The sequence below is a fragment of the Hyperolius riggenbachi genome, chromosome 5 (genome assembly GCF_040937935.1).
Source record: "Hyperolius riggenbachi isolate aHypRig1 chromosome 5, aHypRig1.pri, whole genome shotgun sequence".
NCBI classification, from domain to species: domain Eukaryota; kingdom Metazoa; phylum Chordata; class Amphibia; order Anura; family Hyperoliidae; genus Hyperolius; species Hyperolius riggenbachi.
Genome location: NC_090650.1, coordinates 421,025,755 through 421,097,843, shown reverse-complemented (window position 1 = coordinate 421,097,843; position 72,089 = coordinate 421,025,755). Strand labels below are relative to the sequence as shown.

Genomic DNA, 72,089 nt, shown 5'->3' with positions numbered 1-72,089 from the left:
TATCTGCTTCCTTTGATGGCTTGCAGTATAAATACCTTTTGCTCCCAGAATTCCCTGCTGGTCATAGAGGTTTGTTCCTGCTAAACTCACCTGGAGTGTCAGCCATTGCTATCTTAGTGTAGTTAATTCTTGGGGAGTGCTCCTTGCATTCCTATTTAGTGCAGTCAGCTAGTGTATATTTGAACTGCCTATTCTGTCTTGTCTATCTGTTGCGATTGTCTTGTCGCCAGCGTCGGTCGACAGGAAATCGTTCTGTCTGTTGGGATCGCATTCGCCCTAGCGGTAGTGGTGGTGGATCCTTCTGTACTCTGTCTTAGGGGTGCAAGCCAGAGCAGCGGTTGCTACTGGTTACTCCTTTTGTCTTGCGATTGTCTTGTCGCCAGCGGCGATCGACAGGAAATCGTTCTGTCTGTCTGGATCACATCCGCTCTAGCGGTAGTGGCGGTGGTTCCTTCTGTACTCTGTCTGGGAGTGTAGGCCAGAGCTGCGGTTGCTACTGGCTACTCCTTCTGTCTGTCTTGTCTGGTACGAACGCTTGCTGTAAGCTCGGCGAGGTAACCGTTTAGCAAGCGTTCGCGTTCTCTATTTCGTGTTTGTGTTTCATTGGTTAGTTAGGGTGGCATGCTTATCACTGGGCGCCTAACGCGTGGTGATCGTGTTTTCAACACGTTCTCTGTTGCGAATGAGTGCGGAGTTCGCGTTTAGCTAGCGTTTGTTATTTTCCTTGGCGTTCTGATCATTGTTATTTGCTGTGTCTTTCTTGCTACACTTGTGCTCTGTCTAACTCGGTCTTGTGTCACTATTGGCAATCGCCACTCTTGCGATTGCGTTCCCACTTCGTTTCCGCTGTTGTGTGTTCACCGTCGCCAGGTGGCAACTAGATTGGTGGACACACATACATTCTGTCTCTGTGCTCACTTTCTCTCTACAGGTGCATTGCACCAAAGCTGGGTTCTATCGTTTAATACGCTTGTGGAGGACTTCCGCAGTGTCAGCGCACATCTTGTGCGCTGACCACGGAGATAATTCCACAATCGTTACAGCGCCTCTATCTGTGAAGATTTCCATAACTTTCCTTCCTAGCATTAGGAATAGTAAAATCTATAAAAGGCAAAGCATAAAGTACTTTTTGTAAAGAAGTGTTGAGCAGGGATCAAATCTGCAGCGTTCTGCCACAGTTCAAAATTGCATGTGAAAACGCATGCAATGATTGCCTATGGTGTCGCTGCGTTTTAAGGAGCCATCTGCGATTCTGTATAGCATTAAAAAAAAAGATACAACCTGCACTACTTTTTTGTACAACGCATGCATTTTCTCATTGAAATCACTGGCTACTATAAAAATCCGCCTGTGTCAAAACACACACAAATCGCACATATTGGGCTTGATTCACAAAGCGGTGCTAACTGTTAGCACGCCTGTGAAAACGCCCCTTAGCATGTCTAAACGAGCTTTTCGCGCATAAAACTTTATGCGCGTAAAACTTTATGCGCGTGCCCTGCACAGAGCGCAGGGCGCTCCGCGTGAAGTGCCCATTAAAGCCTATGGGACTTAGCACGCATAAAACTTTGCGCGCGTAAAACTTTGTGCGCGCAAAGTTAGCGCGCGATCTGATTGAGAAATCCGATGCTAACCTACTTAGCACCCTGGTTAGCACGTCTAAAGACTTTAGACGTGCTAAGTAGGTTAGCACCGCTTTGTGAATCAAGCCCATTATGTGAAAAAAAAAACATTGTTGGGAATCGTCTACGGTTCCCACAGACACCGGTGTGATCCGCCCACAGAAGAAACCCAACTATTTTTTTATTGTTGTTCATGGGTGTAACTACAAATCACATTCCAGCCCCCCTACCCCCGAATATAACTTTGATTTCTCCCTCCCCCTTTGCACCTCATGATGAAGCCCTTGACCATTGGATCCATTGGCCAGGAATCAATTTTAGCCACATGAATCCTTCCTCCCATTACAAGTGTGGCCAACACAACATCCAGTCTGGAGGGCGGGCCCCTGTTTCTAAGGGAGATGCTAGAGGGATCAGGGCAGTTCCTAGGCTGTAGAGCGCCCAGAGTGAGAGTATATAAATTGTACCCCCCTGTAGACTCAAGTAGTAGCAGAACAATTGCACACCATTACCGAGGTGCAGTACCATTCTGTGCTATTACCCTGACAAAGATAACCCCTCGGGGCCCCAAAATGATTTGCTGGTTATCTGAATGGAAATTTGTCATGATAGCTGAATAAACAAGGAACTGTTTATACTTGAGTGTGCTGATTCTTTGGAGTATACCCCTGTAGATTCAGGCACACTATTGCTATGTGGCAGCCAGAGGTGCTAACCGTATAAGCTAGCCCCCAAAATAGCTAGCCAGGGGTGGTCCCCAGTATTGGTTAGCCAGAGTAGCCACCTCCACCCTGTATAGGAAACCAGAGGAGCCACCAGTGTTAATTAGCCAGAGGCAGCCCCCAGTATAGGTAGCCACAGGAGCCCTCAGTGTTAGGCAGCCAGGTGCAGCCTCCCCCCCCTCCCCCAGTTTAGCTAGCTAGAGAGACACTCAACCCACATAGGTAGCCAAAAAGCCCACTGTGTAGGTAGCCAACCCCCCCCCCCCCCCCCCTTAATTTAGGTTCTCAGAGAGGCCCCTAGGCAGTCAAAGAGTCCCCTATGTAGCCAGAGAGCACCCCCCCCCCCCCCATGGATCCAGAAAGCCCCCTACTTTAGACTAGCCAGAGAGCACCAGGAGGAGGGTGCATGCAGAGTGTGCAGCGGTTAAAGGATACCCGAGGTGACATGTGACATGATGAGACAGACATGTGTATGTACAGTGCCTAGCACACAAATAACTAGGCTGTTTTGCTTTTTTTATTTCTCTGCCTGAAAGAGATAAATATCAGGTAAGTAAGTGGCTGACTCAGTCCTGACTCCTGACAGGAAGTGACTAAAGTGTGACTCTCACCGATAAGAAATTCCAACTATAAAACACTTTCCTAGCAGAAAATGGCTTCTGAGAGCAGGAGAGGGATACAAAGGGTCAAGAGTTCATACATTTTCCTTCTGGCATACTTCAATGAATGTGTCATTGAGCAAAAACAATACAACTGTTAAAACTTAAAAAGTAGATTTAAACTTAAAATAAAACCGTGGAATATCTTAAAAAGTCATTTTTAGGAGAAGGGAGATACAATTGTTTATTTCTTTAGTTTATTTTAGCCTTGGTGTCCTTTAAGTTAACCTACCTCTCTGAGATCCACACACGATGCATCTTCTTCCTAGTCTTTGATGTCCCATATCACTGGTAACAGCATCACAGGGGGCGATGTTGCCACTAAAACGGGATGCCGAGCTCTAGGAAGGACATGTGGTACGTGTGGATCCTGGAGAGGTGAGTTAACCTAACCACTCAGCAAGTGGCCCAGCTGATGCGCCCTTCTCTGCCGCTGCGCACCAGGTGATGCCCCACCCACCCCTACAAATGGGCATGGTTGGGTTTCTCACAGCCCTGGGTCCCGCCGCAGGTGCATTGATGACACAGACCAGCAATAATACCCAAGAGAGTTTAACTTCCACACTATTTAACACTAAAGGCCGGGTGCACACATAGCAGAGACGCAAGCGTAGCGTATATTGCTGTGTTTTATGCAGCAATGTTAGTCTATGGATTGCAGAAGAAGCTGCGTTGCACTGCGTTTTTAGAGTATGCATTTCACAAACGCTTGCAGTGTTGCATGTTATGCAGGATGGCTGCCAAAACGCACATAATGAGAGTGTATGGTAACGCATATGCATAGCATTTTGCATGCATTTTTTAACCACTTCTGTACCAGGGGGGGGGGGATTGCCTGATCGGTGCTGCGTGGGCTCTCCAGCCCGCAGCACCGATCAGCTAGCAGCCAGGGCGATCAGACTACCCCCCTTTTTTCCCCACTAGGGGGATGTCCTGCTGGGGGGGTCTGATCGCCGCCGGCTGTTTGCGCTTGCGGGGGGGGGGGCTCTTCAAAGCCCCCCTCCGCAGCGCTTCCTGGCCTCCTTCCCCTTCCCTCCCTCTCCCTCCCCCTGTGAGCGGCGCAGGACGGCGTAGGACAGGCTCCAGCCTATCAGGTGCCGGCGATCCCCGGCCAATCAGAGGCCGGGGATCGCCGATCTCCGCTACGGCGCTGCTGCGCAGCAGCGCCGTATACATGTAAACAGCGGGGAAGATCTTCCCCGTGTGTTTACATTTACCCTGCGAGCCACGATCGGCGGCTCGCAGGGTGTTCACGGAGACACCCTCCGTGAACTGACATGGAACGGTTTCCATGGAATCCACTTCAGGATTCAGGGGCGTAGTTAAGCGTACGCCGAATCCTGAAGTGGTTAATGCATCTTTGATTAAAAAATAAAGATCTCTGATCTGTTTCCGCTTCCTGTTGTCTTCTTTCTGATTTGCATAAATTAATATAAAAAACGCATACAAAATGCAAATGCGTTTTACATTAGTGAACCGCAAACGCATTGAAACGAACGCAAAACGCATGAACTACGCATCTGCGTAAAATAAAGCAAATGCAAAATGCAGTAAAAACGCAATAAAAAATTGCAAACACTACTTTTTCACTCTATGTCAAAAATAACCCAGCCTCAATGAAAAAAATTAAATCCTGAAATAGAGCTTTAATAAACATTGCTATGTAATAATCAGTCGTTTCCGTTATGCTATCCACCCTCGGTCCGTGGAAACGAGCAGCGTTTGATTTTTCGATGCCTTGCTCAGATGATTGATATTCCAGGCATGCCCACCTATCTATAAACAATGATCGCGATGGAGAAATCTCCATTTTGAGAAGTACTGTGTAATTATCATATTTCCTCAAGCAGATAATGTTTCTCACAGGTTTGACAATGACAAGGAAATAAAACATTCTAATTTTAATAATTAAATTGCAGGAATTACGGAACCGTGGGGACGCGAACGCAGAAACATGAAATCAGATTTCTGTGAAGGCTCATTTACCGCGGCCCTCTGCACTCCGCCGCCTCGCCAACGCCGCAGAATTGTGTCGCAGACGCATGAAATATTTAATTGTGTGAATTATTGAACAGGACAAAATAGTTTTTAATTAGAAATTGTGTTTTCATTCTTCCGCACGATTGTCAAATGTAAATATAGATATTTCAAAAAACGATGATAATGGGCTAAATGGATCAGAGAAGAAATTGTAATAGGAAATGATTCAAGTGTATTTTTGCTGATGACCTAAAATGAACAACACAGTTGGGGGAAGAGCTTTTGGGTTGTGAGAACAGAAAAGTGGCTTATTTTCTCATAGAGATAGGCACATCAGGTGAAGTAACAGATTTTGTTCATATGACAACACGTTTCGACAGATGCAGCTGGCTTCATCAGGGGCAAATTCTCCAATATAGTGGATTGGGAAAATTAGAACCTTCTATATTCACACATGTATTGTATTGTATTGTACTGTACAAGCTGACACATCATTGCATTCCAGCAGATCTGGAGGAGTGTTTAGCTGGCAGGGACAACAATGGAGGATTTGCATATTTCAGCAGTGATGCATTGTGGGAGATATCTCAGAACTCACTTCAACCAGAATAATTGAAAATGCTTTCTGTTTTGAGAAGGCAAACTTTTGTTTTCCATAGCATTTCAGTAAGAGGGCTTATTGGTCCATTATAGACCCTTACACACTCCTGGGAGTTCTGGTTCACCATGAGTTTGCTGGATACTGTAAATATTCACACATTGAATTGTGCTTGAATCAGTCTGGTTAGATGCTTCTGGCCAAGCAGGCCGTTACTATGCTGCTATATTTGTTTATGCCAATTTGTATTTAATGCTCTAGCATTTTGCTCTGTACACAGTTTATGCCTAGCACCACTAACAAAGCCTCCTTGTGAGGTGAATAGAGATAGGAAGTTCGGATCTTTTCAATGATTCGGATGATTCGAATCGGATCATTGAAAAGATCCGGATCTTTGATCCAAATCTCGGATCATTTTACTAGGGAAGCATTCGGGGGTGAAATGACTAGCAGGAGAGGACTTTCCCTGCGGTGGACAGAGAAGGGAAGGGGGGTGGACACACAGAGAAGGGGAGATAGAGGGCAGGGAGTGGACAGAGAAGGGAGGAGGGACGAGCTGAGAGCAGAAATGTTTGTTTGCACACAATACCCACATGCTGCAATCATACAATAGCTTCACATATATCTCACCTATATGGTCATCTGTATACTTTAAATGCAAAGGTCGCACAGTGAAAGAAATCATTCCCAGTAGTGAAGTGCAGCTGTTTAGAGTAATGCCGGAGGATGATATTGCTCTGCAATCACAATGCCTGCCCTGTCATTCTAGCCCAGCAATGTCTGCAAAGTTACTGAGCTGGGCTGCTTCTAAGCCAAAACTTTCCCATGTGTTCAATGTGCACAAGCCTAAATGAGCAGCACATTATAGCCAGTATGTGTGCTCTACACATATCTGGCAGTGGCACCCATGTCCCCTCTCTCTCATCTACCTGTCCCTGGCTCCCCTCCAACAGAGCGATCCATCTCTGCTCTGCTTCCAGGACCCCGCTGCCCGCTGAGAGGGGGAGTGTCACTCCTGGCCCCGCCCCTTTTTGCGATCCGAATCACTCATTTTGATGATTCGGATGATTCGACTCACAAAAAAGATTCGGATCAAAGATCAGAATCGTTCATGATCCGGACAACTCTAGAGGTGAAACATGTAGGGTTTTCCAATGGTCTTTATAGTTATGTGCGTATTAGTTAGTTAGTTCACTGATCTGGTCAAGCTAGGAGAGAGGACTGAGAGAGACTTACTGTATATATACACAATCCTGTCTCTAAAATCAGGACGTAAATATCCTCCCAAGTTTGTTCATTGCAGCAATTAGGCATCATTATGAGCAAACCCTTTCTCTTTTGTATATTTGAATTGATAAAAATAAAAGTAAAGTTTTCCATTTATAGTAAACATGTAAGGAAAAACGTGCCCCTAAAGGGTACTTACCTCAGGAGGGGGAAGTCTCTGGGTCCTAATGAGGTTTCCACTGTCCTCTTCAGGCAGCTTGTTTCACGTTCGTGAAAACAGGGCCCGACTTGATAACATAATGGCGCCAGTGTATAACGAAATCCCATCGTTGTCAAACTTGGTGAATGATAAATACCATTGTAAACACAGACGGTAGATAATAACAAAAAGATATTAATGTTAAAAATCGTTATGTAATTCAACAATACAGCTTAACCCAACCCTACTCTCACACAGAACCACTCCCCTGCTGGCGCCTAACCCTACCAACACCCCCCAGTGGTGCATAACCCTAACCCCCCCCCCCCCCCCCTGGTGGTGCCAAACCCTAACTCCCTTTGGTGCCTAACCCTAACCACCCCCCCTGGTGTTGCCTAAAACTAATCACCCAGGTGGTGCCTAACCCTAACCACTCCCCCTGGTGGTGCCTAACCCTAACCACTCCCCCTGATGGTGCCTAACCCTAATCACTCCCTCTGCAGAAACACGCTTTTAAACATAGAAAAGATATTAACATTAAAAATCGTTATGTAATTTAACAATACAGTTTAACCCAACCCTACTCTCACACAGAACCACTCCCCTGCTGGCGCCTAACCCTAACAACCGCGCCCAGTGGTGCTTAACCCTAACCACCACCACCCCTCCCCGGTGGTGCCAAACCCTAACCCCCCCCCCCCCCCCCCCCCGGTGGTGCCTAACCCTAACCACTCCCCTGGTGGTGCCTAACCCTATCCACCCCCTCCCCCTGGTGTTGCCTAAAACTAATCGCCCGGGTGGTGCCTAACCCTAACCACTCCCCCTGGTGGTGCCTAACCCTAACCACTCCCCTGGTGGTGCCTAACCCTAACCACTCCCTCTGCAGAAACACCCTTTTAAACATAGAAATGATGATATCTTTGATAACGTAAAATCTGTACATACAAACGAAATAATATCACAAAAACTATAATGTTGCAATCTTCTAAAACGATAACATACTTCAAAAACTGTAATGTTCTAATGTTCTCAATGATATTTATCGTGGAGCCGTTTTTTCTGCTTTTTTCGCTGTATTAACGATAAGTGCATGAAAGTCTATGGCGGCGCCCTTTTCGTCCATCCACAGGTGGCACCCTTATTTCCTGCTACCCTTGTTTCAGCCCTGGGACCCCCAAGCCAAGAGCAGCCATAATATTATTAAAGTGTCCCTCTTTCTCACCTCATAATGTTGGGAGTAGCACATCCTCACAGTGTTTGTTTCAGGCAGCACAAAGTCTACAATAGGGATGGTCGGAAATGCCAATTTCCGATTCCGTGGTAAATCCGCACTCCGCCATTGCCAATTACCGATTCCGCTTTCCGCTACCAATTTCCACATTCCAATGCGGAATTTTTGCCAGAAATCGCGGAAATTCCGCCCGACTTTAACATCGATTTTCTCAAAAACTATAAGGTCTTTTTGAAAAAATGTTTTGCATCTTGTTCACAAGATTCAGTTTAATAAACCCTGAAAATTTGGTGTTTCTAGGACTTACGGGGGCTTTGCTATTAACCGCTAAAGTCGGCAGATTTTTACTGTAATGTAAAATGCAGAAAATAGGCAGATGCAGATTTCTGCATTTTACATTACAGTAAAAATCTGCCAACTTTAGCGGTTAATAGCAAAGCCCCCGTAAGTCCTAGAAACACCAAATTTTCAGGGTTTCTTAAACTGAATCTTGTGAACAAGATGCAAAAATTTTTTCAAAAAGACCTTATAGTTGTTGAGAAAATCGATGTTACAGTCGGGCTGAATTTCCTCGATTTCCGGCGGAAATTTCCGCTATTTCCGGCGGAAATCCGCCCAACGCTCTTGCATTACCGATTTCCGCATTCCAATGCGGAAATGCAATTTCCGATCGGAGTTTCGGAAATTGCATTTCCGCGGAACCCGAATGAGCATCCCGAGCCTACAACCGGCCCTGAGAACAGGTCACACAGGTCCCATTTTTGTGTATATCATGGAGTAGCACAATGAAATGAGCTAGATGACAACAAAATACTGTTGCCATAATCCAATGTACGTGTGCTATATAACAGTATACAATACAATGAATGTCACAGCGTGATAGTTAGATAATTTGGGGCATTATCTTGTAGTAATAATGTAAAGAAACCTGCCCGTCCCCCCTGTAAGAAGAGCCCTGAGTTCCTTCTTATAGGCAGAACGAGGAATAATTGCTGATCGATGGCAGAGGCTTAGAGACATGGTGTAAAACATCTTAATGCAACAGCAAGAACTAAAGATCCTGTATGATGAGCACACAAGAAGGCTTCATTATGCAGCAATAACCCGCTCAGTGGCCGTCCACACAGCGCCATCAATCAATTTCATTGGATGAAACAGAGCCATGCATGGCGGACCTCATAGCAACATCAATGCTACATCTGTATGACAAAGTCTGCGCCCGAAACCTGCGGTGTGGAGTCTGCTAATAGCCTGCTGGTTCACCCGCCCTTATAATTACCTCTCTCTCTCTGTACTCTCATCTAAAGAGCTATCTCAAATCCACAAAGAATTAAAGAGGAACTGTAACATTTAAACTTCATCCCAATCAGTAGATGATACCCCCTTACCCATGAGAAATCGTCGCCGTTTCTCGAATAGATGATCGGGGGGGGGGTCTGTATGGCAGATATGGGGCTTGATTCACAAAGCAGCGATAACTGTTATCATGCTGTGAAAAGTGCTTCGCGCAAAATTTAGCGTTAAACCGGTTATCTTGCGCAAAAAAATTGCATTCACACGATAATTTGCGTTCACACAATAAAAATTTGCATTTGCACGTTAATGCAATCAAAAGGAGCCGTGGGGTCTCCTTCCGATTGCGTCGTTACGCGACGCTAGGGAAGCCGCCGGGAGGAACATTGAGGGAAGAGAGGACGCCGCTGATTGGCCCGGAGCCGCCATGGAAGAGGTAAGACTTGTTGCGCCTTCCGCTGCGCATACTCTGCATTAGGGGTCATGAGAGACACAGGGAGCCCACGAGAGACACAGGAGGGCCACGAGAGACACAGGAGGGCCACGAGAGACACAGGGGGGCCACGAGAAACACAGGGGGCCACGAGAGACACAGGAGGGCCACGAGAGACACAGGGAGCCCACGAGAGACACAGGGAGCCACGAGAGACACAGGAGGGCCACGAGAGACACAGGAGGGCCACGAGAGACACAGGGAGCCCACGAGAGACACAGGAGGGCCACGAGAGACACAGGAGGGCCACGAGAGACACAGGGAGCCCACGAGAGACACAGGGGGGCCACGAGAGACACAGGGGGCCACGAGAGACACAGGGGGTCCACGAGAGACACAGGGGGGCCACGAGAGACACAGGGAGCCACGAGAGACACAGGAGGGCCACAAGAGACACAGGAGGGCCACGAGAGACACAGGGAGCCCACGAGAGACACAGGGGGGCCACGAGAGACACAGGGAGCCCACGAGAGACACAGGGGGGCCACGAGTGACACAGGGGGGCCACGAGAGACACAGGGGGTCCAAGAGAGACACAGGGGGTCCAAGAGAGACACGGGGGGCCACGAGAGACACAGGGAGCCCACGAGAGACACAGGAGGGCCACGAGAGACACAGGAGGGCCACGAGAGACACAGGAAGCCCACGAGAGACACAGGTGGGCCACGAGAGACACAGGGGGCCACGAGAGACACAGAGGGGCCACGAGAGACACAGGGGGGCCACAAGAGACACAGGGAGCCCACAAGAGACGCAGGGGGCCATGAGAGACACAGAGGGGCGGCAAAGATGATACAAAGGGGGGACACTGGAAGCACAGGGAACAGAGCAGGCACAGCGTCCCGATTTAAGGACGGATTCAGGTTAAGAACAAGCCTACAATCCCTATCTCGATCGTTTACTGGGGACTACCTGTACTGCTAATCTTTTAGGCTTTGTTCACATCTAAAATGGAAATTGCAGACGGCCGCATTTTGCGATTTTGTGGGTGATTTTTTCCCCATCCCGGCGCTTATCTGCTCGGCTCGCTACGATTTTCTATCCAGCGCATTTCAAAACTGCTTTTGCAGAGCGATTCTATTTTTTCACTTCCTGATCTAAGTCAGGAAGTGAACTCTTTGATACAATGTATTTAATCTTAAAAGCTCAAACGCAATTGTCCTGTAAAGTGATTTTGTGAGCGTTTTGTGTTTCTCCTATACTTTCCATTGTAGCAAAATCGCCCTAAAAATGGTACAGGCAGCGCTTTGCTGAGCGGAAAGCAGACAAAACGCGCCGATAAGGATTCATTGCACAAGCGATTTTAGGGCGTTTTTTAAAATCACCAGCGCTTAAAGAGACTCTGTAACATGAAAAACATCCCCTGGGGGGTACTCACCTCGGGTGGGGGAAGCCTCAGGATCCTAATGAGGCTTCCCACGCCGTCCTCTGTCCCACGGGGGTCTTGCCACAGCCCTCCGAACAGCCGGCGACTGTGCCGACTGTCAGTTCAATATTTACCTTTGCTGGCTCCAGCGGGGGCGCTGTGGCGACTTTCGGCACGGAAATAGACGGAAATACCCGATCTCCGTCGGGTCCGCTCTACTGCGCAGGCGCCGGAAACTTGCGCCTGCGCAGTAGAGCAGACCCGACGGCGATCGGGTATTTCCGCCTACTTCGGCGCCGACAGCCATCAGAGCGCCTGCGCAGGAGCCAGGAAGGTAAATATTGCGTCACGGCTGTACGGAGGGCTACAGCGAGACCCCCGAGGGACGCAGGACGGCGTGGGAAGCCTCATTAGGATCCTGAGGCTTCCCCCACCCGAGGTGAGTACCCCCCAGGGGCCGTTTTGTCGTTACAGTTCCTCTTTAAAAAAGAAAATGCAAAACGCCCTAGATGTGAACGAGCCCTTAGAAAAGAGATGAAGGTCTTAGTTTAGTTTCACTTTAAAAAGACTGATATTTGGGTATATTCCGAGGACTCTCCATGACAGGGGGAGGGGAGGCAGGATGAGATTGCCTGAGCCCTGTTCCCACCCCGAGCTGCACTGAGCCACGTTTTCTGGCAACAATAAACATGAGTTATAATACGTAATGATCTTTCCCCCGACGCCGGCTATTGTGACCGAGGATCCTCATTATGGCAGCCGGGGAGGCTGGAGATATTTGCCCGCTCGCCACTTTGTTCAGCGCCACGAGGGTCACGGACAGACCGCGGCGGCCACTTATCAGAGGTCACGAGCCGAGGCTGTCACATTCAATCACGGACAATGCTCTGAAGAGGCTTTTATGCTCTGCGCTAGCAGAGTGATGCCATCCATTCCTCTGTGACACCTGTACAGAAATCTCCCCTGTTCACACGGCCAGCATACATAACCAGCCCAAATGCATCCATCCTTCAGCAAGAAGGACAAAGCGGCTCAGATAAAGCAGTGCAGTTCAAAAGTTGCCAAAATCGTGTTCCCGGGAAGAAAGGCTTAAAGAGAATCTGTACTCTTATATTCTTACACTAAAAAGCATACCATTCTATTCCTTATTTTCTCCTGTGCCCCTCTGTGCTGTTTCTGCCACTCTCTGCTGCAATCCTGGCTTGTAATTAACAGTTTTAGGCAATGTTTACAAACAAACTAACCAGCTTCTAATAGGCTCAGCTAAGCATAGTGTGTGAGTATGCAGGGGGCCTGCAGAGGGTGTGTATCGCTTCTACCAATCACAAGCAGCCCTGCACATTCCACACAATCAAAGCCTTAGCCCGACAAACAGGACAGAGGAAAGATACATTGATTTATTACAGAGACAGTGTAATTAGGAAGAGCTGCAGAAAGCCCCAGCACATTAGAACAGGCATAGGAACTCATAGGATAGAAGAACTAAGGCTGAAAAAATTGTTACAGAGTCTCTTTAATAACAATAACACATTCACCTCCTCTCATTCTCTAGCCTAGTCACCTCCTCTCACTCTCGCATCCAAGACTTCTCATGGGCTGTCCCGTTGCTTTGCAACTCTCTCCCACATCCAGTTCGTCATGCCACGAGTCTAGAAACCTTCAAACGTACTCTGAAAACACACCTGTTCAGACAAGCCTATAATTTGCTATAGGCAGCACTGTAGGCACACTGGCTCACCCACTAATCCCTATGTTTCCTTCCCTTTTGTTTCCTCCCCACTACCCTCTAGATTGTAAGCTCTCAAGGGCAGGGACCTCCTCCTAGTGATTCTCATACTGCTGTAAATTTGGGGATTCTGGTTCCGATATGACAGAAAGGAATTGCTATAGCTTTAAAACGGAATTCAAATTTACTTTCTCACCTAACTAATTCCATCCTTCTCCTCCCCTCCTCCTTCCTCCCGGAGGGAGGAGGGTCTCATCTTGCAGGGAATTGTAGTATTTCAAAAGCCAGCTTACATACCATGGCTGGGAACTGAACCCAGGCTGGGCTGGGAATTGAACCCAGGTCTGAGTGTGTGGTAGGTAACTCACTTAACCACAATACCACCACCAACAATACATGCTGAAGCCAGCCTAGCATGTACCATTATGATCAATCCAAGAAAAAAAATTAGCTTGCTTAAGAATTTGTAGCATGTCAAAAGCCAACTCACATTGGCTGGGAATAGAACCCAGGTCTACCACTCTGTAGGCTGTTATCCTAACCATTATACCACCAACACTACATGCTGAAACTTCTTGGAGCAGACTTAATACCTTCCTCCAAAAGACACACATACATCCCCATAAAATTATTCAACAGCAACTGCATGCACAGACTTTGTGGTACACAGTCTGTGTGGCACAATTGGTTAGCGTGTTTGGCTGCTAACTGCAAGGTTGGTGGTTCAAGCCCACCCAGGCATGGCCTTGCCTTTTGTGTTCAACAGTTGTCCAAAGAGAACCCCAGATAGCCAGGTAGATTCATCTCTCTTTCTCTCTCTCTCTCTAGTAGGGATGGTCATCGCCTTCCGCGGAATTGTATTTTTCGGAATTTTTAGGCGGAAATTGATCATTCCGTTACGTTTTGTCGGAACGGAATTGCTTTTTCAATCTGGCGGAATTCCAAAATTGCCTGTGATATTCTGCCGGTATCCGTTGATGGTTTTAAGCTGAAAATTCAGTTCAATGGCATCAAGTCCTAGAGAGAGAGAGAGAGAGAGAGAGAGAGAGAGAGAGAGAGAGAGAGAGAGAGAGAGAGAAGAGAGAGAGAGAGAGAGAGAGAGAGAGAGAGAGAGAGAGAGAGAGAGAGCTCATTTTTCTCTTGGGTACATCACAATGGTACATGCTAGGTTGGCTTCAGCATGTAGTGTTGGTGGGGGTATAGTGGTTAAGTGAGTTACCTACCACACACTCAGACCTGGTTCTATTCCCAGCCAATGTGAGTTGGCTTTTGACATGCTACAAATCCTTAACCCCCTTGGCGGTATGAAAAATACCGCCAGGGGGCAGCGCAGCAGTTTTTTTTTAATTATTTTTTTTTAAATCATGTAGCGAGCCGAGGGCTCGCTACATGATAGCCACTGCTCAGCGGCATCCCCCCAGCCCCGCCGATCGCCTCCGGCGATAGGCGATCAGGAAATCCCGTTCAAAGAACGGGATTTCCTGGAGGGCTTCCCCCGTCGCCATGGCGACGGGGCGGAATGACGTCACCGACGTCAGCGACGTCGGGACGTCATTGGGAGACCCGATCCACCCCTTGGCGCTGCCTGGCACTGATTGGCCAGGCAGCGCAGGGGTCTGGGGGGGGGGCCACGCGCCGCACCGGATAGCGGCGATCGGGCGCGCGGCGGCGGCGATCGGGGTGCTGGCGCAGCTAGCAAAGTGCTAGCTGCGTCCAGCAAAAAAAAAATTATGTAAATCGGCCCAGCAGGGCCTGAGCGGCACCCTCCGGCGGCTTACCCTGTGTCACACACGGGGTTACCGCTAAGGAGGTTAAGCAAGCTAATTTTTCTCTTGATTTGATCATAATGGTACATGCTAGGCTGACTTCAGCATGTATTGTTGGTGGTGGTATAGTGGTTAAGTGAGTTACCTGAGTACACACTGAGACCTGGGTTCAATTCCCAGCCACGGTATGTAAGCTGGCTTTTGAAATACTACAATTCCCTGGAAGATGAGACCCTCGGAGGAGATAATAGGGTCTATGGGCTATCATATAGGATAAACAAGGACACTTTACCGATTTTTTCAATTTTTCCGACAGAATCCGGAATTCCGCGGAATTTCGTACAAATCCGGCGGAATTTTCATAGCGACGGAATTTAATATTGACGGAATCCGTGATTTCAGGCGGAACGGAATTTGTTCTTTCCGATCATTCCTACAACTGATGTCTGGGACTCTGCCAGTAGAAAGAGAGTCACAAAAGATAAGATAAAGGGGTTTATCTATAACTGAACTTAATTCCCTTAGGACCCGAGGATGCATGCCATCCGGGCCAGGTGCCTTGTCTATTTTTAATTTATTTAGTCGTACCTTCACTTCTTCCTGCGTTAAGTATTTAAAGGGGAACCGAAGAGAGAGGTATATGGAGGCTGCCATGTTTATTTCCTTTTAAGCAATACCAGTTGCCTGGCAGCCCTGCTGATCCTCTGCCTCTAATACTATTAGCCATAGCCCCTGAACAAGCATGCAGCAGATCAGGTGTTTCAGACTTTAAAGTCAGATCTGTCAAGACTAGCTGCATGCTTGTTTCTGGTGTTATTCAGATACTACTGCAGAGAAATAGACCAGCAGGGCTGCCAGGCAACTAGTATTGATTAAAAGGAAATAAATATGGCAGCCTCTGTATACCTCTTACTTCAGTTCCCCTTTAATATCACAATTGGAAGACAGTGCTGTTTCCCTTATGAAGACAGAAGCAAAGAAAGCATTTAATAACTCTCCCTTACCTTGGTCCTCCACCATTGGGTTCCCGCCCTCATCCTTTATCCTATATGTTATTCCAGGTGATGTACTATGTGTGTGCCAAATTTCATTCAAATCCGTCCAGCCATTGTTGCGTGATTGAGTAACAAACATCCAAACTTTCCCATTTACAATGTTAGTGAGATAATTGCTCATTGTTTACAATATTCATTTATAGATTATTTAGTCAGTGTTTACCCATTGAAAAATATTTCCTCTCCCTGATTTACATTAAGAAATGTATCACTGGGGGTGGCATCTTTAGTCATGCCAGATGATCTGTACAAAATGTTTGTTACTGAGAGTTCAATACACAGAGGGAGATACTGCTTGCTTGGCAGTTGGAAAATATGCCTAGTCTCCCAGAATGCTCTGGGAGGAGAATTCCGCATAGCTAATTAGCCTAGGCTAAATATCATGCGGAGGGCAGGGCTACATTCCATATACTGCAAAATATAGGTATAGGAAGTGTTTCTGATGCTGAAACCTGGAAAATTACCATAAAAATAGGTATCCTGAATAGGGATGGTCAAAGAGATGTAAATAATTGATGCAGAATAATGCACATTTTTTATGCAAATTTATGCAGTTTGAAAATGGACCAATCGAATTTTACCTCAGCAGGATTTCATTGATCCCTTTTCAAGCTGCACAAATTTGCATACAAAATTAGCATAATGCTGCATCAACTCGAAATTATTTCCATCCCATTGACCATCCCTAATCCTGAATAATTTACCATACACTACTGAATGTCACTACAGTGCCTCTTTAACTGTTATTTCCTATTCTAAAGGTGGCTTCACACCATACAATTTTTGTATTATTTTGATTCAATTCCAGCATTCTGATCCAATTTACTGATTGATCGGTAGTTTTGATCACAATCTTTGAGGTACCACACACATATTATGCCACAATTTCGGGATAAGAGGTCATAAACTCCGGTTAGTAAAATCGAGAGAAAAATGTACTGAATAGTTACATAAAAAAATTTTTCTGGTTGAATACAATTTCACAATCCATCACACACCGTATAATTCTTGATAAAATTGGTCTGAATTTTCCAACATGTCCAATCTCAAAAAAATTCAAATGGGAAACTCGATCAGATTTCTCCATTGAAAACAAAAACAAAAAAAAGCTTTAAATTTTTCGTGACAACCAATCATATTTATCGAATTGGTGTAAAATTGGATCTTTTAATTGTATGGTGTGTGGCCCCCTTAATTCGGAGAAACAAAACTATTTTACGGTGGTTCTCAACTCTGTATCAAGTAGTCTATCAAAAAATAAGAAAAAATAAAGTTTTGCCATGAGTTTTGCCTCTTTAGACGTCAGACCGACCGCTAATTGAAAGCTGTTGAAACAGGTCAATAGCTGAATTGCGTCTCTCGCGTTGGCGCGGTCTCTTGTCTAAATGAGTATTTTTCGTGTGGCGTTTTCCTGCGGAATGAAGTGTCTTAACGAGCGAGAGTTCAATCCTTCGCACTTCACCTCATGCCGCATCTCACATCTCGTTAGGCTGAAATTTAAAATGGAAATATCATCTGCCATAGCGGGCCTCAAAAAAAGACTCCCGAGTCCTCAGCTTCACCTCGGTGACCTAAACTCTCTGAATTGTTGTGCGAACTGACAGCTCTTCGTGTGATCCCATCTTCCCATCCCGATCTGCCGTCTCCTGGCAACGGCCATACTATAAAAGCAATTACTGCCATCCCTGGTTTGCCAAAAAGTCTTGCAGACAAAACAAACCGAGGGGACGCGGGCAGGGCACGAAGTAATCAGCATTTAAATGTCTCTTTCCCTCAGCCCTCAATGTCTGCACTTAGCTTGCCATGCCAACGTACGACAATGCCTCTGGTGATTAGTTTCAATGTGAGAGGTGCGGGGTCACTGGCTGAATAGATACATAAGCTGGGGAACTTTCAGATGGCTCAGTCACGGAATGACTAGACTAGAGTTGGGTGATTTGTCCTCACTGACCCCCCGAAAGCCTCACCCTCAAGTGAAAGACTCAACTCCATCTTCAAAAACAAGTTATTTTTCTGTTTGCTACTGAGGACTGTATAAGGAACACTAGCAGACTTGATTAGGCATGCAAATATTTAATGGGCCAATTCTGTGGCAGCAGTTCAGTATGTGGAATAAAGCAGATACGAGTCATGATCTTAAGTTAAAGAGACACCGTGACCAAGAATTGAACTTCATCCCAATCAGTAGCTGATACCCCCTTTTACATGAGAAATCTATTCCTTTTCACAAACAGACCATCAGGGGGCGCTGTATGGCTGATATTGTGGTGAAACCCCTCCCACAAGAAATTCCGAGGATCATGGTACTCCTAGCAGTTTCCTGTCTGTGAACCTTGTTGCATTGTGGGAAATAGCTGTTTGCAGTGGTTTCCAACTGCCAAAACAGCAAGCAGCAGCTACATTACCTGCCAGCAGTAAAAATGTCACCATCTGATAAATGTCAGAATGTAAATCAGGGATTTAAAAGATTTTACAATGGGCAAACACTGACTAAATCATTTATTCATAACTAATGTAAAAATGAAGCACTTTTTTATTACATTATTTTCACTGGAGTTCCTCTTTAAAGGATATCCAAAGTGACATGTGACATGATGAGATAGACATGTGTATGTACAGTGCCTAGCACACAAATAACTGGGCTGTGTTCCTTTTTTTCTTTCTCAGTCTGAAAGAGTTAAATATCAGTTATATAAGTGGCTGACTCAGTCCTGACTCAGACAGGAAGTGACTACAGTGTGACCCTCACTGATGAGAAGTTCCAACTATAAGGACCCGTTTCCACTATCGCGAATCCGCATGCGTTGTCCGCATGCGGATTCGCATAGCCAATACAAGTGGATGGCCCTGTTTCTACTTGTCAGTAATCCTGAGCGTTTTTGTATGCGGGAGAAATCTGCACGGAAGAGCCCTCAGAATTCACCCCGCACGCCGCTATGCGAATCGCCGCTAATGTATTTAATAGGGAAATCGCATGCGGTTTTGGTATACATATTTTACAGCGATTTCGCATAGGAACTAATGTTAAATCACACAGGCAGTGACATGGTTAAAATCGCATCAATACTAACCTATGCGAAATCGCACACGAAATCGCGGTAAAATACGCATGCGGAATCGCACCCGCATGCGATTTCATGAGCGGGGAATCAGCGGCGATTCCGCACCGCACAAGTGGAAACGGGCCCTTAAACATTTTCCTAGAAGAAAATGGCTTCTGAAAGCAAGAAAGAGATAAAAAGGGGAATTTCTTATTAGTGAGGGTCACACTGTAGTCACTTCCTGTCTGAGTCAGGACTGAGTCAGCCACTTACATACCTGATAGTTAACGCTTTCAGACAGAGAAAGAAAAAAAGGAACACATCATAGTTATTTGTGTGGGGGGGGGGGGGGGTGTCCTGTTGGGGGGGCTGATCGCCGCCGTCTAGTTGTGCCTAGCGGGAGGGGGGGAGGAGGCACCTCAAAGCCCCCCTCCGCAGCCATATTCCCCCCTCTCTCTCCTTCCCTCCCTCTCCTTCTCAATATAGGCGGTACAGGACGGCAATCCATCCTGTACCGCCTCAGATAGGCTTCAGCCTATCAGATGGTGGCGGTCCCCGGCTAATCAGAGGCCCGGGATCGCCAATCTCCTTTACGGCGCTGCTGTGACAGCAGCGCCGTAAAATGTAAACTCCGGGGATTACTCCCCGGGTGTTTACATTTAGCCTGCGAGCCGCCATCGGAGGCTCGCAGGCTGTTCACGGAGCCCCGCTCCGTGAACTGACAGGAAACACAGGTGGAACCAGGTGGCGGCTGGTCATTAAGTGGTTAAATAAGACCTTTAGTCTATGGGTGTTGATTCACAATGACAAACAGCGTGCCTTAGAATTAACATGCCTTATCAGAGTTAACATGACTCATCAGAGTTAACGTGCCTTATCAGAGTAGCATAGTGAGCGCTATGAACGTATGGCTGCTAATTGGCAATGAACTCCACTCGTCGTGCCCTGAGCCCCTGTGGGTCCAATCATTCTAGGGTAGGTGCACACATAACATGATGTTTTATGTCATGTGCATATTTTTATGTGTGCGTTTAATGTGCGTTTAACGTGATAAGGCACGTCAACTCTGATAAGGCATGTTAACTCTGAAAAGGCATGTTAACTCTAATAAGGCATGCTATTTGTTATCGTGAATCAACCCCTATATGGTTTAAAGATGGAAAAAAAAACAGGGAAAAAATAAATCAATAGATTGCAAAGAAAGAAGTTAAAAAAGGAGAGATCAAGAAATGATTGATATTCGCCATGTAATTTGTCCATGTTGTTTCATCCTCAACAATCCAACTGCCATTATCTATAACCACTTGGTAAAGGTAGCCACTAACGGTCCAATTTCTAGCGAAAAATCGTTCGAGGGATCAGAAGTGATCAGAAGTGAAATATTGTAATAAATCGTTCACTCCACCATCAACGAACCAATCTTTACTTCCTATCTATCACGACCAAAATGAAAATCCAAATTTTGGTTCGACGAAAATTCATTCGGGCGACATTTTTTTCACTCGTTCATAATCGATTGTGTCCACCAATGGAGATTATTTACAACCAATCCGATCAGAATTTCTGATCGCTTGAACGATTTTTCGCTAGAAATTGGACTGTTGGTGGCCACCTTAAGGTTGCCCAGTGGTTGCTCAACTGCTGTAAAAGTTTAAAAAAACACCAAGGAGTCAAGGAGTCAGCACCTGGGCCCAGAGAAGCAGTATAAGCGCACAACATTTTGGCACGCAGACATTTGCCAAGTGCGCACAAAGCACTAAAGCACTTGACAAAGGCCTGTATGCCGAAACGTGCATTTATACTGTGATACAATAAAGATTTGAGCTTTTACAGCCTTCAAATACAGGCTGAGACCTGGCCGTTCTTGATTTTACATATTATCTATAACCACACAGCAAGTGGTTAAACAATACCAGTTGCTTGGCAGTTCTGCTGATCTCTTTGCTGCAGTAGTATCTGGATCTCACACCCGAAACTAGCATGCAGCTAATCCAGTCTGACGTCAGTCAGAGCACCTGATCTTCATGCTTGTTGAGAGGCTGTGGCTAAAAGTATTAGAGACAAGATCAGCAAGAGAGTCAGGCAACTGGGATGGTTTTAAAAGGAAAAATCCATATCCTTCTCAGTTTAGGTTCCCTTTAACCACTTCAGCCTAACTGGACGAAATTTCTCATCCAGTTAGGCTGCGCACACTCCCACGGGTCGCGCGCGCTCCCGCGGGCCCCCGTGCGTGCTCCCGCTATCGGACGTTAGCCCAGCGAACAGTGAAAGGGATTATAGATCCCTTTCACTGATCGGACCCCCCCGGAGAAAAGCCGACAGCGTCTCTCCAGACGTTGCAGCTTTTCTGCGTTCCAAAAAGTTCCCCTGCTTCAACCTTTTTCCTGGGAGCAAGCTCGATCGCTCCTAGGACTATTTGACTGTGGCCATCTTGTGGCCAAATAGTAAAACTACACCCACATACATTTTACATTAAACAAATACACTTTTGTACATTAAAAAATAACTGATTACCTCCCACACCAAAAATTACCCACATACAATGTTTAATTAAAAAAAGAAAAATTTACAATAATAAAAAAAAACAAATAGTTACCTAAGGGTCTGAACTTTATAAATATGCATGTCAAAGGAGTATATTATTATATTTTTTTAAAATATGGGCTTGCAAATAGTGATGAAAATATCGGCGCCATACATTGTGATAGGGACATAATTTAAATGGTGTAATAAGCGGGACAAATTGGCAAATAAAGTACATGGGTTTTCATTATGGTAGCATGTATGAATTTCAAACTATAATGGCCAAAAGCTGAGCAATAATGATTTTTTTCCATTTCTTTCTTAATATTCCTGTTAAAATTGATTTAGAATAAATTAATTTTCAGCAAAATGTATCACCCACAGAAAGCCTAATTGGTGGCGGAAAAAACAAGATATAGATCAATTCATTGTGATGAGTAGTGCTAAAGTTATTGGCAAATGAATGGGAGGTGAAAGTTGCTCAGATGCAAAAAAATTTCAACCCTGTGGGCTTAAGTGGTTAATGAAATATAGCTGCTGATGCTTCATGTATTCCCGGCTTCCCCTCGGTACTCAGCAATTTAACTTTCCCTGCTTTAAGTTCGGTTTCACGTAGGGGAGAGAAAAAAAACTGAATAGTTAATTTGTAGCGAATGACGCACTACAGCAGATGCTCCTCACTCTGTGCGCGCGGAAGTTTGTCAAACTATCTGTGAAGTGCCAGCAAAGCGTCCGTCTTACATAAGATGAGCAATATTCACAACCTGTGATTCAAAGACTGATAGAATAAAGACACTTTAAATGCTTTATTTAAAGTGTTCCAGCAGTCACAGTAAGGAGAACGTCCAGCCTGGACACTGACCCTGCTTAAAGAGAAACTCCGACCAAAAATTGAACTTTATCCCGATCAGTAGCTGATACCCCCTTTTACATGAGAAATCTATTCCTTTTCACAAACAGACCATCAGGGGCAGGGCCGGATTTCTGGCAAGGCAACAGAGGCCTTGGCCTAGGGCGCCAGAAATTAAGCTCTACTTGGGGCGGCTGAGGGTCAGAAAAGTATGTACAGGCAAGCAGAGAGAGACAACAATCGATCGCTACGCATTCATGCCCGCCCGCGGCTCTCCCAGCCACCAGTTTCAGCCTGCAGTGTCTCCTCCCCCCCTCCTCTGTGTGCTCGCTGAGTTACTATCCCATTCCTCAAACACATCCTCACAGCAGAGTCTGTTCTGTCCGCGGCCGCCCTGTATTAAAAGTTTGCAACATGTATTGGCTGGTAGTGGGTGGCCGCGGACAGGCTGGACTCACGTGCACCTTCTCCGAGAAGAGCCGGAATTCCCATCACTACTGCTTAGATGAATCAGAGTCCATCCAAGACTTTCAGCTGTCTGATCGCCCCTCTCCTTCAGCATTGCATGGATCAGAGGCAGAGCACAGCAGCCAATCGCTGCGCTCCAATGATGAGAGGCAACCAATAGCGCGGCTTGGGGGGAGTGGCTTGGTCAGCTCTATGATTTTAATTGGCTAGAAGTGACTTGTGGCGGCAAGGAGGACTGATCTGGTTTTAAAGAAAGATCCCGGCACCGGCAGCAGTAGTGATGGGAATTCCGGCTCTTCTCAGAGAATCGGCTCTTCTGAATCGGCTCCCAGTAAAGAGCCGGCTCTTACGGCTCTGAATCGGCTCTTCATTAAATATCACTAGACACCACTCAGAATCGAATTAAAAGCCCCGCCCCGTCTCCATGACAACTCCAGACTGCTTCTCTGACTGGTCCTGCTACTGCTCTGCTCCGCCCCAAACACTCCTACAAGCTGCAAGAGGAGGACTACATCTCCCAGAATGCCTCAGCGCCCTTTATTACGGAGCAAAGCAGAGCTAAAAGGGGCGGCTGAGGCATCGGCTCTTCTCAGAGTGAGCATCGGCTCCTCTGATTCACTTCAAAGAGCCGGCTCTTAGAGCCGGCTCGTTCGCGAACGACCCATCACTAGGCAGCAGGGGCTGAGGAGGATACTGTGCACGGACAGCCAGTCTCAGGCACCACGGAGCAGCTTGTCAGCAATCAATGCTGGTAAGCATTTAACAAGATTGATTAGGAGGACATGGGCGCCCACCCAGGGATCAGTGTCTAGGGAGCTATAGGGACAGAGCTGGATGGAGGTTTCACACTTTAGATGGCCATGCTGGGAAAATAAGTAAATAAACAGCCGCAATATACTGTCTATAGCTGACCTGGCAGCTGCAGTGCTTTGTCTCAGCATGGCTGAATTATTGCCTTTTTTTTGTCTCCATGTGAAAAGTCTCCTGTCCCCCACTTTTTCTTCTCTCTCTCTCTCTCTCTCTCTCTCTCTCTCTCTCTCTCTCTCTCTCTCTCTCTCTCTCTCTCTCCTCCTATCTTCTGCTCTCTCTCTTTCTCTCTCTCTCTCTCTCTCCTCCTATCTTCTGCTCTCTCTCTCTCTCTCTCTCTCTCTTCTCTCTCTCTCTCTCTCCTCCTATCTTCTGCTCTCTCTCTCTCTCTCTCTCTCTCTCTCTCTCTCTCTCTTTTCCTGCCTTGTAATGCCCCATTACCTTCTGTTTTGCTCCTCTTCCTTCCTGTCTCCCTTTTTCAATCAATTTTGTGCTTGGTGGAGAAGGAAACCTGTAGCAACAGCTAAGAAACTGCCCTGATATCTCCTCTGACTCTCTGTCCCCCTCCTCTCTACCACTGTCTCTGTGTCATTCTTTTTTTCTTTCACTCTCTCTTCCCTTTGCTAACCTCTTTTTGCCTAATTGTCCACTCTCTTGTACTTTTTGTAATCCTCCCTTCTCCTGTTCTCCTTTCTTCCCTGTCCTCCCCTATATTTCCCTTCACCTCATTTTCTCCACTTTTCAATTCACCCCTATCTCTTCCCACTCCTATCTTCCCTCTTCTCTGCGGCATTTAGAGCAAACCTATGATGAGGCTTGTGAGAGGCACATTTGAATACTTTCATCCAGAGGCGGGACAAGGTCCTCCAGCACCCAAGGCTGAGACACCAAAGTGTGCCCCTCCATCCCCCCCCCCCCCCCCCCCCCCCCAGCCGTCACACACTGATTGCTATTAGACTAAGAGGCGCCACAGGGCCCCCAACCCCCCCAACACCTTCATTTCTAGTTATCTGGCTTGCAGTCGTTGCCATGTATCCCCTTTTCTTATTTCTTTCTGCTTCAAACACAATTAGGAATGACAGCTAAATGAATTCTGCGCCCCCTCCGAACCCCGCGCCCTGAGGCTGGAGCCTCTCCAGCCTATGCCTCGGCCCGGCCCTGCTTTCATCAGGCGGAGGAAGCCTCTGGGTCCAAAAGATGATTTTCTTGTCCTGCAATGCCAGGCCGATCCAGCGCTGAGATCCTCAAAGTGCAGCCGCACTGCGTCTGCGCAGTAGAAAAAGCTGATCCTGACAGTGTTTGTGCTTCTGCGTATGTGCAGACGGTTCGCACTGACTTGTAATATAGTGTTGACATCTTATGTAGCCCTTTGCAGAGTCATGGTACTGATTGTCCTCAGAGAAGCTCACAACCTAATCCTACCGTAGTCATAGTCTAATGTCCTACCATATTATTATTATGTATTTATATAGCACTGACATCTTCTGCAGCACATTACAGAGTACATAGTCATGTCGCTAACTGTCCTCAGAGGAGCTCACAATCACAATCTAATCCTACCGTAGTCATGGTCTAATGTCCTACCATATTATTATTATGCATTTATATAGCACTGACATCTTCTGCAGCACTTTACAAAGTGCATAGCCATGTCACTGACTGTCCTCAGAGGAGCTCACAATCTAATCCTACCATAGTCATAACCTAATGTCCTACCATATTATTATTATGTATTTATATAGCACTGACATCTTCTGCAGCACATTACAGAGTACATAGTCATATCACTGACTGTCCTCAGAGGAGCTCACACTCTAATCCTACCATAGTCATAGTCTAATTTCCTACCATATTATTATTATGTATTTATATAGCACTGACATCTTCTGCAGCACATTACAGAGTAGATAGTCATGTCACTGACTGTCCTCAGAGGAGCTCACACTCTAATCCTGCCATAGCCATAGTCTAATGTCCTGCTATATTATTATTATGTATTTATATAGCACTGACATCTTCTGCTGCACATTACAGAGTACATAGTCATGTCACTGACTGTCCGCTCATATTTTACATGCATATACAAGTGTGTTTGAGGGGGGGGGGGGGGGGGGCGGTTATTGACCGTTGGCCTAGGGCACTAAGAGATACAAATCCGGCCCTGATCAGGGGGCGCAGTATGACTGATATTGTGGTGAAAGCCCTCCCACAAGTAACCCCTCCCACAAGAAAAGTTCAAACTTTTGTGGGAAATAGCTGTTTACAGCTGTTTCCAATTGCCAAAAACCATGCAGCAGCTACATCACCTGCCAACAGTAAAATGTTCGCTGGAGTTCCTCACATCTGTCAACGTGTGCCGGAGCAGTTTCCTGCACGCGTTATATGCCCTGTGGCATGTCGTCGGGAATCTGCGGTGCGACGCAACCAGCGGCGGTAGCTATTAATTGAACCCGACAGAGAACGCCAGCGTCCGGCGGATCGACGCTCCCAGGTGCGTCAGAACCGCAACGCACCGAACCGGAGCTTCGGGTGTGAAAGGTAAAGTGACAGTCTATTGACTTTCATTTTACCTTGGTTAACGCAAAGAACTGCCTTTGCGTTACAACGCAGTAAAGGGCTCTGGTGTGAAAGAGCCCTAAAGGACCACTATCGCGAGAAATTGTAACATTTAAAGAGAAACTCCGACCAAGAATTTAACTTTATCCCAATCAGTAGCTGATACCCCCTTTTACATGAGAAATCTATTCCTTTTCACAAACAGACCATCAGGGGGAGCTGTAGGACTGATATTGTGGTGAAACTCCTCCCACAAGTAACCCCTCCCTCAAGAAAAGTATGTACTTTTGGCAGTTTCCTGTCTGTAAAACCTTGCTGCATTGTGGGAAATAGCTGTTTACAGCTGTTTCCAACTGCCAAAAACCATGCAGCAGCTACATCACCTGCCAACAGTAAAAATGTTCACGGGAGTTCCTCTTTAAAATACATGTGAACACAGACAAATAAGAAGTATGTTTCTTCCAGACTAGCTTTAACCACCTCCCAAATCACCGCACATACCCGCTGTTCTGGCCGGTCACAACACTGCCCTATTGCCGCAGGCTCTTTTCTCTGCCGTCTCTGTGTCGGCAGAGTGCTGACAGCCACTTTTATTGGCTCCTGACGCTGTCTACGAATGGGAGCCAATATGATTGGCTCTCCGTGATCACGTGGTCAGGAGCCAATGAAAGCGGCTCCTGACCTGCTCACAGGGCTCTGCCATCTTATAGATGGCAGAGTGAGCGAATTGCGGCGGGTGCAGAGCAGCGGTATCAGCGGTAACGGCAGGGAAGCGCAATTCATTGCGACGTTGAATCTACGTCCAGTCAGAGCCGCAGCACCACCCGCTGGACGTAGATTCGTACTCCGTCGACCCGGAAACAGTGAAATAACTTCTCTCCTATGTTGCTGTCATTTACATTAGTTAGCAGAAATTTGACAGAACTGACAGTTTTTTTGACTAGCCCATTTCTTCATGGGGGATTCTCAGTATGTAATTTATTCTTTACAAAAGCACTCCCTGGAAAGGATCTATACAAAGATGCAGGCTGCCCCCACTGTTTGCACACTATTCTGACAGTTGGACTGAGCAACTGCTATTCACTAATTGCTTTTGAAAATAAAGAAAGCTATGAGAATTCCCATGAGGAAATGGGTTGGTCCAAACCTGTAAGACCTGTCATATTTCTACTACCTACTGTAAGTGACAGCAACATAGGAGAAAAGTAATTTTTAGCCCATGCATTTTTTATTGATGTGTTTTCATGTATTTTACATTTTAAAATTGTTGCCTATAGTGGTCCTTTAAAGGTGCGTACACATATGTCGTCCGTCAGGGATGGGGTTCTTGTCTGTAGCCAGATCATGGGGATCAATGGATACGTTGCTAGCTGACAAGTGCGAACAGCTAGGAGTGTGGTGAGGGCATGGTTAGAGGTGTGGCAAAGGCATGTCTGAAAAGTGGCAGGGGGCGTGTCTTACAGTGGTATCAAACTTCAACAGCAACTGGTCTGAGTGTATTAAGTGATAAAGATGCTAATCCTGCATTCAAAACTTGCAAAACTTTTTCTGCTGTTATGGTTTGGAGTTATCACATGCCAAACAGTGCCAAAGAGTTGAATGTTGGGAGTTCTTTTTATCTATAATATATTCCTCCTCTTCCATGTATTTCCCTGCCTAGCTCCTTATCAGAAACACCCTCTGATTACTTGTGTTTACAAGCAAGGCTGAGGTGACTCAGTGATTGGATGTGTTAATTTAAAAAAAGACAGTGAGTTGTTAGTATACACCTCAGTGGGAGTGTCTGAAGCCTTTGGGAGGAGGGCAGCTAATGAATACACAAAGAGCAAGAGAAGGGAGGGGGAAAACAAGAGTTAGGGAGGATATGATGTCAGCATTAGCTTGGCAAGATGGCCGCTGCCTAGAATAGGTTTTTCTGCTTTTCCTTTATAAAATTCACAGGAATCATTACGTGGATAACACAATTAAGTAGAAGTAGTATTTATCTACATATATGTGTGTTTTTTATTTCTAGGTTAGCATGGGTGCCGCTTGTTCTTTAAAGGACTTCCGAGCCCAAAATTAATAAAATCACACTATACCTTTTTTTTTGCAGAATCCACGGAGGACGTCCTGCCCGTCCTCCGCTCTGTTCCGCCATCAATGCACGTCTTATTGTTCCCCTACGGCTCGGCCCGACCCCACCGAACGGGTCGCATGGATGCCACCTCTAATATGGCCGCCGCCTTGCTCCGCGGCTGCGCAGTACGCTTTGTCGCTAGCGCGACTGCGCAGCCTATTGCCCGCCTCCTGCCGCGTACTAGGTCCCGGCATGCTCCCCAAGCGTACGTCGGGCGGGCGCACACAGGCTGCGCAGTCGCGCTAGCGACAAAGCGTACTGCGCAGCCGCGGCGCAAGGCGGCGGCCATATTAGAGGTGGGCATCCGTGCGACCCGTTCGGTGGGGTCGGGCCGAGCCGTAGGGGAACGATAAGACCTGCATTGATGGCGGAACGGAGCGGAGGACGGGCAGGACATCCTCCGTGGATTCTGCAAAAAAAAGGTATAGTGTGATTTTATTAATTTTGGCCTCGGAAGTCCTTTAACCACTTCCGGATTCTCGGAGCGTATATACACGCCCCTGAATCCTGAAGTGTATTCCATGGAAACGGCCGCTCGTACGAGCGGCCGTTCCATGTCAGTTCCCGGAGGGTGTCTCCGTGAACACCCTGCGAGCCGATCGGCGGCTCGCAGGGTAAATGTAAACACACGGGGAAGACCTTCCCCGGTGTTTACATGTATACGGCGCTGCTGCGCAGCAGCGCCGTAGAGGAGATCGGTGATCCCCGGCCTCTGATTGGCCGGGGATCACCGGCATCTGATAGGCTAAAGCCTATCCCATCAGGCGCAGGACGGATTTCCGTCCTGCGCCGCTCACAGGGGGAGGGAGAGGGAGGGAAGGGGAAGGAGGCCAGGAAGCGCTGCGGAGGGGGGCTTTGAAGAGCCCCCCCCCCCCCGCAAGCGCAAGCAGCCGGCGGCGATCAGACCCCCCCAGCAGGACATCCCCCTAGTGGGGAAAAAGGGGGGAAGTCTGATCGGCCTGGCTGCTAGCTGATCTGTGCTGTGGGCTGGAGAGCCCACGCAGCACAGATCAGCACAAAATAGCGTGGTAGGGAAGTGGTTAAAGTGATCCGCTTTCTCATCTCTAAATCTTGGAAGGTATGCTTATTTTATGTGACCAGGGCAGATGAGAACACAGGAGGTTCCCTTCAAATTCCCAGTAGTTGGAGCAGGAAAAAATGGCGCATGCGGCAAGTGGGCACCACCATAGGTGCCAATACAAAATAGTGTGCTTTTTTTGGGCTCCAGAGCGGAAATCTGAACGCCTGATATATAGCACTTACACAGCGCCCGCTATATATCAGGCATTGCGAATGCCCAAATGCTGCTATTTGGCAGACGCATATTTAACTTTTTATCGCACCCACCATTCCTGCTGTGGGGGGTGGGTGGGTTTGCAACGCTAGTTAGGTCGTTTGTGCGGGGTCGGTAGGTTAGTTTTAGGCAATAGGTAGGTTGTTTGTACAAGTAGGGAGGTAGGTAGGGGAGGCATGTGGCCGGGGGCATAATATGGGGCACTAGGGTGAGAGACCCAATCAGAGTTTCATTATGTGGCCACATGATTTGCAGTCACACCACTGAATCACAAATCATACATTCTAGCAAGGTGATTTAGAAACGTACAGACAATGGTAGGATCACTCACGCTAAGCATGTCGTTAAGGCGGACCTGAACTTAGAACTTCCTCTCTGCTTTAAAAGATAAGCAACAGCATAATAACCGTTAAAGAAAAACATGTCTTTGTTACAGCTGAGACAAAGCCTGCAATAAATCTGCAGTGTGTCAACTTCCTAGCAGAAGTAGGGTTAACATCTTGGGCTCGATTCACAAAGCGGTGATAACTCAGTTATCACGCCTAAAAGACTTTAGGCATGATAAGCTTTGCACCGCTGAGTTAGCACCGGTTTGTGCTCTTTATTGCGCGCAAAGTCCCGCGCAAAGTTTTGAGCGCGCAATCGCGCAACTCCGCGCGCAGCGCCCATAGGGTTTAATGGGCACATCGCGCGCACTGCACCGTGCGCCGCGTGATTGCGCGCGCAAAGCTTTGCGCGTGGAAAATTTGCGTGAGTTTCTTCTTATCATGCCTAAACTGAGTTTAGGCGTGATAAAGGGCTTTTCACTGGTGTGCAAACACTTTGCACCGCTTTGTGAATCAGGCCCCTAGTGTTTACAAATGAGCTGCTCTGCCAAGGCATCCAGCTGACATATCTGAGAGATCAAATTACACTTGTGATTAGTCACAGATGAGGGGGAATTAGATTAGGTTAAACTCTCTAAATACATACAGGGTGCATTTCTCTGTGTTTTTCTTCTGTCCTGTACAAGTGTTCAGGTCCACATTAATACATTTCAATAAAAATAGATACATAAATAAAGAAAAGTACTCAGTGCAGTCTTGTTGTTTAATCTCCAAAGCCTGATCTGAATACTGCAATGTGTGCTTAGACATACCTGCTGTGCCTTACAATACCCCCCCCCCCCCCTCCCTCCCCCCGAGATGTATACGCAGCGGCTAGTGCGAGATACAGCAAGGAACGCTCTGCAAAGGCTTCCTGCTGCATTAACATGCAGAGGCTTTCACAAGCGGATGCAGTCAAGAGATCAGATAAAGATTATCTCTGCAGGAATAAACAGGATGAACGCATCCAATAAGCCTTTCTCACAATAGTGTAAATAATAAAATTACTAAGTCGTTCATATTCCAGCTCCGTTCAATCACTCGCTCTTCTTAAAGCAAACCTTAAGCAAAAATAAACTTTATGGTGCAATGAATTGTATGTGTAGTACGGATAATGTATAGAACATTAGTAGCAAAGAAAAGTGCCTCCTATTTTTATTTTCAGTTATAAAGCATTTTTTATAACACTGCATCCTACTGTCACAGTTGCAGTTTTAAAACCACGCTCTGTCTTTTAAGCTATACAACAAAGCAGAAATAATGATCCTTTGAACTTTCCTGCAGTAAAACATTTTATCAAGCTGTCTCTCACTGTTTCTTGGCTGTTTAAGTGTTTCAGAAAATAGGACTGTATGTATTCCACCCAGTGGATGGTATAGCTCAGAGAAGCTCTTTTGCATAGATAACAACTGATGATTTTTTACCTCTTCCTGTACTGGAAAATAATATGAGACTCTCGTATTTGCTACTAATGTTCTATTTCTTAGCTGTACAAGCCCTACTCCATAGAGCCAAATTAATCCATGCCATGCACTGATGAGGATCAAACAATCCGAAACAGTCTGTATGCCTGTTGGATTATTATGGCTCTGTACAAATTAACAAGCTGACACATCATTGCATTCTAGCGGTTCTGGAGGTGTGTTTAGCTTCTATGGGCAACAATGCTTAATTTGCATATGTCCAACCTGAATTATCGCAAATTCTTTCTGTTTTAAGAAAGCAAACGTTTGTTTTTCTTAGCTGTACAACACATACAATTCATTATCTGATACGTTTATTTTCTCTTCTGGTTTTCTTTATTTTTAAATAATGTATTATTATTATTACACATACTTTGTCCAAGAAATACATTGACATTTCTAGTCTGGAACATATTGCTTTACAGTAAGAGTGATTAAAATTTGGAATGTATTGCCATAGAAAGTAGTAATGGGCAAATTCTATACCTGCATTTAAGAGAATCTCCTTTGCTTGCAATTTCGGCCTGCCCACTCAACCGAAACGGCTCTCACCAAAGTGGTCAATGACCTTGCCTTAGCTAAAGCTGAAGGTAAATACACCATTCTCCTCCTCCTTGACCTTTCAGCAGCTTTTGATACAGTAGATCATCCCCTACTCCTCCAGTCCCTCCAATCCATGGGCATTCACGATCTCGCCCTGACCTGGCTTTCATCCTACCTCTCCAACCGCTCCTTCACGACCTCCTTCAATGAGTCCTCGTCCACCCCCAACCACCTCTCAGTGGGAGTCCCCCAAGGCTCGGTCCTTGGCCCCCTACTGTTCTCCCTATACACATCCTCCATTGGCAAGGTTCTCTCCTCCATGGGTTTTAACTATCATCTGTATGCAGATGACACCCAAATCTATCTCCACACCCCTGACATATCCACCACTACCATGGACAAGGTCTCCTCCTGCCTATCTGCCATCCAGGGCCGGCCCGCTCATGAGGCGGGGTGAAACTTTTGCCTCAGGCGGCAAAATTCCAGGGGCGGCACCCGCCCGTCCGTGGGTGCGGGGAGCCGGCCGCCGAGCTGGAGGGGTAGCTGGCAGGACGGGGGTATTGGGCCTAGCGGCGGAGAGGGGGGTCGGACCCCCCCTTCCTCGCCTGGGTCCCTCGTGCTCCGCTCCCCTCCAGCCTTAAATACAAGCAGCCGCTATGTGTAAGAGGCACGGGCGGGTAGGACTCACCTCTTCCTCGTTCCAAGCGTGCGCTCCACTGACGTCACTTCCTGCAGCGTTGCAGGAAGTGACGTCAGTGGAACGCACGCTTGGAAGAGGTGAGTCCTACCCACCCGTGCCTCTTACACATAGCGGCTGCTTGTATTTAAGGCTGGAGGGGAGCGGAGCACGGGGGACCCAGGCGAGGGAGGGGGGGGTACGACCCCCTCCCCGCCGCTAGGCCCAATACCCCAATCCTGCCAGCTACAGCTTGTGTCTGACCTACAAATCCATCCACAAAACCTGTCCAAACTACATTTCTGATCTTACTCAGAGATACACACCAAACCGCTCACTCCGCTCCTCCAATGAACTTCGCCTGACCGTCCCCCGCATCACCCAGTCCCATGCACGCCTCCAAGACTTCTCAAGAGCCGCTCCGGACCGACACTATGGAACTCCCTACCTCCACCCATTAGGGCAGCCCCCTCCTTCAACACCTTCAAGAAGGCCCTCAAAACTCACCTTTTCACTCTTGCCTACCACCCCTCACAATTGCTCTAAACCCACAGCCGAACTCTGGTCCCCTACCTCTCGTGTCTCTACCTCTCCCTCTAGATTGTAAGCCTTTGGGCAGGGTTCTCACTCCTTTTGTGTCCTACCTGATCATGCACTTCTATTACTGTGCACCCATGCTATGCATTTGAGTGAACCTAACTTGCCTAACTCCACGCTCCCATCCAGTGACTGACTAAGCATTACCTTGTACTAATACTGTGCTGTGTGATCTGGTTTTCTTGTATTCCTGTATTGTCATATTGCTGTTTGTCACCCCTAAATATTGTCTGTAACCTAAATTAATGTCCAGCGCTGCGTAATATGTTGGCGCTTTATAAATACAACAAATAAATAAATAAATAATGAGAGACATTCATGGCTACAATTACTAGGTAATGCCCAGTGATGTTGATCCAGGGATTTTATCTGATTGCCAGTCGGGAAGGATTTTTTTCCCTTTTGGGGCTAATTGGACCATGCCTTGTGAGGGCTCGTTTCTACTAGTGCGGCGTGCGTCTCGTAGACGCGCGCCGGCACTGAGCGGGTGGGCGGAATCGCAGGCGAATCCCATGAGCACGGCTATGGGAATCGCAGCCTCCGCCGCGAACTCTGTAGGGGGTTCCGGCCGAATCGCTACTGCAAGCGATTCGGCTGGCGGCGCAGTTATCCTTTATGGCAGGGTTTCCCCGCGCGATTTGCCTGCGGGGAAACTCTGCGGATTCGCGGCCGTTTCCGCGAGAGTGGAAACGGGCCCTAAGGGTTTTTCCCCTTCCTCTGGATCAACAGGGATATGTGAGGGAGCAGGCTGGTGTTGTACCTTTTTTTCTAGTTGAACTTGATAGAAGGATGTTTTTTTTATCAACCCAAATTGCAATTATGTAACAATGTAAAGACACAAAAAACAATGCTGTAAAGTGAAACTTGCTCGCTCCCAGTGGCATAGCTAAGGAGCTGTGGGCCCCGATGCAAGTTTTACATTGGGGCCCCCCAAGCACTCTATACATAATTGATACGGCGCAGCAAAACCTGCCAATGGCAACTACAGTGTCAGAAGTGTAAGAAGCGGATGGGGAAACGTTTGTTAATGATTACCACTATTCAAAATATCTATAGAAGTGATTATTATGAGCACAGGACCAATAGAGAGCTAATACTGTAGTTGAGGGAGGACTCTTCGGGGCCCCTCTGGCCCAAGGGCCCCGATGCGGTCGCAACCTCTGCAACCCCTATTGCTACGCCCCTCCTAACTCCCTAGCTGTCATGATGATCAGAGCTCTCCGATGGGATGCAAAGGATGCCGGCTTGCATGCAAATGTTACGGGAAAAAAATGCAACTTAGATTTGAGACATGCAAATTGGCGCGAATTCCCGGCTGCAAACAGTTCGCACTCAATTTAGGTCAGCATTATTTGCATCTCACTGACCATCCGTAATGATGATCCTTACGGCTTTTAGAATAACCGTGTTGAAGACCATCAAAGGAGTTCACTTACAAACTGTAGGGGATCTAAATAAAACTGCAAATTCTAGGGAGACAAATGGATGTTTAATAGCAGGGCAGCAATTGCTCCCAGACCCCGAGCTGTCTGCGACCCCTCCCCAATTGCTCTCCTTTGTACATCTCCTCACTACAGTAAACAGATACTAACCCAATTGCAATCTCCTCACATTCACCTATACAGATTTCACCCCTCCTCTGGAATCCCCTGCCACAACACATCCGTCGCTCTCCAACCTTTGATATCCTAGAACGCTTCCTCAAAACTCCCATTTTCCGACAAGCATACGCTCTACCTTAGGTCACTCTCCCTTCGAGCTCTGGCCAAGTTGCACTCCTACTATATAAGATAACCTAAAAACACACAACCTCTATGGTATGTTTATTGTATACTATCCCACCTCTTGTTCCCCTCTATTCCTTTAGATTGCAAGCTTGCAAGGGCAGAGCTCTCTCCCCTTTTGTGTCTTGGATTTTGTTATCTATATATATAATAGACTAAGTGCCTCAACCTTCAAACAAGAAGAAGAAGCACTTTGCATGAGAAAATGTATGCGTGCTCAAACACCAAGTTTAAGGCCTCTTTTCCACGGACTGTTGAGCTGTGTGTTCAGCAAGCAGTTATCAGGCAGCAGTGAGCAGATACCAGGCAGCAACAAGCAGTTACCAGGCAGCAGCAAGCAGTTATCAGCTACATGCTACATTAGCACTATCCGGCTTAGTGCACACCAGAGCGGTTCGGCAGCATTTTGCGATCCACTTGCGGCTGCGGATACGCTTGGGTAATGTATTTCAATGGGCTGGTGCACACCAGAGCGGGAGGCGTTTTGCTGAAACGCATACTACCGAGGTGAGGCATTTTTTGGATTGCGGAGGCGTTTCTGCCTCCAATGTAAAGTATAGGAAAAACGCAAACCGCTCTGAAAAACGGCAGTTCAGAGCGGTTTTGCAGGCGTTTTTGTTACAGAAGCTGTTCAGTAACAGCTTTACTGTAACAATATATGAAATCTACTACACCAAAAACGCTTTACAAAACCGCAAAATGCTAGGTGAAATGCTACAGAAAAATAAGAAAAAGCGTTTCAAAATCTGCTAGCATTTTGCGGATCTGCTAGCAGTTTTTGGTGTGCTCCAGGCCTCCAGGAGCGCCACGGGGAGGATTCCCAAATGCCCCCTTTTTATACAACTGGGGGGACCGCAGGGTCCCAGGCTCTCTCACTGCCTGGAAACCACAGCGGCACCCCGGAGGGGGAGGCTGGGTGGTGTGGACGACCCCCCCCAAGTGTGGCCAGCGCCGGGGAGAGCCGTCTGCACCCACCTCCCAATATTAAAAACAGGCACTTACCTTAACGTCCATTGCGTTCTGCTACATGCGCATTAATTTGGGGGCACCACATGAGAAAGGAGAGAAGCATGGGTCACCCCGAGCTTTAGAACTCAGGGCTGGCTCACATACAGCACTCCAGAGGGGGCGGGGAGGACAGGCGCACTCACTCCAGGGTTCACACCACCGGAGCAAGCCATCCACCACCTGCCTCCAAAGGATACAAACTGCACAAAATGCTTTCCATGAGAAAATTAATGCGCATGTAGCAGAACCCAATGGACGTTAAGGTAAGTGGCTGTTTTTAATATTAGGAGGTGGGTGCGGACGGCTCTCCCCAGCGCTGGCCACGCTTGGGGGGGGGGCGGCTGCGCCACCCAGCCTCCCACTCCGGGGTGGCGCTGTGGTTCCCAGGCAGGGAGAGAGCACTTTGCAGTATTGGTTTTTTGACCCTGCATAGTTTGGCATGCGAAAGCAAATGCATATTTGCATGAGCATTGCCTCATGAATAGCCAATAAGGCCAGATTTGGAAAGCCAGACTTGCTAGGGTTAAACTTGGTGTTTGAGCACGTAAAATTTTTCTCATGGAAAGCATTTTTTGCAGTTGTATCCTTTGGAGGCAGGTGGTGGATGGCTTGCTCTGGTGGTGTGAGCCCTGGAGTGAGTTGTCTGCGCCTGTCCTCCCCCCACCCCGGAGTGTTGTATGTGAGCCAGCCCTGAGCTCTAAAGCTCGGGGTGACCCATGCTTCACTCCTTTCTCATGTGGTGCCCCTAAGTTAATGTGCATGTTGCAGAACGCAATGGACGTTAAGGTAAGTGCCTGTTTTTAATATTGGGAGGTGGGTGCGGATGGCTCTCCCCGGCGCTGACCACACTTGGGGGGGGGGTGCAGCTGCGCCACCCAGCCCCCCCCTCCGGGGTGCCGCTGTGGTTCCCAGACAGTGAGAGAGCCTAGGACCCCGCAGTTCCCCGGTTGTATGGGGGCATTCGGAATCCTCCCCGTGGCGCTCCTGGATATTGCTAATGTAGCATGATAATACTCGCAGGGCGATCGCTTTGCGGTATTGGTTTTTGGACCCTGCATAGTTTGGCATGCGAAAGCAAATGCATATTTGCATGAGCATTGCCTCATGAATAGCCAATTAGGCCGGATTTGCAAAGCCAGACTTGCTAGGGTAAACTTGGTGTTTGAGCACGCATACATTTTCTCATGGAAAGCCTACTTCTTCTTGCTTCCAGGTTGAGGCATGTACTCTATTAGATAGATAGATGCGGCGTATGCTACGACGCGGGTTGGCTAGTATGTTTTATTAATCATGTTACTTTTGTCATAGTTATTACCAATTCTCTATTTTATATCAATTCTGTATTTTGTTACCAATTCTGTAATGTGTATATACCATTGTCTGCATTATTATGTACCCCATGTTTGTTTCTAGTGATGATAGTAATTAGCTATTTATGATTATGTGAAATGTTGCATACATTTTCGTAATTATGCCTACACGTAATTACGATTTGTAAATTCGATTGACGTTGTATAATCATTCGTAATTTCGAGTACATTTTTGCATAATTTTTGTGTCATTTCGTGTCGACTTTAGCGGTGACCAGCAAAGCTCACACACAATTTGTCACAAAAATTGATACATAGCACAAGTTAAAAAAAAATTATCAAAAAGACATTGTAGTTTTTGAGAAAATCGACTTTAACCGGTTCAGCACCGCAGTCCGAAAATCTCATGCATCCGAGCAACGTTCACCTCCCATTCATTTGCCTATAACTTTATTGCTACTTATCACAATGAATTGATCTATATCTTGTTTTTTCCGCCACTAATTAGGCTTTCTTTGGGTGCTACATTTTGCTAAGAATTATTTTTTTCTAAATCCATTTTAACAGGAAGATTTAGAAAGAAATTTAAAAAATTCATTATTTCTCAGTTTTTGGCCATTATAGTTTGAAATTAATATAAGCTACCGTAATTAAAACTCATGTATTTTATTTACCCATCTGTCCCGGTTATTACACCGTTTAAATGATGTCCCTATCACAATTTATGGTGCCGATACTTCATTTAGAAATAAAAGTGCATTTTTTCAATTTGTGTCCATCACTATTTATAAGCTTATAATTTTAAATAATATAATAGCATACTCTCTTGACATGCATATTTAAAAAGTTCAAACCCTTGGGTAACTATTTATGTTGTTTTTGTTTTTTTTTATTTGTATTTTTTTGTATTTTTTTTTAATAAAATATGTATGTGGGTAATTTTTGGTGTGGGAGGGAAACTCCTAATTTTAAATGTAAAATAATAGAATTGTTTTATTAAAAGTGTATGTGGGTGCAGTTTATTATTTGGCCACAAGATGGCCACAGTAAAAAAAAGTCCTGGATGCGAACAATCTCGCATCCAGGAACTAAAGTTCACGGAGAAGTTTCCTGGGGGGCAGAAATACCGCGCTCTCTCACTAGAAATCGTTGGTTTTTCTGCGGGGAAATTAGATTGGTGAATGAGAATTATATTCCCATTCACTGATCGGGGGGCTAGCAGCGGGTGGCAAGTTGCGTGTGAGGGAGCGCGCCCGATCGCGCGCACCATGCGGCAGAAGCAGCAGTGCCTATCTGGACGAAGAAGCTCGTCCAGATAGGCCGAACTGGTTAAATATGCAAAGGAAAAATGTTTTTTAAACTCCAGAAAATGACAGTTTACGTGCAAAATGAATTACGATTTTCCCTGAAACTTTCCACTGCAATTTCATATTGTAATTGTGAATTTCGATGCAAAATTACGTCTATGCGAAATCTGTGCTCAGCACTTTTTCTTACTTTGTACAGCGCCGTGGAATATGTTGGCACTTTATAAATCAATAATAATAATAATAATAAAACATATTAGCAAGAAGTTTTAAATCAGGATGATACCATTTATTGGCTAACTAAAAATGAATAAAAATAAGCAAGCTTTCGGCCTTGCAGCCTTCGTCTGGCTTATATCCTGTTAGTTTGCAGGCTGGTGGTACAGACAGCTATATACATGCAACATCAAAAGGGAAAACAGATATTTTTTTCAAGCATAAATACATGTCATTAAGATGCCTTAATTCAAACAGACCATCTAAATGGGGTTAGAGGTTGTTAGCTAAGATAAGGATCCTTGTTTAACACCTGCTCACAGACCTGGGAGTTGGACTGACACAGAGGTATCGTAAATTCTTAGTTCACAAGTTCAGCTAGAATGGCTAAGAAAGTTCAAATATCGTCAGCCTCATACCAATATAAAAAGTTGTCCTTATTCAAACCGTTCTGCACAGCTTTGAACCAATTTATAAATTTTGTTTCTGCTATTAATCGATCATTTGACGTTTTGAAGCCGCCCTTCAGGGCAGTGACACGAAGATCATCCATGCTGGTCCAACAGTCACTCAATTCCTCTTTCTTCTTCAATTTTTCCCTCTTTCAGGACTCATGTACAGGTCTATGTAAATATATGTATTTTATCAGAGGCGCTAAGATTTCATTGAGAACACATGAGTTGATTGTACTCCCTTTTAATTGCCTGATGAAGTGGGATATGCCCACGAAACACGTTGCATCCACACGGGGTATGTAAATAAATCGTTTATTTGTTGAATTAAGCAACAGCCTTTTTTATGTCTACCTTGGGGAGGTAAGTCCACAACTAACCCCCCATTGTTCTCTTTTAAAACATTTTACCTTCCTGTTTTTATACTTCTGGCGCCTCTGTACAGCTGTATAAACATTTCACGGTTTAGGTTGCCTGATGAGTTTGAAAGTGCATTTCCTCCAGTCCCACCTGGACTACTTTCATAGCTCCCAAATGCCCCTGTTTTGCAGGGACTGTCCCTCTTTGGGAACTCAATCTCTCTGTCCCTCTTTCTTCTTCATGTTTCCCTCTTTCAGGACTCATGTACAGATCTATGTAAATATACAGTATGTATTTTATCTAAGGCAGGGGTCTCAAACTCGCGGCCCGAGGGCCATTTGCGGCCCTCGATACAATATTTTGTGGCCCGCGCCAGCAAAAGCTTCCTTATAGTTGCTTTAGTGCTCCCAAGTAATCCGCCGCATTCCCGCAACTAAACAAGGGCTGCAGATCCCCCAAATCGCCCAGGGGGATATCTGCCGGCATTTCCTGGAAGGGGCAGAGCTTTCAGCTTCAGCTCTGCCCCTCCTGACGTCAATCGCAGCACAGATCGCCGCCTCTCCCCGCCCCTCTCTGTGAAGGAAGAGTGAGAGGGGCGGGCAGAGGCGACGCCGCGATTGACGTCAGGAGGGGCAGAGCTGAAGCTGAAAGCTCTGCCCCTTCCAGGAAATGCTAGCGGATTGCCCCTTGGGCGATTTGGGGGCTCTGCAGCCCTCGTTTTGCAGCGGGGACACGGCGGATTACTTGTAATGGGAGCACTGAAGCAAACTATAAGGTAAAATAGGCAAAATAGTTTGCTTCAGTGTGAATTTGATTTTTGAAATAAAAATCAATGCAAGGGACATGGGGGGGGGGGGGGGGTTCGACTGGGAGCTGCTGATTGTGAAATCCCTTATGCGGCCCAGCCTCATCCTGACTTTGCCACCTGTGGCCCCCAGGTAAATTGAGTTTGAGACCCCTGATCTAAGGGAATATGTGCTTAAAGCTAATAGTAATCAGCATTTAAAAAAAAAAAAGAAAAAGACATATACGTGTTCTCAAAGTAATTGCAAAGCAGCTTTTGTCATTTTCGCTCCCGCGCCTCTGGATCCGTTAATTCTGGCCATAGATCGGTGCCTGTTTCAACCAATATGGCAGCCGACCTTTACATTTCTTTCCGGGTCACCAGATTTCAAGATCTCTCAAGCACGGGTAGACTCGCGCGAGAGACAGAGATTTTGAGCGCGCAGGCATGGGCCCGTGTGCGTGCGCATGCATATAGAAGAATTATTGAATAACTCTACTCATACCTTCTTTTGCGAGTAACTATTCATGCTTTGCTACAGCGCTGAATATGCGCGCTCTGAGTCAAGAGCAGGGAGTCGCACATAATCGGGATCGTGGCTCAGAGGGCCGGGGTAAGGGGCGGAGATGGCCAGGCCTGACAGAGGAGTGACAGAGCGGTGGAAATAAACTCTGCCTCCTCCCAATAGCCAGATATTCGACCGAAATGGTCAAACTTTTAAAACGGCAATTTCAGGTGCCAGGCTGCAGCCAGTGAAAGGAAAAGCGGATGAAGCAGCATAGCACACTAAAAGGTAACTGGTCCTCTATGGAAAAAACAACAAAAAAATCGGTTCCCATTCTCTTTAATTGACTCTAATCTAATAAGACTTTAATTGACTATCTCATGCTTTAAATTGATGTATTTTGTTATTTTATTTAATGTTAAAGAGAATCTGTATTGTTAAAATCGCACAAAAGTAAACATACCAGTGCGTTAGGGGACATCTCCTATTACCCTCTGTCACAATTTCGCCGCTCCCCGCCGCATTAAAAGTGGTTAAAAACAGTTTTAAAAAGTTTGTTTATAAACAAACAAAATGGCCACCAAAACAGGAAGTAGGTTGATGTACAGTATGTCCACACATAGAAAATACATCCATACACAAGCAGGCTGTATACAGCCTTCCTTTTGAATCTCAAGAGATCATTTGTGTGTTTCTTTCCCCCTGTTCTCATGCACTGAAGTTTCAGGCTGCTTGTTTCTTCCTGCAAACAGCTTTGCCCTTGTCTGTAATTCTTCAGTATGTGAAAGCCCAGCCAGCTCAGAGGACGATTTATCCAGCTTGTAAAAGATAAGAGAGAAGCGAGAAGCTGCCCTAATCTAAATAATACACAGGCAGTGTGCATAGAGGGGCCTGGAAGGGGGAGTTCATAGCAGAACCACAACACTGAAGAACTTGGCAGCCTTCCAGACACAGGCCGACAAGTCTGACAGGGGAAAGATACATTGATTTATTACAGAGACAGTGATAGTATAAAGTGTTGAAGTAAGCCAGAACACATTAGAATAGCTTTTGGAACTTGTAGGATGATTAAAAACAGGATGCAATTTTTGTTACGGAGTCTCTTTAATATGAAGGACAATGAACCAGGATAGAAAGGACCAGTGTGGTTTGAATAAAAAAACCAACATATTTTTCTTGTGAAATCTTTATGGCATGCGTGACTAATAGGGATGGTTGGAAATGCCAATTTCCGTTTCTGCCGAAAATCAGCTTTCCGCCATTCTCAATTACCACTATCGCTACCGATTCCGCTTTCTGCTAACGATTTCCGCATTCCAATGCGGATTTTTGCTGTAATTTCCGCAGAATTTAACACTGATTTTCTCAAAAACTTCAAGGTCTATATGAAATATTTTTTCCCCTCTTGTTCCCACTTGTCTGCTTAACATTCCCTGAAAGTTGGGTGTTTATAGCACCTATGGGGACTTTGCTGTTAACCTCTAAAGTCGGCATAAAGGATGGTCGTAGTCAGCCAACTTCGCTACGCTGGAACTACAGGTAGTTTTACGCAATTACGCTTCGCCAAACTACGGCTTCAAAATCAAATATTCGCTTTGTATGAATTTCATAGACTACGTGTTAAAATACGCAATTACACGAAAACTACGTAATGCGAAACGTAGTGTATGCGGATGCTTATGTCGTCATGCAGACAATTTTACGCATTCATTTCTCTTTAAATGCTTATACCGGGACCTCTTCTATGCATACATTCCCATTACTAATACGTAAATTTGTAAGCATACAGCCGCACGCGGGAAATTACACGCAAGTAACGCATTCGTAGTTCACTATGCAATACACATGTTAACTACGTATAGTGGGCATAAGCTAGCGGTGCTTCGCTACGCGTAAATTCGTAAGCATAGTTTTGAAACTTCACCTATGAACTATGATGCGTAGATGCGAACTACGATGCGTAAATTTGCACTGGCGTAGTTTCTGCTCATCCCTAAAATACTGCATATCAGTTCAGTAATGCAAATTTTCTGCATTTTACATTACAGTCAACAGTGGACAACTTTGGCAGTTAATAGCAAAGCCCCCGTAGGTTCTACAAACACCAAATTTTCAGGGTATGTTGTTAAGCAGAAAAGTGAAAAAAAGAGAAAAAAAATTCAAAAAGACCTTGTGGTTTTTGAGAAAATCGATGTTAAAATCAGCAGAAATTACCGCGAAAACCCGCTTTGGAAACGCTATGCTGTATGATGCCGTCTTTAGAGGTTCATAGCAAATCCCCCATAAGTGCTAGAAACACCACATTTTCAGGGAATGTTAAGCAGAAAAGTAGAAACAAGAAGAAAAAAAATATTTCAAAAATGCCTTGTCATTTTTAAGAAAATTGATGTTAAATTTGGCAAAAATTTCCGTGATTTCCGCGAAAATTTCTGCAAAAATCTGCCTACCACACTTGCATTACCGATTTCCGAATTTCAATCAGGAAATGCAATTTCCGATCAGAAATGCGGAAATTGCTAGGGGCATCCCTAGTAACTAAGGGTGTGCCAGGGGCGTGGTTAGGGGTGTGCCAGGGGTGTGGTTATGGGTGTGGCAGGGGCGTTGTTGCTGAAGTGTCCCTCTTTCTTATCAATAAGTTAGGAAGTACAGTATGTAAATTGAAAATGAAAATTTGGGAGCATTAAAGAGATGGAAAGGAGATACCAGGGAAATGGAGCCTTACAATGATGGCAGACTACTGCTGGGTGCTTCAGAGAGACATTCCAGATCATAGGCAAACGCAGGGGGGATTACAGCTGCCCAGAATCCCCCCTCAGAGCAGGGCCAGTGCAGTGTCTGGGACAGGCACTGTAACGATTGATGTCAGCAACAGCTTTTCTGATTACTGGTGATCTGCAGTATCACCAATAATACAGATGCTATATCTGATTATATGGTGATCTGCAGAATCACCAATAATGCTGATATAGCGTCACCAAGGTACTTGATATGTGTAGGGTGTTTGGTGCAACAGTAATACAAAGAGCACAGGCAAAAGATCAGGATCCCCTGAGGAGCAGGAGACTCTGACTGCATCAAAGTAATTCACAAGAATGATACAGATACTACTGCAGCCGAGGATCTCAAATGCTAGGAGATCACGGTCTGCAAGGAGATTGAATCACCTGGGTGTGAGAGGTGATTCAGACCTTACTGCAGAAGTATATTCCCGAGGAGCGGGAATAACAAGAACCCATCAGCCTGGGATAGACCCAGTGCTGAGGGTAGAGTAGTCAGGCAGGCAGATTCGGTAACACACGGACAGAGGCAGTACAGGAGCAAGAGGCAAGATCAGAGTAGTGTCACAGGCAGAGTTCGGCAACTAGATCAGATAGGCAACGGCACAGAATCAGAAGACAGGAGAGTAGTCAGGCAAGCAAGAGGTCATAACAAATAATACAGTTCAATAGTACTTTAAGCTATCAAGGAATCTGACTAAGTGTGGATCCCCAGCTCCTGCTGGTTCTAGCACACTGTGGGATCTGACTGTGGGATCTGAGAGCTAACACATATAGGACTCGATTCACAAAGCGGTGCTAACTGTTAGCACGCCTGTGAAAACCCCCTTAGCAAGTCTATACGAGCTCTTCGCGCGTAAAACTTTATGCGCATAAAACTTTACGCGCGTAAAAATTTACGCGCGTACTGCACAGAGCGCAGGGCGCTCCGCGCGAAGTGCCCATTAAAGCCTATGGGACTTAGCACGCGCATAGGACTTTGCGCGCAAAACTTTGCGCACAAAACTTTGTGCACGATCTGATTGAGAAATCTGGTGCTAACCTACTTAGCACCCTGGTTAGCACGTCTAAAGACTTTAGACGTGCTAAGTAGGTTAGCACCGCTTTGTGAATCAAGCCCATAGTATTCGCAACAGCAGACAAGGATCAACTGACAGGCAAGGTCTATATATACTTGGAGCACTCCTTAGCTCCGCCCCATTCACTCAACCAATCAGAAGGGTGGCCGGAGTCAGCGGATCGGCTGGTCAGCTGACTGCCCTTCTACTTGCATAAAGGTCCCGTCGCCTTGCGCGCGCGTGCGCGTGACCCTCAGCCTCTGTGTGTCAGAGAGACTATGCACAACGTCAGAATGTGAATGTGTGTTAAAGGCTGCCGGCTGGGTTGCGGGAACCGCCGCCATGTCGCCGGCCGCGGCGGCGGTGTTCCTGCTGCCCTGCGACACAGGCGCTGTGCTGGGAAATGACTGTGCGGTTGAAACTGCCGGCTGAGATGCAGAGACCGCCGCCATGTTGCTTACTGCGGGGGCGGTACTTCTGCTAGCCCTTACAGGCACAAGTTGAGACACCTTGATATCTGCAGGCATCCTGCAGCTCACAGCACTGCCCCCTTTCTTTCCCTGCTACATTTAACTTTGGATGTAGCAGCAGGGTATGTACAGAGTATGGAGCAGCAGTGTGTGTACAGAGCATGGAGCAGGTCTGAGGAACTTAAAGGGCAACTGAAGTTAGAGAGATGTGGAGATATGTATTTATTTTTAAGCAATACCAGTTGTCTGGTTATCCTGCTGATCCTCTGCCTCTAATATTTTAGCCATAGCCCCTGAACAAGCATGTAGCAGATCAGGTGTTTCTGACATTATTGTCAGATCTGACAAGATTAGCTGCATGCTTGTTTCTGGTGTGGTTCAGACACTATTGTAGCCAAATAGATCAGCAGGACAGCCAGGCAACTGGTATTGTTTAAAAGGAGAAAAATATGGCAGCCACCATATCACTCTCACTTCAGTTCCCCTTTAACAGAGTCAGGTGAGAGCACAGCCCCGTGCCCTGCTGTGTGAATGCTTCACTTTCCCCTTCATTACCAATGTTGGCTGTCCTCATTATTATCTGTATCCAAACTGCTCCTGATCAATCCCGTTGTCGGTCGGTGGGACAGACAAAAAATTACATTATGTGTACCCAGCATGATGTCCTACCATATTATTATACTGTATTGTGTGTGTGGCTGAGGGAGACATTTCAGGAATCCCCCCCCCCCCCCTTGAAAATCCAGGGTTTGTCCCTGCAGATGATACAAGCGTAAAAGCAACAAGAGGAGTCTCACAGGGAAGAAGAATCGAGTTTAGTGTGTGTAGGTGAACTCACTTCAGTTCAAATAAGGATTTTCGTGAAAAAATTGTAATGAAACTTTAATTTTATAGGCCTATTTCCATTTATTTTGAGGTTTTGCCTTAGCTAACATAGTTACATAAATTGTCAGGAAACGTGATGTCCAATGACAAAATGGAGGTCATTTTCGCATTCAGCACACCAAAAAACATAAAGAGTACGTGGAATGACCAAAACAGCTCTCAACATTTTTTTTCTTGCAGACCTGCAGGGGCGTGGCTAGCCCTAAAGATCAGTGGCACGTGCCCCGGATATCCCCCAGACAGAGTCAGCTGTGTTGCCTCAATGGCGGGCATGCTGGGAGCTGTGGTGCATCAAACGGAGGTATGCTGGGTGCTGTGGTTCCTCTATGTGGGCATGCAAGGAGCTTGTGGTTCTTCTATGTGGGCATGCTGGGAGTTGTGCCTAAATAGGAGGCCCGTGGGAGCATGGGAGGTGGTCCACCAAAAGATCAGGGAATGCTATAGGGGAACAGCCAGATAAACTGCAATTTTTTTTTCTTGTATTAATGGAGAGGGGGCTTCATCCAACATTTTGCTGGGCAGGCCTACTTAGACCTCTGTTAAGTTTATGTAAATTTGACACCACCCATGTCCACACCCACATTCTGATGCATGATCACACCCATTTTCCGGCTGGGGTGCCCAAAAAAACGCCCCTGCAGACCTGTGTCATTTGCCAATGGACAGACAACAGCTATAGAATTGTAAAACACTCACGATAAACAGATGACATGACGGTTGCTGCAGCTGCTGCCTTATATTCTGGCGCTCATCGCAGCGGTATTGCCGCAATCGATAAATCATATATTTTCTTTTCTATTGTCTTACACAGGGCCCAACTCACAGCAATGGGAACTTTTCTTAATCAGCCCTCCGTGAAGTCCCTGAAATCATTCCGTCATCAAACGTTTGTCTCGAAGCCCCCAAAGCGGAGTGAATAGAATCCATCATCTCTTTAGTGGTGTGTGTACCGATATAAACAATATCGCTGACAATATTAATACAGGAGTCGCTCATCCTTCTCCACCGTTTCTATAGTTACTGTCTTAAATTTTTGCCTGAGCGATATATTTTTTTTTTTGTCCTCAGCAACATTTGCTAGAGAAAAGCTGTGGGGAGACTTCAAATACCATCTCTAGCAGAATTCTGACAACGCCGCTTTCTGCTGCATGGCTCCCGCTCTCCAGGAAAAAGAGAAATAGCAGAAATTGCTTTAAAATTTAATACACTGCCTCATTCCAGCGCAATCCTCAGGAACCCTCGCATGCCAGGCAAGCATCTATTCTAAATTAATATTTTTTTTAATACATTCTGGTCAGCAGGTATAATCAGATCAGGGATTCCTGCCTTCTGTAAGATGTAAGCCTTTCCAGGCAAAGGAGTAGCTATGGGAGGGCAAGGAGTACTCTGTCCCCGGGCGCAAGGAGTACATCTGTCCCCGCCGGGCGCAGTTACAGGTTTTACTTTCCCTGATGCGTCCCCGAAGAGTCTATGAAAGACAGTGGAAGGATCCAATCTTCTCCCCTGCCTCCTCCTGCTCTCTTCCCTCTGAGTTTTGCTTTATTTTATCTCCCCGCTGTAATCAGCACTTGCCATGTTTGCATCAGCAAAGTAGATCATGTGTTTTTCTGCCTATCTCCCAACTTTCTAATGCCTGGTACACACGGTGCAATTTCCTGCCAGATCGATGGGTCAAATCAATCATTTCCGGCATGTCCGATCTGCTACTAATAGAGAACACCTTATGGTTCACCCCTTGTCATGAGGGGGCACAAAAACTGACCTTGTCCCCGGGTGCTGAAAACCCTAGCTACCCCTCTGTTTCCAGGGTCCTTTGGTGTGGTTAAATTCTGGACAGAGTCACGCAGACGACAAATATAAATATAACCGATTTACACTGAAATCTCTGTTCACTGGCTAATTGAGGAATTTAGATTAGGTCTGAAAGGACGAAGGTAGGGACTCCGAAGAGTGCCCAAATTTAAAAGAATACACTCACCTGGGGCTTCTTCCAGCTTGCGTGGAAAACCCGCGCATGCGCAGACCTGTCACGCTGGCCGCCCTGATGTCGCGAAGTGGCCGGCGTGATGACACATTGCATCATTAATCTGGATGAGCCGGCTGACTCCAGGCCCGGGTGTCGCCGGATGAAGCTGAAAAAGGGGGGCCGCCGGAGGCTAAAGGAGACGAGACAGGAGGATGCCGCGGGACCTCGCCGCCTACCCTGACCTGGAAAGAGCTCCAGGTAAGTGTATTCTTTTAAATTTGGGCACTCCTCGGAGTCCCTTAAAAGCAGCAGGGGCAGCTATACTCTCCCAGAAAAAAAACACAAATATAAGTAGATCATTACTTGTTCCACTTATATAAGACTAGCTGATGGCCCGGTGTTGCCCAGGTATGTATTTGGCAGGTGTTGGCTCCGCCCATTTTTTCTAACCCTAACACACAATTACTCAATTACTCAATAACCAAGTTCGTGAGCTTTGCGGTCTTTGGCATCAATAATTTGCATTGAAATGAAACAAATCTGATTGGATGTTTGTGGCTCCAACCCCTTTTCTGAATTTGAACTCCGGACACACAATGACCAACTGTACCAGGTTTGAGGCTTGTGCCATTAACAGTGCAAGAATGGCAGCAATTAAATATTCCCCTTGAAAATCAATAGGGGAATTTTGATTGGCTTTTGTAGGCTCCACCCACTTTTATGAATATTAATCCCAGTCACCCAGTGACCAACTGTGCAAAGTTTGAGAACCCTACCATAAACAGTGTGAAATTTGTATTTGTCTCCGCCCACTGATGACCTGGTGTTGCCCGGGTATATATTTGGCTAGTGTTGGCTTCACCCACTTTTTCTAACCCTAACACACAATTACTCAATGACTAAGTTTGTGAGCTTTGCGGTTTTTGGCATCAATAATTTGCATTTCTGCAGAGGGGTGAGGTGTATTTCCCTTCTCAGCCTCGTGTCACACTGAACTGTCCTCAGCCAATCAGTGAGGAGAAGGAATGTGGGAGGGGAGATGACAAGCTTCCCTCTCCTCATCAATGTACAGTCCAGAATTTTAACCAGGCTGACTGAGATAACAGTCATTACAGCAGAAACGTTTCTGATTATATTGGAATGCTTGCAATGCAGACTGCCTGTAGACTACATAATAAACACAGAGCAGCGGGTAACGGAATTTGATTTTTTTTTACTGACAACCCCGATTTAAAGAGAAATTTTACCGAAAGATGGTAGAAGAAAACAATTAATTAATATATTGCAAAGGGAGAAGTTAAAATAATAGAAGATAGATCACAAGATTATTGATACTCGCCGTGTAATTCGTGCATGTGGTTTGCTACACTGTGAGCCTGCAAGTCATCATCTTTACAAACACAGAACACTTATATAGCGCTTTTCTCCTGGTGGACTCAAAGCACCAGAGCTGCAGCCACTAGGACGCGCTCTATAGGCAGTAGCAGTGTTAGGGAGACTTGCCCAAGATCTCCTACTGAATAGGTGCTGGCTTACTGAACAGGAGGAGCCAAGATTCTAACCCAGGTCTCCTGTGTCAGAGGCAGAGCCCTTAACCATTACACCTTCCAGCCACTTTACTTTACTGCTGGCAGCTTTGAAAAAAAAAACAAATAGCACCAACTGCCATTATCTTATAAACACAACTACTAACAATGTGATAGGGAGATACTGCTTGCCTGGCAGTTGGAAACATAACACAGTATTAAAGAGACACTGAAGCGAAAAAAAAAATATGATATAATGAATTGGCTGTGTACTATGAATAATTACTAGAAGATTAGCAGCAAAGAAAATATTCTCATATTTTTATTTTCAGGTATATAGTGTTTTTTCTAACATTGCATCATTCTATAATATGTGCAGATTACACAACACTCAGCATTCAAAATGAGTCTTTCAGAGCAGTCTGTGAACTAATGACCTCTCCTCTGGCAGAGAAAAAGGAATTTGTTTAGTAACAGTTGAGATAATAAAAGTTAGAAAACAGCCCTCTCCACGACTTTGAAAGTCGTAGAGCTTAATGGCTTTTTTCCATAGAGATAACAACTGGAGTTTCTTAACTCTTCCTGTACTGGAAACAATTAGACTGATGTATCTGATCTTAATGTTTTATTTCTTAGCTGTACTACACATACAAATCATAATATCATAATTTTTTTTTCGCTTCAGTGTCTCTTTAACCCCTCAACCTTCGCAATGGTAGGCCACTCTGACCCAATGACAATGAAGAAAGGAGAAGTTTCTGTACAATATTCATTGCAAAGTATAAATCCAATTTTATTCATGCAAGTTAAAGGGCTATTTAACCTCCTTGGCTGTACGCAGTTTCTGAGGCTGTGTCCGCCAGGAGGATTTTTGCACCAAAATTTTTGAAAAAATGCTTTAGCTAGCTTTTCGCTAGCTAAGCGTATGTGCAAAGTTGCTCCGGTCCCCCCCCCCATGCCCGCCGATCGCCGCTGGCTATACATACCTCGCCACGATCCCGCGGAAAGCACAGTTTCACGGTCGGCTTCCAGCATTGCTATGTCGACGATCGGAGATGACATCATGACGTCATCCGCAATCCCGATCTCCGTCATCGCGAAGCCTGGAGCCAATTGGGTGGCTGCGCCGGCGTGGGAACGCTGGGGGGTATGTATCCCGGGAAGTAATTGCGGACGATCGCGGGGAACCGGAGCAACTTTGTGCATACGCTTAGCTAGCGAACCGCTAGCTAAAGCGTATTGCACCAGTTTAAAAAAAAAAAAGTAATGGGGCCATGTGATCCTGCGCGGTGGCTACCCCGTGTGTATCACGGGGTTTCCGCTAAGGAGGTTAAGGGGAAAAGAAAAAGAATCAGTTTAACTTACCTGGGGCTTCTTGCAGCCCCCTGGAGTCATCCTGTTCCCCCACCATCCTTCCGAGACCCTCCAGCAAGCCGTGGCAGCCCCCCTTTTAAGCTGGCCTGTCGTGGCCTGTTGGAGGTTACTGCACATGCACAGTACCGAGCTGCGCGCACCCTGATCGTGCTCCCATTGATGGAGTGTTCTGCACATGTGCAGTAGCGAACTTTCCGTACTGTGCATGTGCAGAACACTGCTGTGCATGGAGAAGCGGTGAGGAGGCAGGTGGCTTGCCAGCTTTGAGGGGGTCGTCGCTGCTGGCCAGAGGGTATTGGAAGTATGGCCCAAGCACAGGATGACTCCAGGGGGCTCTCTTTAGATTTCCTTTAAAATCACAAAAGCCATGTTGCTGGCGTGTTATGGGGGGACACATGAGGGAAGACGGACCAGGGATCCATCGGTCATTGGGAAAATGAATACTGCCACCACTGCGCTCCCACCCAAGCACTTTCGAGCGAGGCCATTCCAGCATGGCAGCTCGATAGTTTTGATTGGTATGTTTAGTTCTTTTTCAGTTGGACATGGGGTCCTTGGGGAGATGACCAGCAAAACAAAGTTCCTGAATCTCAACCATCTTCTGTACTGGAAAAGGTTGTAGGAGGCGCCCCTTAATATTTCAGATCTAAAATATAAATCTAAAAAACAGGAGTAGTTTGATCTTACCTCTTTCAAAAAACAAACCACATGAGGTAGATATAAATATTTATTGATGCACATAAGACAACCCATTTCACAGGTACTGGCCCGCTTCCTCAGCTTCCTCAAGTCAACATCTAGTGACTAAGTTGCAGCAGTCGCCAGTGTGGGTACTTCTGTATTGGAAGTTTTAGAAGCGTTTAAAATCCGGAATATGCCGTTGATAATAACATCGAACACACCAAAAGATAGGATAGACTTAGGAGTTCGTTTCATGATGCCATATGCCACATAATTAAAACAAAAGCACTGTTTAGTCATCTGGTTCCCCTCACACTTTGTTGGCAGTCAGAACTCATTGTGCCTGGTTATCTGAGGTCCTCTGAAGCTCAAGAACAGCGAGCAGCATAAGGATCCAGCAAACATGTTCTAGATTTACAAAAAACAAATCTGCTATGAGGTGGCACCATTTTTTCGTACATTGTGAGAGTAACGGCAACGCTCTCAATGGGGTATAATCTATATATATATAAAATCGGATGTATGTATGTATGTATGTATGTGTGTGTATGTATGTATGTGTGTGTATGTGTGTGTGTATGTGCCGCAATCACTCAAAAACGGCTTGACCGATTTGAACGAAACTTGGTATACAGATCTCTTACTACCTGGGATGATAGGTTCTGGGGGTCTCGCGGCCCCCCTGCGCACGTGGGCGGAGCTACAAACAGCCAATCAGATTTCCACATTCATGTCAATGGAAAAATGTAAAAGGCTGCCATTCTCACAGTAATCAAGCCAGAGTCCCCACACTTGGCACAGTTGGTCACTTGGTGACTGAAGTTACAAATCCAGGAAAAGTGGGTGGTGCATAAAACAGCCAATCAAATTTCAGCCATTCATTTTTAATGGGAAAATGTAAACTGCAGCCATTCTTACACTGTTAATGTAAGGAAGCGTGGAAGAGCCGCCGCCATGAGCCAGCGGTCGGCGGCTCTTCCCGCATACAGTGGCCGCACACACGGGGAGGCAGCCGCCTCCTCACAGCGTGAGGCGGCTGTCCCCGTGGAGAGGCAGGCGGAACGCGGAGAAGCCCGGCTGGTGCACACTTCCCCGCTGCGGAGACTCCGCAGAGCGGGGCTGGGACTCGTAGTCCCCCAGAGTTCAGAGTGACGCGCGCGCGCGCACTCAAGGGAAACTTATGACACTCTGAGGGGAGTCAGCTGACCAGGCTGGTCAGCTGACCCGGACTCTGCACCTCATTGGCCCATCACTGAGGGAGGTGCTGGGGGAATACTTGAGTATATATACTGCCGGCTGGTCACTTCTCTGGCGTCTGGCGTTGCGATCACACACGTGGGAGCACCCAGATCCGTAGTTAGATCCTGAAGTGTGCCGGGACCAGCTGGAGCTGTAATCCTACACTTAGCTAGATATTTGATAGCTAAAGTACTAGTTTGATTGTGATTATATGTTATGACCTATTGCCTGTTTCGACCATTCTCCTGAACCCTGATCTTGTACCTCGATATTTCTGATACTCTGTTGCCGAACCCCGGCTCATACCTAGACTCTGTTTTCTGCCTCCTGATTCTGTACCCCGATTATATCTGATACCCAGTTGCCGAACCCTGCCTGTACCTTGACTCCGCCTTTGCCTGCTGTACCTGTACCTTATCTGTCCGTGTGTTACGACCTGGCTTGTCCGACCTCGAGAACCGACCTCACGATTGGAGGCGGTTCCCTGTCCTGTTAGTGACACTTCTTCCTGAGTGTCACTCTTGGACTTTTCCTTCCTACTGTCAGTCTGACTCCTCCCGTCTTGGAGAGGTCAGATCTGCGGAAGGTATTTGTGCAACACTCCTTGCTGCACTGAGGCTTGTCCTCTGTTCCTGTTACACCAATCACTACACTCTACTCAGGTGAACAGAGGTTAGCTAGTATATTGGATTATCGGTGATACTGCAGATCGCAAATAATCTGGTATACGTCTGTATTTCCCGTGATACTGCAGATCACCGGTAATCAGACCTCTCTGTGCTTCACCGATCGTTACAGAACGCCAGACCAAAAAACTCATGGAACGCGCTGATCCTCTGACTGTGCTTGCCACTTCGGTGGATAGCATTCATCAAGCACTAGGTCAGCACAAAGCCTTAATTGATGCCTTGTCAGGCTCTGTGAGAACCCTCCAGACCTCAGTTGATTCAGTGCGATCCCCTTCTAGCGATGACATACGAATGCCTGTACCTGATAAGTTTTCCGGCCACAAGTCTGACTTCCGGAATTTCAGGAGTAGAGTGTTGTCATATTTCGAGTTGAGACCCCGATCCTCGGGGACTGAGGCCCAACGGGTCATCTTCATTAAAACCCTGCTGACTGGCGACTCCCAGTCCTGGGCATATAACCTGCCTTCTACCGACGCTGCTCTAACCTCGGTAGAGGAATTCTTTAAGGCTATGGCCGTAATTTACGACGACCCTGACCTTGCTGCATCCTCTGAGTGGAAGCTCAAACTTTTGCGGCAAGGCAGAGGTTCGGTTGAGGATTATGCGGCAGAATTCCGTAGGTGGTCAGTCACTACTAGATTTGACAACTTTGCCTTAATGGATTACTTTTTGTCTGGGTTGTCGGAGGAGGTCTCCGACTTAATGTTAACCGTGCCTGAGCCCAAGACGGTTGATGAGGCCATATCATCGGCCATTCGAGTGGATCGCAGGTTGCGCCACCAGAAGCAGGTTAGGGGCAGTCACCGTGTCAGGGGGACATCGTACGCGGCACCATCCGCTACACCCCTAGTGACACCTTCTCCGCCTGTCTCACCCTCCCCGGCCTTGCCGCCGCCCGAACCAATGCAGATTGGTCGGTCAAGGCTGACCCAGGTGGAACGAAGGCGGAGAATGACAGAACAACTGTGCCTGTATTGTGCCGCAGCAGGGCATAGAGTGCGAAACTGCACTAACAAGTCGGGAAACGAGTTTGCCTAGGAGTGGTGGGGGGTGACACCCTGGGCAAGCAAATTACACCCCTTAAAGAGAGGAAATTACTTCTCCCTTGTACGGTTACATGGGAGGATAAATCTGTATCCACTGAAGCCTTTATTGATTCTGGCTCAGCGGCTAATTTTATGAACTTCGAATTTGCGCAGGAGTTGGGCCTCCCACTCACTCCTGTGAGACCCCCCATTCAGGTTACGGCAGTGGACGATTCCCCCCTGCAACGGAATCGTGCCCTGTCACAGACTCCGATGGTGAGACTTACCATAGGGGTTCTGCATGGGGAAGAATTACAATTTTTTGTGCTGCACATGTCAACCTCCACTATCATCTTAGGCATGCCGTGGTTGCAAGTCCATTCACCGCACATCGACTGGGCCACGGGTCAGTTAACCTCCTGGTCTCCCCATTGTTTTCATCAGTGTTTGGGGAAGCTAACATTGGGGCAAACCAGAATTCAGGTGGAAGGGGTACCAGACCAGTATGCTGAATATTCTGATGTTTTCTGCCCTAAAGCTGCCGATAAATTGCCTCCACATCGTCCTTTTGACTGTCCCATTGATCTCCGTTCTGGCTGTGTACCCCCCCGGGGTCGTTTGTACAATTTATCGGGGCCCGAGAAATTGGCGATGCAGGAGTATATTAGGGAGAATCTGGCCAAAGGCTTTATTCGGCCGTCCCGCTCGCCTGCTGGGGCGGGCTTCTTCTTTGTAAAAAAGAAAGACGGAGGTCTGCGGCCTTGCATTGACTACCGCGGTCTCAACAAGATAACGGTAAAAAATCGCTATCCGCTACCCTTGATAGACGATCTTTTTACACAAATCACCGGCGCCCAGGTCTTTTCTAAGCTGGACTTGCGGGGTGCGTACAACCTGGTACGCATAAGAAAGGGCGATGAATGGAAGACGGCCTTTAATACTCCAGACGGGCATTATGAGTACCTGGTAATGCCCTTCGGGTTATGTAATGCCCCGGCCGTCTTCCAGGAACTCATCAACGAGGTCTTCAGAGAGGTGTTGGGAAGATTTGTTCTAGTTTATCTAGACGATATTCTTATCTTCTCCAACAGTCTCTCTGAACATAGGACCCATGTGAGGTTCGTTTTGAACAGACTAAGGCAGAATCTATTGTTTGCAAAATTAGAAAAATGTATCTTCGAGGTAACATCTGTCGCTTTCCTGGGGTACATAATCTCTACTACAGGCCTGTCCATGGATCCGGCTAAGGTCTCCGCTGTGTTAGAATGGCCTCAGCCGGTAGGCTTGAAATCGCTTCAGCGGTTTCTTGGCTTCGCCAACTATTATAGGAGGTTCATAAAGGGGTACTCTACGGTGATTTCTCCACTTACCAGTCTCACCAAGAAGGGTGCAGATACCACTCACTGGTCTCCCGAGGCGTTACAGGCTTTTGCCACCCTGAAGGGCTTATTTTGTTCTGCACCCATCCTCAGACACGTGGATACGTCTTTTCCTTTTATTGTTGAGGTGGATGCCTCAGAGGTCGGGGTGGGGGCTGTGCTGTCTCAGCGATCTGGCTTGCAGGGTAGATTGCACCCGTGTGCCTACTTCTCCCGTAGATTCTCCCCTGCGGAAAGGAATTACGATATTGGCAACAGAGAGCTCTTAGCCATTAAGTTAGCCTTCGAGGAATGGCGACACTGGTTAGAGGGAGCAGAGCATACGGTCACGGTTTACACTGACCATAAAAATCTAGAATACATCGAGGGAGCTAAGAGGTTGAGCCCTCGCCAGGCTCGTTGGTCATTATTTTTTTCTCGATTTTCTTTCATTATTACGTATACACCAGGTAGCAAGAACACTAAGGCGGATGCCTTGTCCAGGTGCTTTGAGTCAGAGACGGCACAGCCCTCCATTCCGGAGACTATTATTCCCCAGAGGTTGGTACTGGCCGCAACAGAGACTTGGGAGGATTGGAAGGGGACTTTAATTCCCTTCCAACAAGACATCCCGGAAGGAAAACCCGCAGGGGTGCTGTTCATTCCGCTACCGTTCCGTCTCCAGGTTCTAGAGATGTTCCATACGCATAAAAATGCTGGGCATCCTGGAGCATCTAGAACACAGGATCTGGTAGCTAGATGTGCTTGGTGGCCTTCCTTGGCAGCTGATTGCAAGGAATTCGTGAGGGAATGTGCAGTTTGTGCCAAGAGTAAACCCTCCCGGCTGGCACCTGTGGGTACCTTGCAGCCTTTACCCACCCCGAGTGAGCCATGGACCCATTTGTCCATGGATTTTGTAGGTGAACTTCCCAAATCAGAAGGCATGTCGGTCATTTGGGTGGTAGTCGACCGCTTCAGTAAAATGGCCCATTTCGTGCCCTTGAAAGGACTCCCCTCGGCCCAGGAATTGGCTGACCTGTTTATCACACATGTGTTCCGGCTGCACGGCATTCCGGAAAACATAGTGTCGGATCGGGGAGTCCAGTTCATTTCTAAATTCTGGAGGGCATTCTGCCAACAAATGGGCATGAAGTTGTCATTTTCATCGGGCTACCACCCACAGACCAATGGGCAAACGGAGAGAATCAACCAGTCTTTGGAACAATTCTTGAGGTGCTATGTTGCGGAGGCACAGAACGACTGGGTCAAATTTCTGCCTTTCGCGGAGTTCGCACAAAACAATTTAAAAAGCTCCTCCACCGGATTCTCTCCGTTTGAGGTGGTGTCTGGAAGATTGCCCAAGTTCTCACCATTGCCAGTGGCCTCCTCTCCGTTTCCAGCTTTGGAAGCCTGGCAGAGATCTTTTAAAGATATTTGGCGCACGGTGAGAGATAATTTACGAAAAGCTTTTGTCAATCAAAAGGGTCAAGCTGATAAGAGACGTTCAGTAGAGTGGAGCTTCCAACCTGGAGACTTGGTTTGGGTGTCTACACGTCATTTGGCTCTGAAACAACCTTCGGACAAACTTGGTCCCAGGTTCGTGGGCCCATTCCCTGTGACTAGGAAGATCAACGATGTCACATATACCGTTGATCTTCCCACCAGCATGCGGGGAGTGAGGTCTTTCCACGTATCACTTCTCAAACCCGCAGTCCAGCTGGGTCCCACTCCTCCTCCTCCTGTCTTAGTCAATGCGCAACCCGAGTATGAGGTGGAAAAAATCATTGATTCACGTACTGTACAGAACTCGGTGCAGTATCTCGTACATTGGAAGGGGTACGGCATTGAGGAGAGGCAATGGGTACCTGGGAACCGCATGCATGCGGATGAGTTAGTGAGGGAATTTCATACTGTACATCCAGAAAAGCCTGGAAGGAGTTGTCCGGAGTCCACTCCTCGGGGGGGGGGGGGGGTACTGTAAGGAAGCGTGGAAGAGCCGCCGCCATGAGCCAGCGGTCGGCGGCTCTTCCCGCATACAGTGGCCGCACACACGGGGAGGCAGCCGCCTCCTCCCAGCGTGAGGCGGCTATCCCCGTGGAGAGGCAGGCGGAACGCGGAGAAGCCCGGCTGGTGCACACTTCCCCGCTGCGGAGACTCCGCAGAGCGGGGCTGGGACTCGTAGTCCCGTAGAGTTCAGAGTGACGCGCGCGCGCGCACTCAAGGGAAACTTATGACACTCTGAGGGGAGTCAGCTGACCAGGCTGGTCAGCTGACCCGGACTCTGCACCTCATTGGCCCATCACTGAGGGAGGTGCTGGGGGAATACTTGAGTATATATACTGCCGGCTGGTCACTTCTCTGGCGTCTGGCGTTGCGATCACACACGTGGGAGCACCCAGATCCGTAGTTAGATCCTGAAGTGTGCCGGGACCAGCTGGAGCTGTAATCCTACACTTAGCTAGATATTTGATAGCTAAAGTACTAGTTTGATTGTGATTATATGTTATGACCTATTGCCTGTTTCGACCATTCTCCTGAACCCTGATCTTGTACCTCGATATTTCTGATACTCTGTTGCCGAACCCCGGCTCATACCTAGACTCTGTTTTCTGCCTCCTGATTCTGTACCCCGATTATATCTGATACCCAGTTGCCGAACCCTGCCTGTACCTTGACTCCGCCTTTGCCTGCTGTACCTGTACCTTATCTGTCCGTGTGTTACGACCTGGCTTGTCCGACCTCGAGAACCGACCTCACGATTGGAGGCGGTTCCCTGTCCTGTTAGTGACACTTCTTCCTGAGTGTCACTCTTGGACTTTTCCTTCCCATTGTCAGTCTGACTCCTCCCGTCTTGGAGAGGTCAGATCTGCGGAAGGTATTTGTGCAACACTCCTTGCTGCACTGAGGCTTGTCCTCTGTTACTGTTACACCAATCACTACACTCTAGTCAGGTGAACAGAGGTTAGCTAGTATATTGGATTATCGGTGATACTGCAGATCGCAAATAATCTGGTATACGTCTGTATTTCCCGTGATACTGCAGATCACCGGTAATCAGACCTCTCTGTGCTTCACCGATCGTTACAGTTAATCGTAGGGTTCTCAAACTTGGCACACTTGGTCACTGGGTGAATAAGATTAAGATTCAGGAAAGTGGGTGGAGCCTACAATAGGCAATTAAAATTCACCTATTGTTTTTTAAGGAAAATATTTAAACTGCTGCCATTCTTACACTGTTAATGGCAGGCAAAGGCTTCAAACTTGCTACAGTCGGTCATTGGGTGACTGGGGTCCAAATTCACTAAAGGGGCGGGGCCACAAACAGTCAATCAGATTTCCTTGGTGGATAAACTGCTTCCATTCACACATTTTTGATGCCAGGAACCTGAAAGCTCACAAACTTGGTCATTGAGTGACTGTGTGTCAAGGTTACAAAAAGTGGGTGGGGCCAAAAACAAATTTCACTAGGAAAATATAAACTGCAGCCATTCTTACACTGTTAATAGCAGGTGCCTCAAACCTGGTACAGTTGGTCACTGGGTAACTGGGGGTTAAAAGACAGAAAGGGAGCGGAACCACAAACAGCCAATCCAATTTGTTTAATTTCAATGGGAATATACAAATTGATACCAAGGACCCCAAAGCTCATAAACTTGGTAATTGACTGATTGTATGTCAAGGTTAGAAAAGGTGGGCGGTGCCAACAACTACATTTTTTACATGAGACATTATAAACTGCAACCATTCTTACACTGTTAATGGCAGTGTTCTCAAACTTGGCACAGTTGGTCACTGGGTGACTGGAATTGATTGATTTTCAAGGGAAATATTTACATTGCTGCCCTTCATACACTCTTAATAGCAGAGGCCTCAATTCTGGTACAGTCAGTCACTGGGAGACTAGGGTTTAAATTCTGAAAAGGGGGCGGGCCACAAACAGCCAATCAGATTTGTTTAATTTCAGTGGGAAATTGCAACTTATTAATGCCAAGGACCCCAGAGCTCATAAACTTGGTCATTGAGTGACTTTATGACAAGGTTAGAAATAGTGGGCGGAGCCAAAAACAACATGCTTTTTACATGGGAAAATATAAACTGCAGCTATTCTTACACTGTTGATGGCAGGGTTCTCAAACTTGACACAGTTGGTCACTGGGTGACTGGGATTGATATTCAGAAATGTGGGTGGAGCCTACAACAACCAATCAAAAATTAATCTATTGATTTTCAAGGGTAATATTGAAACTGCTGCCATTCTTACACTGTTAATGGCAGAGGCCTCAAACATAAAACAGTCATTGTGTGACTGGGGTCCAAATTCACTAAATGGGGTGGAGTCATAAACAGCCAATCAGATTTGTTAGATTGATTTCTGCCATTCTGTTATTGGCAGGGTTCTCAAACTTGACACAGTTGGTCACTGGATAACTGGGATTAATACTCATGAAAGTGGATGGAGCCTACAACAGCCAATCAAAACTCTCCTATTTTTATACTACTACCCAACCACGATTGGTCCAGTAAAAAATCAGTAACCCAAAGCAAATAAAATGTAACTCCTAAAAGTTAGTTTCAAAAAGTTACAGTCCGCCAGCTGCATGTATGGATGGACCTCTTCACTCCACTACCACAGCAGGATCATCCACCAGGCAACCTAAGCAGCTGATTGGGGACCAGTGGGTGTTAAAGGACACCCGAGGTGACATGTAGAATGATGAGATAGACATGGGTATGTACACTGTCTAGCACACATATAACTAGGCTGTGGTCCTTTTTTTCTTTCTCTGCCTGAAAGAGTTAAATATCAGGTATGTAAGTGGCTGACTCAGTCCTGACTCAGACAGGAAGTGACTACAGTGTGACCCTCACTGATAAGAAATTCCCCTTTTTATCTCTTTCCTGCTCTCAGAAGCCATTTTCTGCTAGGAAATTGTTTTATAGTTGGAATTTCTTATCAGTGAGGGTCACACTGTAGTCACTTCCTGTCTGAGTCAGGACTGCGTCAGCCACTTACATACCTGATATTTAACTCTTCCAGGCAGAGAAAGAAAGAAAGGAACACAGCATAGTTATTTGTGTGCAAGGCACTGTACATACACATGTCTATCTCATCATGTCACATGTCACTTCGGGTATCCTTTAAGGGGCCCATCAGCCACCTTCTCTGACCTCTCTCCACTGTAGCTTACCAAAAGGACCACAAGGGGGCAGTAAATCTACTACCTTGCCTAGGGCCCCATTACATCTTGATCTATCTCTGCCCACTACTGGGGCTGTCTTGCTTCCACTTTCTTCAAGATTACTTTAAAGAAAAATTAAAAAAGGGACACAATAGTATAGTATTGTCCAGGGGCGTAACTAGACTTAATAGGGCCCCGCTGCAAAGAAACGATAGCATGGGGTCCCCTTTGCCTCCGAACCTCACAGGACTGGGAGCCGACGAATGGCAGCAGAGAGCGTTCTTTCTCTGGAAGCAGGAAAAAATGACACACCCTCCTGCACACAGTTTTTTTGAATGAATGGGGAGATTTCTTTGCTAATTGGCTGCACTAGCAGTTGGGGAGAGGGAGGAGGAGGGACCCCCATGCAATGGCAGGGTTTGCAGGGGTGATTGCTACGCCTCTGGTAGTGTCAGTTCACAGTTGCATAACACAGTGCGCCCACACACCTCAGAGCTTGTGCTCAAAAATCAGTTTTGTTCTATGCACCATCAAGGGAAGACCACACATCGACCTTTGTACATATATTACAGAGTTACAGATTACCCAGCAAGCTCATGGTGAACCAGAGATCCTAAAAAGTGTGTAAGGAGCTAAAAAGGACCAAAAAGCCCTCTTACTAAAATGTTACGGAAAACAAAAGTTTGCCTTCTTTAAACAGACGGTATTTGCTAAAATTCAAGTAGGAGTGAGCATACGATGTCCCCCACAATGCATCACTGCTGAATATGCAAATCATCCTTTGTTATCCCCGCTGGAATGCAATGATGTGTCAGCTTGTTAACCACCTGGGCGTTACGCCGCACAGGAGGTTTTGTTACTTTTTGCCCGATTTTTAAATAAAAGTGGTAAATGGCTATAAACTCTCTAGCTAGCACTAGGCTAGCTCGAAGAAATCTCCGGCACCCTACGATCCCCTCCATTCCCTCGTTTATACTTTACCCAGCCTGGATCCAGCGATTGGCGCAGCCTCCCCGGACAGCTCCGGTCTTCACTATGGAGAGGATCGCACATGACGTCATGTGCAAACCCGATCCTCCCCATAGAGAGACCGGAGCTGTGCCGGGAGGCTGCGCGATCGCTGGATCCAGGGGGGTAATGTGTAAACCGAGGGATTGGCGGTGATCCAGGGGTGCCGGACACTCTTACTAGCTAGCCTAGTGCTAGCTGGAGGATTTACAGCCATTTGGCACATTTATTTATTTATGGGGGACTCCTGGGGCCACAGAGCGGTATGCCTGACACAGTGTCGGGCATACCGCTAAGGAGGTTAAATGTACGGAGCCACACTAATCTAACATGCTTACAGACTGTTTTGGATTGGTTGATCCTCATCAGTGCATGGGCATGGCATGGATTAATGTGGCTCTATGGGGTAGGCAAGCTCATGCTGAACCAGAAGGCAAACTTTTAGTAAGAGTAAGCCATTTTTTTAGTAAGCCATTTTAGTGAGAGGGCTTTTTGGTCCGTTGTAGTCCCTTATACACTCCTAGGAGTTCTGGTTCACCATGAGCTTGCTGGGTAATCTGTAACTCTGGATGTGTCAAGACCTACGCCGTAGAGCCACATTAATCCATGCCATGCACTGATGAGGATCAACCGACCCGAAACAGTCTGTATGCATGTTGGATTATTGTGATTCTGTAATGTTAACAAGCTGACACATCAATGCATTCCAGCGGATCTGGAGGTGTGGATAGCTTACAGGGACAACAAAGGGTGATTTGCATATTCAGCAGTGATGCATTGTGGGAGGCTTCTTTCATATATTACAAAACAACTTCTTGTTCTGTGACATGAGAATTAGCACCTTTGGATTATACTTTCAGTTCCCGGGTCCCCTGACGAAGTTGGCCTCTGACGACGAAAGATATCAGGAAGCATCCAGGGAACTTTTTTAAGCTGACATTTTTACTGAGGTTGAAATGTATCTAAAACTTTTCTATAGAACAAGTTAGTTCTTAATGTCATCGCTATGTTCATTTATGCTAATTAGCATTTGATGTCAGCAGAGAGTGTTCCCTAGTCTGTGTTTGAGGTTTGTTAATTGTTATTCTCAGAATGTAACTGCTTTTATGTTACCTGTTGTGTATTTTGTTATCGGACCTCTTCAGGGTATAATATTCTAGTTTTAATTCCATGTCGTCTCTTAGATGAGTCATAGCACTTTTTAGGCAATCTATCAGTTACGTTTTATAATTTTTTTTTAAACTCGTGTCTTCATTCAGTTCGCCTGAACATTTGTATAACTCTTGAGTTTAAAGTGAACCTCCAGACTAAAAATCTACTCAGCAGCACTGAAAAGGCTTGGTGGTTCTTTAACAGTTTCACAGCATCAGAACTTTGTTTTTCTTACCCAAGCTGCACAGAAGCTAAGCTCCGCCCCATCAAAGAAAACTGCCTGGGCATTTTTCCCCTGATGCTGTGCAAAGCATGATGGGATTTCTGATATTGTTGTTCTCGTTGCCTAGCAGTTGGGAGGAGAGATCAGGACACAGGACAGTTGGAATTGTGTCTCATGCTCCCTGTCACCTCCTTTCAACCAAAAAACATTTGCCTGTTCTTTTAAAACAGGGTGGGTAAGAGATTACATTACCTATCTATTTTCATTAACTTAACTAATGTAACTTAATGTCAGTATGTTTGTTTAGGATGAAATTCTTCTTTAATATGTCAGTTGAATTTCATATGTCGAAGGTGACAGTTGCAAACTTCAGCCACTTGGAGTCCCACTGCAACAAAAACTGTAAAATGTATAACACACACATACATTTGTCCAATAGTAAAATGCTCTTTAAGGAGAACCCGAGGCGGGGTTCTTACAACGCAATCCCCATACAGAGGCTGGGTCTGCCTATAGAGCCCAGCCTCTGTTGCTAGTCAGATTCCCCCTAAGCCCCCCCGGCGATCAGCGAGACCCCATTAATCACAGCCGCGCTATGTGACTATGTTTACCTCACTTATGTCAGTCTCGGCTGCTCCCCCGCCTCCTGCATCGCTCTGGTCCCCGCCCATGTCCCTTCCCTCCAATCAGCGGCGAGGGAAGGGTCGTGGGCGGGGACCGGAGCGATTCAGGAGGCGGGGAGAGCGGAGACTGACATTAGAGAGAGAAACACAGCCCGCTGCGACACGCTGCGTGTCGACAGCGCGGCCGTGATTTATGGGGTCTCACAGCACGCAGGGGGGGCTTTGGAGGAAACTAACTGGCAACTGAGGCTGGGCTCTATAGGCAGACCCAGCCTCTGTATGGGGATTGCATTGTAAGAACCCCGCCTCGGGTTCTCTTTAATTACTTTTTATTAGGTGGTTTTTACTTGCAGTAGGTGTTACTAACCTGCCATCACTGAACCCCTTATCAGCAGGTTTTGGACAAGTCCACCTCTTTCCCACGTCCTCCTTGAGACCACCACCAATGCCTGGCATCCTGACAGTTCGTGGCTGCGCTCCCCTTCTTATGCAGAAGTGTGGAGCCACGTGTGGACAATCTGTATCAGCTCCTATTGCAGGCTTGTACTAGAGATGGGCCGGAGGGGGATCTATGGCCAAAGTCCTACAAAAATTACAGAGTTGGCGCAGAGTCGTGCTTTAATCGCTAAAGGGCAGAAATCACATTACATTCCTAAATTGGTGGAATAAAGTGCTTTAAAACATCCGGAGAGTGTAAATTTCGATCAGGTAGTGTAAGGGTTACGCCCGCTTCACACTGACAGACGAAACGCCATGTTTAACGCACTACAGTCCGCAAACAACCGCAAATAGAGCTTTAGTGATAATATCACATGAGCATATCTTTGTTTTTACCAGGTGACACCTCCAGGACATAAATGTTAGTCCTCTCGGCAGCAATCTTTGTGTAGTAGTGTGTAGTGGTCAGTGGACGCTGTGCTTGTGTGCACAATCGTGGGAGAGAAGGCTATTGTGGTTTTCTAGCCGCTATGGTCAGGCTGAGGTAGTTCAATGACAGTTAAGTGACCAAAAAAACACTGATTCTGCACTGAGGCCTTATACAGGGGGCAGTAGTGAATACTAGATGCCAGTAGTGGTGGTGAAGGATTATTGGGTTATGGTCAGTGCACTTCTAGGACCAGCAGACCTGTCTCCAACAGTACTGAGGTTTTACACAGGGGCCAGAGGATACTAGATGCCAATAGTAGTGTGAAAGTGGGTTATGGTCGGTGCACTACTAGGACCAGCAGACCTGTCTCCAACAGCTAACTTGTGCACTGGCCACAGAAGAGCAATACAATAGCAAGAAAAACAATTTAACAGCCCTAAGAAGGGCTTAGCTGTTCAGAACAATGTGGTAGCAGCAAGAATCTGCACTGAGGACACAGAACACAGGCCTAACTAACACTATCCCTGTCACAATACACTGTCCTTTATCTGCCTAGCAAAGAAGCCAAACACAGACTGCAGAATGGCTTCTGTGCTGGCTTTCTGATAGGTGGGGGGGGGGGAGCTGTCCAGGTGCGAGGGATAGCTGATTGGCTGCCATGTGTCTGCTGACTGTGAGGTAAGGGGTCAAAGTTTAGCTCAATGATGATGTATAGGGGGCGGGTCGAACAGGCCATGTATTTGCCTGAGGGGGCGAACGCGAACACCTCTTGTTTGCAGCAAACAATTTGCCGGGTGAATAGTTCGGCCCATCTCTAGCTTGTACACGTTGGGTGGCACAACCACAAGAACATGTATGAACAAGCTCAGTCTAGATGGATAGGTTCAGAGGGTCCATGTGTAGCAACGGTCGATTTGAGGAGGACACGGGAACTGTGTGACTGGGAATGTCCTGGTACATTGCTTTCTCCTATTTCTTATATTCAGTGAGCAGAAGTTCAATGACATCTTTTTGTTCATGACTAAAGGGTTATACCCTTTATGGACCAGAGCAATTTTCACATTTCAGCGCTCCTCCCTTTCATTTGCCAATAATTGTATCACTACTTATCACAAAGAAATTATCTATATCTTGTTTTTCCACCACCAATTAGGCTTTCTTTGGTTGGTACATTTTGCTAAGAATTATTTTATTCTAAATGCATTTTAACCTCCCTAGCGGTAACCCTGTGCTGGACACAGGGTAAGCCGCCGCGGAGGATTTCTCAGGCCCTGCTGGGCCGATTTGCATAATTTTTTTTTCAAACACGCAGCTAGCACTTTGCTAGCTGCCTGTTTGGTTCGATCGCCGCTGATCCGCCACTACCCGCCGCGATACAGGCCCCCCGCATACCTCTTGCGCAGCCTGGCCAATTGCCACCAGGCTGCGCTATGGGGTGGATCGGGACTCCCTGTGACGTCACAATGTCGATGACATCACTCCGTTCGTCGCCATGGCGACGGGAGAAGCCTTCAAGGGAATCCTGTTCAGAACGGGATTTCCTTATGCACAAGCGCGCCGGCGGCGATCAGAAGGTAGGGAGGGACACCGCAGGGAGGGGGGAAGAATGTAGCTAGCGCTAGGCTAGCTACATGCTAAAAAAAAAAAAAGGTTAAAAAAACCGCTGCCGTGGGAATCATACCACCAGGAAGGTTAATGGGAATAATAAGAAAAAAATAATTATTTCTCAGTTTTCAGCCATTATAGTTAATAATACAAGCTACTGTAAATAAAACACATGTATTGTATTTGTCCATTTATCCCGGTTATTGCACTGTTTATGTCCCTCTTACAATGTATGGCCACAATATTTTATTTGGAAATAAAGGTGTATTTTTTTTTTTCAGTTTTGCGTCCGTCACCGATTACAAGCCTTTATTTGAAAAAAGAATAGTAATATACCCTGACCTACATGACCCACATATTTTAAAAAAAGTTAAGTCCCTAAGGTAGTTATGTATTTTTTTTAAGTGTCACTTTTTTTTTGATAAAAGTGTCTTATTTTGGTAAATATGGGAGGGGGGGTAGGGGGTTAATTAATGGGGTATTTTATGTATTTTTATTTAATGGGATGCGCGTAGGTGTAATTTTCCTATTTGGCCAGTAGATGGCCCCCCACTTTATTCCTAGTGTTTACTTTGCACTGCATACACACGTTACAGGAAGTAACATGTGTATGCTTTACTTTCACTTTTGTCAATGACCACCGGCATTTCATTGATGCCAGGGATCATTGATCACAGGCACTTGATCGGTCAATGGAAACTATGTTCCCATTCACTGATCATTGTACTAACGCATGGTGTTGAGAACACACGTGGGCACGCAATGCGGACGATCGCAGCAGCAGACGAATATCAACATCCCTGGGACTTTAGATGAAGTCCTATGGGGAGTAGATACACTGCCGCAGGAACATTAAGTAGTTAAAGAGGAACTCCAGCCTAAACAAACATACTGTCATTAAATTACATTAGTTATGTTAAGTAAATTAGATAGGTAATATAATCTCTCACCCACCCTGTTTTAAAAGAACAGGCAAAGGTTTGTGATTTCATGGGGCAGCCATCTTTTTGGTTGAAAGGAGGTGACAGGGAGCATGAGACACAGTTCTAACTGTCCTGTGTCCTGATCACCCCTCCCAGTTGGTAGGCAACGTGAATAACAACATAGTAAATCCCATCATGCTCTGAACAGCATCAGGGAAAAAAAGCCTGGGTTTTTTATTCTTTGATGGGTGGAGCTTAGATAAAAATGCAGCTAAAAATTATGCTTTGGTAAGAAAAACAAAGTTCTGATGCTGTGAAACTGTTAAAGAAACACCAAGCCATTTCAGTTCTGCTGAGTAGATTTTTAGTGCCCATTAACGATTGATTAGAAACAATTGTTCGGACCCATCAACAGAGAGGAAAGTGATAAGCAGTGCGAACGGCCTAAAAAGAATCGAAATTCAGATCAACAGAATAATCGCTAGAAGGATCGTTCATTGTTCCCATTTATGGTATCTGATCACTGAAAAAGAAAAGCATACATTAGTAGTGTGAGGCTACAACATCGTACAGGGACATTCACACTCACTGGAATAGATAAAAACTAACATGTACAGAGGCATTACTTTTTCACTGGACCTCATGTATCTATCTTCATTTTACTTGGATCCTTAGAGAGTAGGACCTCCATTGTCTCTTGATCTGTAAATGTGCCTTATGAGTTACCAGAGCTCTGAAAGTTGGCTTTGCAAAACTTTTTTTTTAAGTTACCCTTAAAAAGGTTCCATCTTTACACTATTTTTTTCAAACCTACATTTTTTTTTTCAAACATATCAGAGTTTTATTTCGGAGCTCATCACACAATGGCCTGAGAATATCACATCGTGCCACTTGAGTGCCATGAAAAAGCCACCGTACCCTTCGCGGTATCATCCAATAATAGGCCGGCCTTTCAATAAACTCGGAGCACCTGAGGAGTCGACGCGGGCAGCAGGTGACTAAATTGATCTGTGTCCACATTTCCTACGGCGTTCTTCAAGAATTCGAACAATAGGGGAGAAGGTTTTGTTAACCTGAATACGAGAAAGGCATAGCGAAGCTCAAACTTTTCTCAGGAAATTTACAGTCGGAGAGGCGAAGAGCGTCTTAGCGTGACATTTCGAGGGTCCGCTTGCGTATTCCGTTGACTGTTAGGATGAAAGCCGCAGGTAGGCTATCGCTAAGGGAATCTCGCTAAGCTATTGTTGAAGTTGAAGAAAAATAGAAAAAGGGCTCTTGGAGGGATATTTTTAAGTATCGATTCTAATCATCCTTCTGCTTTCTTCTGTCAAAAGAGGACATCCCGGGTTTTTATTGACGCAGTGCTGAGATGAAAATAGTTCTAATAGCCAAACAGAGAGGAAAACAGCTTAGAGGCCATCGCAGCACAATAGAGGAGACAAAGAGCTTCCAAAGATAGAATGCTTCACACTATCTATTGACATTGCTTTGTTCCATAATACTGTATTGTGAGTAAATATTCCAATGGCAAGATCGGGTTTAGAGGAAGGGTAAAACGAATATTCTGGGTGGAAAGTTTCATCAGTTTTTAAATGAGATTGTCAACCACACATGGACTCGGCACGATTTATTAAAGCGGACCTGAACTCAGAACTTCCTCTTTGCTCTAAAAGATACGCAAAAGCATAATAACATGACACTGAAGTGGAAAAAAATTATGATATAATGAATTGTATGTGTAGTACGGATAATTAATTATAGATAATACAATGATTCAACAATAGTTAAATATAGAAAAAGAGTGTACATGTGTTCAGTGAGCTGAACTCACTTGTATAGAGCCAGTACCATACATTGAATATACCCCAAGGCAATGGCAGTGCAAACCTGGGTAAAAAATTACCTACAACGACACCATACAAACCAGTGATGAATAGAATGGGGAGGAATGTCCATGAAGTTTAACAACCTTAAAGAGACTCTGAAGTCTCTCAAAAAAATGTTTTTTCTTTTCAAAACCTCTTAACATCAATGCCCTAACCTAAACGTTGCATCCCCGCGGCTGCACACTCAATAAATCACTCCAAACTTCCAGGGCAAAAATCCACGACTTTCCTGGTTGTGGGTTTTGCTGCCCGGGGAGGCAGAGCTTTGGGCTGTAGCTCTGCCTCCATGTGCGTCAATCTGCGCCGATCGCTGCCTCTCCCCCGCCCCTCTCAGTGAAAGAAGACTGAGAGGGGGGGGGGAGAAGCGGCGATCAGCGCAGATGGATGTGAGTATAGGCAGAGCTACAGCCCAAAGCTCTGCCTCTACCAGGAAGCACTCCCCACAGTGTGCCTCAGGGAGTTTGGGGTGATTTATTGAGTGTTCAGCTGTGGAGATGCGGCGTTTCAGTTAGGGCATTGATATTAAAGACGATTTTAAAAGAAAAACAGGCATTTTGGGAGAATTCAGTCTCTCTGTAATGCATAGTGTGGCCAGTTGGCCACTTCATTGGAAGGACCGTGCTGACCGTGACATCTATATATATAAAATCGGATGTATGTATGTGTGTGTGTGTGTATGTATGTATGTGTGTGTGTGTATGTGTGTACGTGCCGCGATCACGCGAAAACGGCTTGACCGATTTGAACGAAACTTGGTATACAGATCCCTTACTACCTGGGATGATATGTTCTGGGGGTTTCGCGGCCCCCCTGCACACGTGGGCGGAGCTACAAACAGCAAATCAGATTTCACCCATTCAAGTCAATGTAAAAAATGTAAAAGGCTGCCATACCTGACAGTAATCAAGCCACAGTCCCCACACTTGGCACAGTTGGTCACTTGGTGACCGAGGTTACAAATCTAGGAAAAGTGGGCGGAGCATAAAACAGCCAATCAAATTTCAGCCATTCATTTTAAATAAGAAAATGTAAACTGCAGCCATTCTTAGACTGTTAATCGCAGGGTTCTCAAACTTGCCACAGTTGGTCACTGGGTGAATGCGATAAGATTAAAGAAAGTGGGTGGAGCCTAAAACAGCCAATCAAAATTCACCTATTAATCTTCAAAGGGAATATTTAAACTGCTGCCATTCTTACACTGTTAATGGCAGAGGCTTCAAACTTGCTACAGTGTGTCTTTGGGTAACTGGTCCAAATTCACTAAAGGGGCGGGGCCACAAACAGCCAATCAGATTTCCTTGGTGGATAAACTGCTTCCATTCACACATTTTTGATGCCAGGAACCTGAAAGCTCACAAACTTGGTCATTGAGTGACTGTGTGTCCAGGTTACAAAAAGTGGGCGGAGCCAAAAATAAATTTGACTAGGAAAATATAAACTGTAGGCATTCTTACACCGTTAATGGCAGGGTTCTCAAACTTTGCACAGTTGGTCACTGGGTGAATGAGATTAAGAATTTGAAAGGTAGGTGGAGCCTACAACAGCCAATAGAAATTCACCTTTCGATTTTCAAAGGGAATATTTAAGCTGCTACCATGCTTATACTGTTAATAGCAGATGCCTCAAACCTGGTACAGTCGGTCACTGGGTGATTAGGGTTCAAAATCAGAAAGGGGGCGGAGCCACAAACAGCCAATCAGATTTGTTTATTTTTCAATGGGAATATACAAAGTATTGATACCAAGGACCCCAAAGCTGATAAACTTGATAGAGTGACTGTATGTCAAGGTTAGAAAAATTGTGCGGCGCCACCAACTTAATTTTGTACATGGCAGGGTTCCCAAACTTGACACAATTGGCCACTGGGTGACTGGGATTAATATTCAGAAATGTGGGTGGAGCCTGAAAACAGCAATTCAAAATGTACCTATTGATTTTCAAGGGGGAACATTTACATTACATTTTACTCCGTCTAATCTGGGCTGCGTGTGTGTTCCAATACACCAAGCGTCACATGCTAATCATGTGACGCTTGGTGTAATGGAGCGCACACGCAGCCCAGATTAGACGGTGAAGACAGCATGCTTCTGAGCCGAAAGCTATGCGCCGTCCAGAAGTGAAGAGGGAAGAAATATGTCCAGGTCAAGGGTCAAGCAAGTCGCCGGGACACCGGCATGAATAGTGCACGAACAGCGGCAGACGGAGGGGGCAGGAGGAGGCCACAGTATGTACTTTTGACCCCCCACACACTGGAGTTATCTGTTTATTCAGGTGTGGTATCCTTTAATGGCAGAGGTCTCAAACCTGATACAGTCAGTTATTGGGTGGAGCCACAAACAGCCAATCAGATTTTGTTTAATTGATTTCAGCCATTCTGTTATTGGCAGGGTTCTCAAACTTGACACAGTTGGCCACTGGGTGACTGGGACTAATATTCAGGAAAGTAGGTGTAGCCTACAACAGCCAATCAAAATTCACCTTTTGATTTTCAAGGAGAATATTTTCATTGCTGCTATTCATACACTCTTAATGGCAGAGGCCTCAAATCTGGTACAGTCAGTCACTGGGAGACTGGGGTTTAAATTCTGAAAAGGGAGTGGGCCAAAAA

At 46.3% G+C, this 72,089-nt stretch overlaps 1 long non-coding RNA gene across 1 annotated transcript; it reads left to right on the top strand.

Moving 5' to 3' along the window:
- The first annotated feature begins 23,297 nt into the window (after positions 1–23,297).
- LOC137517884 (uncharacterized) lies at positions 23,298–47,074 on the top strand. Its single transcript, XR_011020706.1, has 3 exons — positions 23,298–23,570; positions 46,336–46,456; positions 46,967–47,074. It is a non-coding gene; the product is annotated as an uncharacterized lncRNA (long non-coding RNA).
- The last annotated feature ends 25,015 nt before the right edge of the window (positions 47,075–72,089 follow it).